General features: G+C 42.8%; 3 protein-coding genes and 1 pseudogene across 7 annotated transcripts in view; 2 read left to right on the top strand and 2 right to left on the bottom strand.

Annotated features, from left to right (window-relative positions):
- Nucleotides 1-1200, bottom strand: part of RBM43 (RNA binding motif protein 43) — a 10326-nt gene extending 9126 nt beyond the window's left edge. Inside the window, exon 1 of the mRNA XM_083494986.1 lies at nucleotides 1099-1200. Within this exon, the coding sequence (XP_083351112.1) occupies nucleotides 1099-1101 (3 nt within the window). The 5' untranslated portion in view covers nucleotides 1102-1200. The remainder of the gene's footprint in view (nucleotides 1-1098) is intronic.
- Nucleotides 1201-3302: 2102 nt separating this feature from the next.
- On the bottom strand, nucleotides 3303-15665 carry NMI (N-myc and STAT interactor). Of its 4 annotated transcripts, none has more exons than XM_083494934.1 (11): nucleotides 15588-15665; nucleotides 12098-12172; nucleotides 11922-11996; nucleotides 11699-11767; nucleotides 11015-11173; nucleotides 9520-9636; nucleotides 8743-8905; nucleotides 7951-8057; nucleotides 6380-6566; nucleotides 5108-5214; nucleotides 3303-4026 (listed from the first exon to the last, which is right to left on the bottom strand). In XM_083494934.1, exons 1-11 carry the CDS (start codon nucleotides 15603-15605, stop codon nucleotides 3823-3825), a joined length of 1281 nt encoding a protein of 426 aa, XP_083351060.1. In that variant the 5' UTR covers nucleotides 15606-15665; the 3' UTR covers nucleotides 3303-3822. The 4 variants fall into 4 exon arrangements, with proteins under 4 accessions (XP_083351060.1, XP_083351061.1, XP_083351059.1 ...); XM_083494935.1 differs by having other exon boundaries at nucleotides 15404-15609; XM_083494933.1 differs by lacking the exon at nucleotides 15588-15665 and adding an exon at nucleotides 13542-13669.
- A 22912-nt stretch (nucleotides 15666-38577) lies between these two features.
- Nucleotides 38578-57831, top strand: TNFAIP6 (TNF alpha induced protein 6). Its single transcript, XM_083495003.1, has 6 exons — nucleotides 38578-38949; nucleotides 48767-48904; nucleotides 50676-50837; nucleotides 55177-55405; nucleotides 56647-56687; nucleotides 57163-57831. The coding sequence occupies exons 1-6, from the start codon at nucleotides 38856-38858 to the stop codon at nucleotides 57321-57323; spliced, it is 825 nt and encodes a 274-aa protein (XP_083351129.1). The 5' UTR covers nucleotides 38578-38855; the 3' UTR covers nucleotides 57324-57831.
- Nucleotides 51890-55165, top strand: LOC310711140 (acyl-CoA-binding protein-like; annotated as a pseudogene). Its single transcript has 2 exons — nucleotides 51890-51895; nucleotides 53239-55165. The product of its transcript is annotated as an acyl-CoA-binding protein-like (transcript).
- Nucleotides 57832-60948: the final 3117 nt, after the last annotated feature.

Here is a 60948-nt window from a genome sequence, read left to right on the forward strand (position 1 = left end):
TCTATTACCTTATTGCAAACAGTCCAGTTTTTCCAACTCTAACAGTGCTTGAATTTGCTGGTATGTGTCTGAGAATGCCCACTGGTGAAAAAACAACAACTTCTTCTTTTGTTGCTATTGTTAAACAATTGGGAGTCAGAAACCAATCTACTGAAAAGCCCTGCAGATCCTTATCTAGCTTCTGCATGCTCCTGCTCAAAGGGCCCACATCTTATGTCCATAGTTTTATCGCAGTGCTTTCCAAGCCAACCTGGTACTGGGATGGATATGTGTTTTAAAACTTTTTTGTATAAGCCAAGGACAGAAATATATGCAATGATCTTTTGATTCATCATGCTAGCGAAAAACCAAGCGATACTGATCACAAACAGTTGCTAAGGTAACTAAAGGAGCCTATCAAATTACCGGAGGCAATGCATGAAACCAAAAGAGGCCCATTAAACAAAGTTTCCTGACTGCACGTCATAAAAACATGGAGCTTCTGGAAAAATTAACTTAAGTTTCTCAACAATCTAGGTTTAAAATTAGTTTATGCAGATTATCATTCTACAGTACTGAACTGCGTCTGAGGTGTGATTTTAAAAAACCACAAGCATTTGCTATGATGAAACATACTCCGCCACTGGAGATCTCCCACTGGCGAACAAATGCCAGTGCACTGGAAGAAGCAAAGATCACCAGTGTCGAAGCAACGATTCTTCAACATCCACTTCGTTGGATTGGTCATGTTGTGCGGATGCCCGATGATCGTCTTCCAAAGCAACTACTCTATTCCGAACTTAAATTGGACAGCGTAATGCTGGTGGTCAACAAAAGAGGTTTAAAGACTCTCTCAAGGCAAATCTTAAAAAATGTAGTATAAACACCGAAAATTGGGAAACACGGGCACAGAACCTGCTTGGCAATTTGGTGTAACAACAGGGGAAGGGAAATATTGGAGGGCGCCGGAGACGCGCCTACTCCACCCCGGGGAAACGCTCCTGGTTCGGCGTCTTTCCAAAGAGCCATCATCTCTAGGGAGCTTCAGAAGACCCAGTATTTGCTCCACGAGTCCCCATCAGCAAGGCAGATATAAAAAGGCAACGCTCGGTCACTTGCCATAGTCGCGCAGATCTCCCCTCGCGAAGCGTTTCTTCTGGAAGATGCGACGCTAAAACATTTGCTTTCGTTTCTGTCGAGTGTTTCCCTGAAAACTTGGGAGGCGGGCTGGCAGAGTGCATGCTGGGAAGTGTAGTTCGTTCCAGTTAGGCGAGAGAGGCATTGCGCAACTTTGTCTAGGCGGGGCAGAGCGGCGTCGAAAAGCCCTCGCTCGCTTTTTTGTATTAAATGAGGGAACCGAAGGGTCTCGTGCTTTCCTTGAAAGGAAAAGAAGAGACGAGGGAAGCATTCGTTGCCTATCGGCGTCTTCTTTTGATTTATAAATGTGAATAAATGAATAATCTTCATTTAATTCTCATTTAATCTTCCAAGAGCTGGTTAGCTCATGCTGCTGCTAACACGCAAGGATGCAGATTTCTGTCCCCGTATGGTACAGCTGCAGATTCCTGCATTGCAGGGGGTTGGATAGAAGATCCTGTGTTGATCCCTTCCAACACTGCAATTCTAGGGTACTTTTGCAGTCTCGTCTAGTCTGTCAGGAAGAAATCCAAGCAGCCAAGCTTTTTCCATTACTGCATGCACAGAAAAGTTCTTAAAATACTTCACTGCATGACCCATTTCTGTTCCACATCTTTTAATTCGAGGTGGGAGGTGGGCATCAGTTTAACATATCCCAGTAATTCTCTCGGTAAAGGACCCGACCATTAGGTCCAGTCATGGCCAACTCTGGGGTTGCGGCGCTCATCTCGTTTTATTGGCCGAGGGAGCCAGCATACAGCTTCCGGTTCATGTGGCCAGCATGACTAAGGCGCTTCAGGCGAACCAGAGCAGTGCATGGAAACACAGTTTACCTTCCCGCCGGAGCGGTACCTATTTATCTACTTGCACTTTGACGTGATAGGTTGGCAGGAGCAGGGACCGAGCAATGGGAGCTCACCCAGTCACGGGAATTCGAACCGCCAACCTTCTGATCGGCAAGCCCTAGGCTCTGTGGTTTAACCCACAGCACCACCCACGTCCCTTAATTCTCTCTGTGGTCCACTTCAAATGTTATTTAATAAAAGCTTCAAAGGTTTGTTCCTCTGAAAATACTTTTTTTTTTTAATGCAAAACTGGAATAGGAATAACAACTGTGGGAATGTTAAGCAAGAGGTATTAAACATTAAGAGATTAATTGGAGCAATGTTTTGAGAGCACAGTTCTAATCTGTAGGTCTACTGGCTGGGGCAGGACTAGATTTGACAGAAGGGTCTCCTCATCATAAAAGACCCCAGCATGCCCACAAGAAACTCCTTATTCCAGGAGAGACAGGGTGGGTGGGTGTGTTGTGGACCCCCTGGATCCAAAACTCCTTCGTTCTCCACAAGAAGTCCCAAGACTGAGTCTATCAAGCCAGTTTCCCTCATGCACAAACTCAGCCTAACCTACCTCACAGGGTTGTTGAAAAGGTAAAATGGACAGAGGGAGAACTACTGACATCACCTCGAGCTCCTTGGAGATTTTAAATGTTAACAAAATAGACATCAGCAGCAAGGAATGGCCTCGGAAAGACAGGAAATGCTCTCAGACCCCAGGGAATTATTCAGCACACAATGCGATCAAAACACGGCTCAAGCAAAAGTGTGGATGAGAACCCTTATCGTATAGTTAGCATTTGCAGAACATAACTTGTAGGAAGTACCTTCTCTCAGGCAAAAAGCACCAGAGGAAAGATGTGTATTGGCTGTTAAGATGAAAGGAAGGGATTTCAAGGACTAGAAAAATGAAGCAAGCAGAAAAAGTGCACTAAAGGGAAGAGAGAAACAGTTCTTTGGGACCCCAGGAGTTCCTATAATTTGGGGCCCAAGGAACTCGCGCATCAATCAAAAACATTGGCTAAAAACATTGGAAGGCAGTGGCGGCCATGTTGACTTATTCCTTTATGATTTTATACCTCAATTGGGCTTTACTCAGACTTTGGCTGTTTGGATTATCCTTTGCTAATGAAAGTTATTCTGGCAATGATTTGTAATTTAATTGGATTCTGCTTTCTACATGTATCCTATTACATGTATTTGAAACACACACCTTATCCTATCACATATATCATATGTGAATACACACACGAACACGCGCACACACACACAAATAAATAAATAAATAATAAACTAATGCAGTCCCAGGTTCATTTAATTAGATTTTAGGAAGAAAGCACTAGACATATATTCGAAACACACCAATTTATTATGAGCACTTATATCGTATTAACCATAACAGCAATCTAGGATCCAATATTAGCTATCTGCAATGAACCTTCTACTCTAAAGACTTAGTATATAATCAATTTCCTGAGATTGTAAAGGACTTGTGGTCATCTTATATCAGCCATCATTTCTGTTGGGGCTTGTTTCCTATTGTGGCGCTAAGATCAATCAGTGCTTGCCTAGTGATGCCTTCTTTACAGTCTGATGAACATAGGCAGCAAACCAATGCACACTTATTTCAGAGTAAACCCCATTTAAAACAGTGAGAGTTACTTTTGAGTAAACATGCATAGATAGGATTGCACTGTTTGTCATTACTTTTGCTGGATCAGAGGAGAACCTTCCTATCTGTGAAAAATGACTTTTGATTTAGAAAAAAAGCAGGCACACCATCCAGTGTAATAAAATAAAATACAGAGCATGTTTATTGTTCTATGAAGCCCTTGGCAGAATGGAAAGTCGAGTTCAACTTCATTCTCTGTCATATAACATTCTCTGCATCATTCTCAAAGTAAGCGACTTTGGCTCCTTGTGAAACGAATTTGACATTTTCCACTTCACCACCACCATTTCTAGGTTTCTGAAAGTGGATCGCAATCATATCTTGCACACTTTCATCATCCTCCTCCTCTTCTGCCTTGATTCCTGTTAGCAGTATGGTTCTCCTGGAAATCCCTGAATATATCTGTCAAAAGAAAAACACACAACGTCTTGTGACTACAAATCTCTTTAAGGAATATATAAATTGGTGGAGTGAAAATACTGGTATTAGCAGGTCATGTGGTCCTTCCCTTTTTTGATGTTTTAAAACAAACTATAAACCTGTACTTTTGGCTACAATCCTAACCATGTCTGTTAAGAAGTAAGTCCCATTTAATTCAGTGGGGCTTACTCCCAGTTATGCAGGCAAAACCTTTAGGCTTTAGTCCTTAAGAGCCAAGATGCTCTTTGCTCTAAGCATACTTTCATTAGTTTTAAAATGTAAGTAGTGCCTCTGTGGGAGTGTTTATTTACTAGGTTTAACCTGCTGCCCTCCACCTGCCTTGGTCCAGACAAAAATTATTCTTCTGAAGCTATTTGGACTGGGAGGAAAGTACCCATTGATGCAAAAAATAATAATAAATTCTTTTGTCTTTTTTGAGTGCTGCAAGTAATGCCTGTGTGTCTAATTTTAAAGGTAAACCAATTGTTGTCCTGTAGGGTTGCTAAGTAGCCAGAATAAAATGTACTTACACCTTTTGGTTGCTTGTTAAAAATGGCAACCTAATTCTGTTAGGAAAAATCAATAGTGGGGCCTCGGTGAAATCACTAAAAGCAGAAGAGGGGGAAAAATGTGCCAGCCCAAGAATCATGAAAGTGCCTTTTAGGTTCTGGATGGTGTGTCATATGCACTTCCTTATATTCGCACACATGATGTTGAGGATCTCAAACATGGCGTGGCAATGTTGCTAAAATCCGAGGGTCTCAAACCTATGCTTGTTTCTCAGAACGCTTCTAAGCTCTTAATTCTCACTCCCCATTACTTGACACCACAGCCTCTTTGAGATAAGTTCTGTGAAGAAAAGCATTCTCTGGAAAGTGAGACAAGTAGGTTTTAACTATTATGATTAAAATTACAAATCACAGTTACCTGGAAGTAAGTGCCACTGAACTGAGTAGGACTTACTTGCTAGTAAAGACTGGGATTGTGGCACAATACTTGCAATGCTTGCAAGTCTCCGTTCATTTACTAACTGCAATAAGCCCCACGGGTATGATCCATTTACCTGAAATCTATTCAGAGTCTTCTCTATGATAGGAGAAACCAGGACAAAATGAGTCCTTTCACCTGTACGGAAAGGGCATTTTCCATATCTCACAATGTTGTTAGCAGCTAGGAGAGAAAAACAGTAGAAATGTAATGAAGAAATACAGTTTATCCCAAGTACTGAACTTCAGGGGCAGGGGGAGGGGGAGAAAACCCTATTGTTTCCATACAGAATAAAATCCCAAACTTGCAAATTAATATTTTAATATGTACTTTAATTGGGCAATTGTTTATTTGTACAAAACCAGTATTGATGACTAATATTGTAGCCCTATGTATATTTACCTGGGATTGAGCATAAACATAACATAATGATTAAATGTCCCATTACGAGGCACCATTAGTGAACTCTTTGTCATGTCTACTCAAAAGAAGGCCCCTAAATTCAATGGGACTTGATCTTAGGTTCAGTGTGAAAACGACTGCAGCCTAAAATCGGAAGGAACAAGGGTAGCCAGAGAGTGATGCTATACTAACAGTTGTGTAGAATAAGGAATATCACAAAGATATTCAGGGACAAGCAATAACTGCTGGCATTCCTGCTTCTAAACCATTATTAAAGATGCAGGAGCACTTATCTCCATATATTATTTGGCCACCCTGCTAGAAAATGTGTCCAAGGAGGACACAACAATTCAAACAGCATTCTATAAACACACCAAGACTTACTTCTGAGTGAACATATATATTTTCATTATTCATTTCTACCACATCTGGGGTATAAACACCCCCCTTGTTTACAGTGATATAAAAATGAAGCATCGTTTTTAAAAAATGGTTGCTGCAAGGGCAGAGGTTAAAAATGTGTACAACTGCACTAGTGAATAAGAAAGATGTAAAATGGAATGCACATCTGCTTTTTCTTTTCTAGGATGAATAAAAAACACTCACCAGTGCAGAAGAATGTGGTTTGGAACTGAATGCATTTCAGGTAACATTGCTATATATCCTTTTTATTCTTAAGGCTGCAATCCTATATGGATGTGGTAGGGAATATCAGTTGAACTAAATAGGGCTACTTCTAAGTAATCCTGCAATAGACTGTGTTATAAGTCTACCAGTGGGGGGAGACAGGAGATAGTACTTGGTGTCAATGCATCTTAGATCAGTTTTGCAACAATCAAATGATGCTCAAATCTGCAGTCAACTGAACAATGTCAAAGTAAAAGTAATGCAAATAAAAGGGGATCAGATTTTGTAAAGTTAACTTGCACAATGCTTCAGAGATCACCTATTGGCTGGCCAAATGTAACGAGGGCCATCTGGGACTGCTGGTCATAGGTCACGTTCTGCACTTCTCCTCCCAGTTTAGCTTTGTATAAATTCAGTTCCAACTTATCTCTCATCCATTCCGGAGGGATGTTTAGGTATGGGATGTTAGAAACATTAATCTGCTTTCTAGAGATCTTAGCATGGAGCTGCAAAACAATCCAAAATTACAGGTGTGAAATAAAATCCAGAACTGTAGCCATGTTCATTTATAGAAGCAAAAAGGCCAAAACATATCATGACCATAGCATGGGTTTCATTGGCAAGAACACAGTCCCTATCAGCTACAGCATGAGTGGCAGAAGGTTGCAGAACTTATACTTGTTACCAAACATCACTGTGACTACCAGGCGTTAAATACATTTCTCACAAATCAAGCTGAGAAGGCTGTAAGTAAATAGGTCCAATATTTTGCTTCACCAGAGTATACCATGCAAAAAATATGTTAAAAGATTTGGGCTGTAATTCTATATTTGCTTCTGTGGGAGTAGGTAACATTGAACTCAATTGTGATTACCGTATTTTTCGTCCCATAGGACGCACCTAATTTGGGGGGGGGGAATAAAGGGGGGGAAATCCTTTATTTCCCCCCCCCAAATCAGATGGGGGAACAGCGGGATGGCGGCGCTGCGCCTCCCCGCTGTCCCCCGAGCTTGTGGGGCTGGCCAATGTCTGCCCGGCGCACTGGGCGCTCTGCTTCAGGGCACCCTGCGCGCCGGGCGGCAGGCTGCTATCCGCAGCATGGGGAGCCCCGCGGGAACTCCCGCAGGGCTCCCCACGCTGCGGGTGTCTGCCCGGCGCACTCTGCTTCAGGGCACACCGCGTGCCAGGGGCGGCAGGCTGCTATCCGCAACCTAGGGAGCGTTGCGTGAACTCCCACAGGGCTCTCTAGGCTGCGGATATCTGCCCGAAGCACGGGGTGCTCTGCTTCAGAGCGCACAGCGCTCCGGGCGGCAGGCTGCTATCCGCAGCCTAGGGAGCCTTGTGGGAATTCCCGTGGGCTCCCCAGGCTTGCTGATAGCTTCCTGAAGCCTGGAGAGCGAGAGGGGTCGGTGCGCACCGACCCCTCTCGCTCTCCAAGCTTCAGCGAAAGCCTGTATTCGCCCCATAGGACGCACACAGATTTCCCCTTCATTTTTGGAGGGGGGAAAGTGCGTCCTATAGGGCGAAAAATACGGTACTTATGAGCAGTCATATACAGGTCTGCAATGTATATGATACAACCTGATTCTGTGGAAGATTTATTCAAATACAAGTCCTGAGAGATGCGCAGAGGGAAAAAAAAAGAAAATTCACCGGGATTTTAAAAAAACACCACATTTTACAATTACCCTTTAAAAAACAGAAGGGAGGGAACAGACATTTCTCATTAATGTTCCTGTTTTCCCCAGGCCTTCATATTTCTGAAAGTCCAAGTTCAAAAAGATTTACCCCTGAGTAACTCTGTATAGAATTGCAACCACCAACAAAACTTTTGTCTCAGAGTTCAACTCACCAACACATAACACTTAAAAACCACAGTCACTGACTTACCTCAAATGTTACTCCCCTCTCCAGGATAACAGGCAGAGCTTTCATAGGTATCATCTTACTTTCAAAGTTCACATTATGGCAGTGTTTTTGGATCAGTCCCTGGGCAACTGAAGGACAGCATGTTAATAGTTTTCCATGACCAAGTATAAAACCAAGGAACAAATTCATACATAAAAATTGGCCATATATACATTTGGTTTTAAACGTTCACGGGAGTCAAGTAATCAAAAATTGCGGGGAATTAGCTTGCACTATGCCACAGAAGTCTGTGTGAAAGGCAGGGCTGGCTATGGGTCATATCCAACCCCTAAGGAGATTTTCTGCCCCACCCACCCCCCCTCTGCAAAATGTATCATTTAAACAATTATTAAATAATTATTGACTCCTCCTGTTGGTCCCTAGCCGGAACACTTACTTCCGTGTATTTGGTGTTTGGGAGCCAAAACGTTCCAAAACAGAGGCGTCTGGGAACCGAGGTTTCACTGTACTGATTTTAAATAATTTTACAGACCACTTTATAGGTCAATGCTTTTTTCTCTGGTTCTGACATAAAGCTTACCCATTACACTATGAATATCCTGCTGGCCCTATCAAGAAGAAGAGTGAAGCAGCTGCCTAAGGTGGCAGATTTGGCGCACCATTAAAGGGCATCCAATTGTCGGTTACTGTTATATCTTCACAGCAGGGTCATGTGGTCAGTTTGCTCAACGTCTTGGCCTGGACTTGGCTGACCCAAACGTCTTTGCTAAAAAAATAAAATAGCATTCATATATATGAATGCACATTTCCTACCACATTCCTCTTCAAATGTGATGAGAGCTTCTCCTTGGCTTAGCCTGAATGGGATTTTTGTTGCTATGTGAAAAAGGCAGGTTATGTTCATATACATGCTCTCATCCTTGATATTCTCCAGCCGCATAAACTTCATCTTCTTCTCAGGTATGTCGTTTTTGAGCTGGTATTTTAGAAACCAAACAGAAGATGACAAGATAAAAACAATTTATGACATTGTTCATAAAAACACAGCAAAACCCAAAATGCTATACTTATTGGATGAAAGGTTTCACTGGCGTGTAGGCCCCATAGTGCCTGCTTGTTCCTAAAGTTTCTAACAGGACCGGGAACCTTTGGCCAGTGGCCAGTCTTGTTCAGCTTGCGGGCTTCCAATAGGTATCTGCTTGGTCACTTTGCAAAAAGGATGCTGGACTAGATAACCCTTTGGTCTGATATAGCTGGGCTCTTTTGCTCACTGGCCACACTCATGCAATGCACTGGTAAAAAGTTAGGCAATTTTAAGTGCATAAGTAGTAATTGCTCCTAACGAAGTTACAAGGGTAATTGCTCCTAACGAAATTGTAATGAGGGTGTTAATCTGTAGTAAACTAAAAATTCAGAAATACAAGGAGGAGTTGCAAAGTCTACCCAAGCATGCAGGAAAATTTGAAATTGGAATAGTTTAAAATATTGTCTCTTATGCCTTAGGCAGCCCAGTTCCAGCAACATCTCACCCACAGTCCTGAATACAGCTAATGTCCCTTTGAAGGTTAAACAATGAAATATAAGTATTACCCGATATCTCTGTGAAAGCTCTCCACATTTGGCTTTCTCTTCTGCAAGCCTGGCTTTAAGGATCTGAATTTCCCTTTTCAGCTCAGTATTCTTTGAATTTATTGAGGAAAGTTCCTCCTGCAGAATGTGAGAGAAGATTTAAATATCTGTCAATGGGAGGTAGAAATGGTTTTTCAAAGGTAATCGTTTTACTGAATGTCAACAACAACCAAGCAGTTACAGTAAGCAAAATATTGCTTAATATTTACTATAAAAGTTTCCCATGATTTAATTTCCTAGACTCTTGTCCACCCCCAAGAATAGGTCCGAACGCAGCCTCCCCTATCTGGTGCCTTCCAGATGTTTTGAACTACAAGCCTCATAAGCTCTGACCATTCATTGTGCTGGATGGGGCTGATAAGAATTGTAGTCAACCACATCTGGATTGTACCAGGACAGAGAAGACTGCTCTAGCCCAAACAGACAAACCTTGATTATATTCAAACTTTGGAACAGCCAGCCTCTGTACTGCTTGCTTTCCGAAATTAACACTATAAAGGCCTTTGAAATGTCAGTCACATATTGCAATTGTTTCTGTTGCTGCTCCACAGAACCCATTATGCCATGTGGAAGCACTTCCAGCAATGTCCACATGGTGGCCATAATGTTACAATATCCCTGTTGCTTGATTTTGCTCTATTTAGTTGTTCTGTCCTTGTTTAAAGAGAGTTTGTGTCTCAGTCAAAAAGTATTCCAGTGCACAACGAACACTCAGATCTTAATAAGAGTAAAGATGTTACTCCCAAATCTTTTTTTCTTTTTCTTTTTAATCTAGATCTTGATTAGCTCTCAAATCTGTTTAAATACCTCTCTTGGGACATGAACAAGAGTTTTAAGATATTGAGTACAGTGGTACCTCAGGTTAAGAACTTAATTGTTCTGGAGGTCCGTTCTTAACCTGAAACTGTTCTTAACCTGAAGTACCACTTTAGCTAATGGTGCCTCCCGCTGCCGCCATGCGATTTCTGTTCTCATCCTGAAGCAAAGTTCTTAACTCGAGGTACTATTTCTGGGTTAGCGGAGTCTGTAACCTGAAGCGCCTGTAACCTGAAGCGCCTGTAACCCAAGGTACCACTGTACTCCTAAGCATGTGCAGAGTAACTTTCCTTCACTGCAAACAAACCAGAACCGGCCCCCAAATGCTAGGCTTTCAAGCCACAGAAAGGAGCAGGATTGAGGCTCCCCATATTGACTATTTTGCTATTTGCTTAAAATAATGGCAGTACAAATAGGCTCTCTCGTTACTTGATGGGAAGAGGCCAAAATGACTATGTGAGCAGCTGCCTCTATCTTTCACTTTGCTATATTTTGAATTTGTAACATTTGCTGCTGACCTGCTTTAATCCACAGCAGGAAGCACTCCCCACTGCAACATTTTGACATAACAATAACAACAACACCGCCACCTCAGGATAGGGATGCAAAAAGGCAGCTAACTAACACAAATCTATATTACCTGATGCTTCTCCTGCAGCATCATTCTTTCCCTCAGTGCCTCGTTTTCCTGATCCTTTAGCTTTGTGAACTCCTCTTGGCAGCGGGACCTCTTCTCATCAGCAGCAAGTTTCGAAAGAAGTGCTTCGGCCTTTTCCTTTTCAGCTTTGGCAACCTTCTCCTTTGCAATGCAAGAGAAGTCAAGACGGTTTCAGCGGAAGGCTTTCTAAACAAATGCGGCTGCTTGCCGCAGGCAGCAAAGGTGGGGAACCTCAGGTCTGGGGGGCTGAGTCCCTCCTCCTCCAGGGCTCTCTATCCAGCCTTTGGTCATGGGCCATACCTGTCATAGGGCTCTGCTCTTCACCCTCCTTGAATGCTTTTGCCTGGCTGGAATATATTATAACAGTATTGTAATGACTCTTTGCTTGCCTGTAGGATGAATGGAGGTGCGTAGAACCCTCTGGCTTGTGTGGAGCTGGAATGTAGCCTGCTCTACAAAGGCAAGAGTCACGCCTATTGTTCCGCCCATTTTTGCCCCAGGTCTTGCCCATTTTTGCTTACAGCTCCTCCCACCAATGACATGCAGCCCCTGGCTCTTCACATGGGAATGAAACCCAACCCAAGGGCTGGAAAAGGGTTCCACATAGCCTATGCATTAGGTTCATGCTGCCATCTTTGAATGGCATGAAAACCTACAGAGATTTACCTCCCATTCTTGCCGTTCCCTTTCTGCCTCTGTGACACGCTGGTCTTCAACCTGGCCTTCCTCAGTAGTCTACAAAACAAAAGTTAATCAGAACCAAATCTATCCATCCATTAAAGCAATAAGTCCGGTTTAATTCTCACTTCCATCCAGTGGGAGACACCTACAAATTAAAACTATAATCTTCATTTAATGGAACTGCACAAGGACCAGCGACAGAACTTACTTTGTCTTTTTCCTGTTCTCCAAGATGCTTTGTTTCGTTCACAAGTGTGCCTGGAAGCTCACCATTCTCCATAATCTATGAAATGGTACAAATACACAATTATACACTCTGTAAATATCTGGGCTGCAGGCTTTAAGCTATTTAAATGGAACTGCATTGGCACTTCAAGAACTTACCTTTAATTTATCTGGTTCTTTAACATTCTCCATCTCATTTACAAGTGCTCCTGTAATCTCACTTTCCTCCATATTCTACAAACACAGTCAGAAATACATATTATGAAAAAGGGTGGGGCAAACCTTAACCTTTTAACTAGAAGACTACTCAATAAAGGGATGCCTGTGTATTGCAATGAATGCCAGAAGTTAAATAAATATTGAGGTTTGCTTCTGAAGAAGCAATCCTAGACAATTCTTTAGTGTATGTTCTTACTTCCTTGACATACATTGGGCATCCCATTCACTTTTTTTTGTTGTTGCTGCATCATACTGATGTTAAGCTTGTGGTATACCAAGACTCCTAGATCCTTTCCATATGTATTACTGGCAATCCAGGTGTCCTCCATTTTATATCTGTGCAGCTGATTATTCTGGCCTAAGTGCAGAACCTTACATTGGTCACAATTGAAATTCATTTTGTTAGTTCGAGCTCAGTTCTCCAATCTGTTAAGGTTATATTCAAACCTGATTTTGTCTTCAACAGTAATGGCAAACCCTCCAAGTTTGATGTCATCTGCAAATTTGATAAGCATCCCCTCAATACCATTCATCCAAGTCATTTATAAAGGTGCTGAGAAACAATGGGCCCAGAACAGAACCCAGCAGCACCCCAGTCATCTAAAAAAGAACATCAAAAAACTACCTTTTCCCTGACACAATTTTTACTTCGTTATGCACTTTTCTGACAAAATAACCTTCAGTGGACATTTTTCTTATAGTAGCCCTAATTCAAGATATCTTAAGTACTGAATTCATACTGAAAAGCTCTTATCCACATGAGACACAACACAGATTAGTGACACAAATCTGCTGAGAAAAGACCTTCTCTATATTCATTAATAGATTTTCATTCAATATGAATCATTAAAACCTAGACAGGAAAAGATCATGAGGTAATCTGTCTGTTGCCTTGTAAGTAACGGTTAAGGACATTCAGAATAATTTCCAAAGCTCTGTCCAGCCTTTTTCAAAACACCTTCCACTACTACATGACACTTAAGCAAACATTTGTTTTAGAATAAATGTAAAGAATATGAGGAGAGACTACATCTGAAAATAGAACTTTTTAAATAGCAAGAATGATGGCATCATCAGTGCATATTCATAGTGCAATTGTCATTTGAGCAGGTCTGACGTGCTAAATCCACTGGAACATGAAGTTTATTTTAACAAGACACATCCTATCGAAATATTTAATAGCAATCCAGTCAAAGCACCTGATATTCTTTACCAGTCACATTTGTTTATGTTCCCATACCACAGATCTATGTTGTGTTTATTTATTTATTAATTCAATATAAGTTCCACCTTTCACTAACAATAATGATATTAAAAAATACAAAAACAGATATGAAAAAGTTAATAAAAACAGGAGCAGTTAGCAACCAGTTTCCCTTCCTACCAACAGTGTTGTGATTAATCTGCACTGGTATGCATTTATTTGTTGATGTTGTTTTTTTAAAAAATCATCCAATAAGAAATCAGCATGACTGAAGACAAATCGCTGAAGGCTCATCTACAGGAGAAAGCCTTCAGCTCCCTGTGAAAGACCAACAAAAGGAATATACAGGCCTCCTTAGGCAGGGAGTTCTGGAGCTTAGAGACTCCTTAGCTTGCAATATGGCTAACTTGCAACAATCAATCCAGCTAGCTGCTCCATATGCGACCTGGGTCAATATGAGATTTGCAGACTGTAAATGTACATGTACTTACATAGCTATTAGACAGGGTGGCTAAAAATCAATGATATTTTTATTTAAATTCGATTACTGATGTAGCCACAGAGGACTCCTCCATGTGAGGGGAGAATCATGCATATTTTTATTTTGTACACCCATGGGAATTAGTGATCCACTCAGTTGAGCCTGAGGTGAATTCCAGCCATACAGCTAATTGGATGGCGAAAGAGCTAGGCAGTTGCAGGTTGGAAAGTGTTTCAGAGGAGCCGCCTTTACCAAAATATATACCGTATCTGCCAAAACAAGACTTTCATTGGGAATGCGCCGTACATGAAGAAAATCCAAATACTGAACAAGGTAACAGAAATTCTGCTCCCCGAATAATACCAATTCTGCAACCCGAATAAATTGTGCAGATATGTGTGTGAGAGAGCTTATTCTGCATAAATGATTTACAATGCGGCTTAAAGCTTTCAAATAAATATTGTTCTGTGTAAACGGCCCCTTCACATAGCTAATAAAAGGTGTGGCCAGCAGTAGGAGTGTGGTGATGGCATGGCTGGTGTGGGTAGGGCAACATAAAAAAAACCCCAAACTCCCTTCACATATGAATTTAACATACGAGATGCTTGAGTGAACCCCTCTAATATAGGAGGCAATATCTCATCATCATCTGAAGACAGGCCTGTTCAGGGTAGTTTTTAGAATGCGATATTGTATTGTGCTTTTACAATTTTTTGTTGGGAGCTGCCCAGAGTGGCTGGGACCACCCAGTCAGGTGGGCGGCATATAAATAATAAATTATCATCATCATCAAGTCACTTTTCTTGTTTTTGTCTGAATTGCATAAACTTTTAATTCTATGACTATATTGTCACTACCAACCCTGAAACCTTTAGGTAGGTGATTTTGGAAGGCAAGTCGTTCTCTCTATTTTGTTTTCCTGCAGCAATAACACCTTCCTTTACATGGTTAATAATGATGATGAAAAAATAACAACAACAATATTTATACCCCGCCCATCTGGCAGGATTTCCCAAGCCACTCTTGTAAGCAAACCGAGATTACCGTAAAAACAACAACAGTACTATGTGTAGCAAAAAATAATATTTTATAGTTACTGCAAAACCTTCCCAACTGTAGAAATTGAGAATACCGTGTGTCATTCCCGCGGGAAACAAATGTTTCAAGGTAATAATTCTTACTCATTACAGGACCTTTCCACGCTTGCGCGCTTTTCCTGCCCCCCCCCCCCGCTCAGCAGCGGAGGCGGCACTCCAGGATTGGGGGCTCCAGTCTGGGGATCTCTGGGGATCTTTTCTAGTCTCTACTGCAAAGCTCGGGAAGGGAGGAGAGGTCAGTTGCTGTATTTGGATTCCACCTCACCAGCCAGGGTTGTGGATCAGCTGCGTTGCTTTCAAGCGCAGAAAGCGACCCCCCCCCCAAAAAAAAAGTTAAGACGAGTAAAATTAGAACAGGGAAATGCACTTGGACCCTCTCAAATTTCGAAGATATTTCCCGAGATCGACCAGCAAAAAGCCGGAGGTAGCACTCCTTGCTCTTTCCTGAAACCGGAGGCACCCACCGTCCTCCTGCGAGAGGAAACCACTTTTAGTTTCGCTTTTTAAAAAAAGCAAACCACCACCAAGAGTTCCCCGAAGCGGGTTTGCTTGGTAGGGTTGGAAACAAGGCGCGATGGGGAGGGCGGGGGACAACGCGGCAGGCTCTTGTCCCCAAAGTTTCTCCTCGCACACAGACACACAACTTACAGGAGCTGAACTTTGCATCCCCGTTTGCAAAGGGAGGATCGCCAGGAAACGAAATCAGAGAGTTGCAGCCCCTTGACTGGAAGTCACGTGCAGGGAGGGCGGGGATAAATCGCGCAGGCGATGCCTTTCCTATCTGAGGAAATGGGAGATTGGATTAGTGATGGTTTTATTTGTCTTCTAGTGGAGGTGTTAGCTATTAGGTAGAGCATGGGAGATGGTCTCTCTCCTCGCCCCCCACCCCCAGCAAGGAATGTGCTAACCTAACTTCCCATTATTCGATGTTCAAATACACAGAAGCACGCTCAAATAGTATTATTAGCTTCTTGGGAATTCTTTCTTTGGCCCATGTGTAGAAAGGAATTCTCTCCACCACAGGAATGAGTCTCAAAGTATTCATTCAACTTGTTTTTATTATTTCTTGTCAGCTGCCCTGAGCCTGGCCTTGGCTGGGGAGGGTGGGGTATAAATAAAAATTATTATTATTATTATTATTATTATTATTATTAAAGCTTTACTGCAGAACAAGAATTGATAAATGTAACAACACATTGCAAACGAGCACTGGGGTTCGGTCCTTTATGCAGTTCGGTAAACTTTTCTCTCTTCTGGCCTCAGAGGAAGTTCCTAAGCTTGTTTATCATTGCAGAGCTGCTCTGTAACCGCTGCTGCTGAAGCTACTACCACCAGTCATCTCCAAAAAGCACCCCCAAGGCTTTTCAAGTTCCAGTTTCCTCCTGTGAGAGTTCTGCAGCTCACGTTTCCAGAAATGGAGAAATACCAGCCTTCTCTGACGCTTTTGCCATAGTGGAACCTCTGGTCTAAGGTAAGCCTCCCTTTACAGCATTTTAACTACAGTGCATTCAAACACAGCATTTTATGTACATTAAACTGAAAACTTTTTAACACCCTCTCCCCTTCCCTAACATAGGGATCTGCCTTATAGTAATACAAACCATTGGCTTCTGCCTTTATCACGATTGTTTGACGATCTGAAAGCACACCAGGTGTGGATTTGGGTTTGGTCAGGGCTTGGATGAAATGATGACTGCCTGGGAACCACAAGGCCTTGGGTTCCATGATAGAAGACAAGCACTGTATAAATTAAAAGAAGGTGTGGGTTGTGGTTGTTGTTTTTGTAATGACAGCGTCATGTTATGAGGAGAAACTGTGTAGCTCAGTAGTTGAGCCCCTGCTTTTTGTGCTGATGATCCTAAATCCAAAGCTTGGCATCTCCAGTTTTTAAAAGTATCAGGTACTATGTGATAGGAAAGACCTTGCACACCTGAGACTTTGGAGAATTTCTGCCAATCAGAACAATACTGGGCTAAGAGAGAGAGATTTCATGAATTGGGTGTTAAGTTTAATCAGACATCTGTGTGATACAGTGGTACCTCGGGTTACAGACACTTCAGGTTGTGGACTCCGCTAACCCAGAAAGAGTACCTCAGGCTAAGAACTTTGCTTCAGGATGAGAACAGAAATTGTGCGGCGGTGGTGCAGCGCCAGCGGGAGGCCCCATTAGCTAATGTGGTACCTCAGGTTAAGAACAGTTTCAGTTTAAGATCAGAGCTCCAGAACGAATTACCGGTAAGTTCTTAAACTGAGGTACCACTGTATATCCATTTCAAATGCTACTTTGCATGGAAGAAAGGAGGAGTGCAAACTGGGCCTTTGTGTTTATAGAATTGTTCTTAAACCTGCTTCACAGTCAAATCCAAAGTGGCCTCTACCTAGTAGCTGTTATATGTAAGCAGCCAGCTTCTCCTTGCTTTGCATTATGCCCAGAAATGCAAGCTGTGCGATCTTACATGTATCTACTGAAAAGTAAGCCCTATTGCAGTCAGTGGGTCTTACTCCCAGGTAAGCACGTATAGGATTGCAACCTAAGTAAGTACAGTGGTACCTCAGGTTACATACGCTTCAGGTTACATACGCTTCAGGTTACATACGCTTCAGGTTACATACGCTTCAGGTTACAGACTCCACTAACCCAGAAATAGTGCTTCAGGTTACAACTTTGCTTCAGGATGAGAACAGAAATCGTGCTCCAGCAGCGCAGCAGCAGCTGGAGGCCCCATTAGTGGAAGTGGTGCTTCAGGTTAAGAACAGTTTCAGGTTAAGAACGGACCTCTGGAACGAATTAAGTACTTAACCCGAGGTACCACTGTATATTTAAAAAGTTTTTCAGGCTACAGGTCAGCAAACACCACTGAAACCAACAACTGAATCCCTCAATTCCCAGTTAACATTTCCAATTAAGAGGATCTCAGGTTGATAGCAAGACTGGGAAGATCTCCTGCTGAGACCCTAGAGACCTATTAATGCCAGTCAGTAGAAAATGGAAGATGAACCAATAATCTGGCTAGGCATAAGGCAGCTTCCAAAAATAGAAAGATGCACCGTTAGTAGTTGTTGCGCAGGATCCAGACCATGTCCCAAAAGAATTGCTCATGTTGCAGGGAACCCACATTTCCCAACATTCCAGTGTTTCGTTGCTAAGTCAATAAGCTTTACCAACCAGCTAGTGCATCATTTTCAGTAGAAATTCCGAGTGCAGTTGTGTGTCAACAGCTATAGTTAGCCCATTTGTCACTGGAATAAGTGACGCATCACCTCCCCATTCCCCACCCCGTTTCTGATGCTGATATATATGGTGAATGGTCTTGTGCAATACTCTTCATAAAGTTCTTGGTTTTAAAAGGTGTTGTTTAAAGTTGATCATTCTACCCTCCTTCACTACTTGAGCTATTCAAATTTCAGTCCGGCCATCTCTGGCTGTAAACTGTTATCTGCAAGAGAAGTGACTGTTCTACTTCAACACAGATATCAAATCTTGGGGCAATTTGCTACCACCACCACCACCACTGGGTTCCTCCCCTCTCAATCGTTTATCTGGTCTTAATTACAATTTCCCACCCAAAGCCTTCTTTGCTACTCTAATTAATCTTTGTGCTTTTTGTGTTTGTGGGTTTTGTTTTTGTAAAAGTATATTTTTTAAAAAAATCTGTAATGAAGCTAACTAACAACAACAAAGGCCCTATCATGCTTACTTGAGTTTGCTTCTGAGTCAACGTGCATAGAATCGTGCTCCAAGGCAACATATTTTTAATAGAATCATAGAATTGCAGAGTTGGAAGAGATTCTGAGGGTCCTCTACTCCAACCCCCTACAATGCAAGAATCTCAGCTAAAGCATCCCTGACAGATGGCCATCCAACCTCTGCTTAAAAACCTCCAAGGAAGGAGAGTCCACAACCTGCAGGATAACATTTACAAAGTGTATTTCCTATTGACAGCTCCAAAACAACAATTTCAACCAAAAAGTTAAATGTACTGGATGCTTAAAAACAAAACAAAAACCAACCACACCATTGCAGTGAACAGTTTATTATGCAACCAGCCTATTCGCAGATGTGAGATTCAGTTCAGGGGGAAACGTGTAATGGAATCTAGGAACATAGACCTTACTTCTGTATCAAGAATTTGTGAATGGGAAGGAAATTGGACGATAAATGTGCGGAAACACCCAAGATGCATGACACATGATAAAAAGCATTATGCAATTTTGCAGGCTGTAGAAAAATAGGCATGTGAATTGTTCTTTCCACATGTGGCTAAATCATTATAAAAGCCATGACTGTCTTTTTTATATGGTCCAATGCAAAACTCAAAACTTCTCTTTTTTAAAAAAAGATCCTCTAAGGCTGGAGCAAGGATTCCTTCAACTGGAAAGGCTTATCTTGTTGATTTCAAGAACTGGCACATCGAAATCTTGTAAGGAAGCTCTAGATTCCCATAGTTTTCAGTAGCTTCATCCCGCTTCCACCGCAGTTTCCATGGCTCCAGTATTGAGTGATGGATAGACTGAATGCATATACTGCCTTTCTGCCAAGTATTTAGTATTCTAAAATACTAAAATACTAAAACAAGTAAGTTACATAAAACATTAAGTTGACTTGCCTGCCTTGCTCTCTTCTTTTTTTCCCACAGACAAAACAAAACCAGAACGTAAAAACAAAAACAGAGCGCCTTACAAATAAGATCAAATTGTATATGTTGTGTGGTGTTTGCCTGTCTTCCAGTAGGGGGCAGTGTGGTGGGGCAGAGGTACTAGCTTAAGCTGCTGGCATGTGAGTTGCTGCTTACCTGCAGGCGGCGGATCGATGCTCACCTGCTCCTGCCAGTGTGTTTGGTCCCAATAATACCAGTGTACTGGAAGAAGCAAAGATCACCAGTGTTGAAGCAATGATTCTTCAACATCAGCTTTGTTGGACTGGTCATGTTGTGTGGATGCCTGTTGATAGTCTTCCAAAGCAACTACTCTATTCCGAACTTAAAAATGGAAAGCGTAATGCTGGTGGTCAACAAAAGAGGTTTAAAGACTGTCTCAAGGCAAATCTTTAAAAATGTAGTATAAACACTGACAACTGGGAAACACTGGCCTGCGAGCGCTCCAGTTGGAGAACAGCTTTTACCAAAGGTGTCATGGGCTTTGAAGACACTTGAACTCAGGGCGCAAGGGAGAAATGTGCTAAGAGGAAGGCATGCTTGGCAAATCCACACCGTGATCAGCTCCTGCCCAGAAACCAATGTCCCCACTGTGGAAGGATGTGTGGGTCCAGAATTGGCCTCTACAGTCACTTACGGACTCATTGTTAAAAACGTGTTTATGGAAGACAATCTTACTCGGCTACGAGTGAGCACCAAAAAAAGAAAGAAAAGTTCGGTCCCACACTTTTCAGTGCAATTCCCCATCACTTTCCCACCCACAAAAGGCCTTTAATGTGGATAGAGCACTTTAATTGTGCAAACTTGCAATTCTGGTATTTGGTTGAATCACTGCTACAAAATACTAAAAGTCTAGAGAGGATGCCCCAAACCTGATCAGCTGAATGTGCTTGGAATGTGTAGCCGCCTAGAGTGGCTGGGGAAACCCAGCCCAGACGGGTGGGGTATAAATAATAAATTATTATTATTATAGATTCACCCTCCAGCCCTTTCAACTTAACATGACAAAGTTGGGGTGGAGCGGAGGGGGTGTTGAGGGCAGGGCTGGTGCGTGTGGCCCCCTACTTATGCTGTTAATCCACGTTCAGACAGAACCCCTGTGCAGGGCTATGCCCCATACTCGTGTTCCATGTCAGGGAGGTGTCTTTTCCTTATAGCGAATATTCAAGTATGCAATAGTTTGAATCATTTGTGGCTTTATAAACTCTGGGGTATTGGAAATAGTAGCCTTGACTCAGCTGATCGGCTAGACAGTTTAGTGAATAAGTTGTGAAGGGAGTTTAGCTATCCTAGAAGAATGAATCAATCCATGCTTTCCAGTTTGTTTTATCTCTCTACATCCTCTATTTGCAGTCCCAAAGGAACATTAAACCTCAAAGTGTGGAATCAGAGTGGTAAAAGGAATGTCAGATAATTAATGAGTTCATGGCTATCCTAGACATGATGCTTCTCATATGGGTTTATATCTGCATGTCTGATTGTTTTTCAACCAATAGGCAGGGTATGTGAGGTGGAGCTGAAACATGGTGTGGGAGAGGAAGGCATTGTCTCTTTGCCATGCCACAGTCCCCAATGGGATTGCCTCCTTCCCTCTCCCTACTACAGTGGTACCTCGGGTTACAGACGCTTCAGGTTACATACGCTTCAGGTTACAGACTCCGCTAACCCAGAAATAGTACCTCAGGTTAAGAACTTTGCTTCAGGATGAGAACAGAAATCATGCTCCGGCAGCGCGGCGGCGGCAGGAGGCCCCATTAGCTAAAGTGGTGCTTCAGGTTAAGAACAGTTTCAGGTTAAGTACGGGCCTCCGGAACGAATTAAGTACTTAACCTGATGTACCGCTGTATTTATAATGGGAGGAAAACTTTCAGTGGCACCCGGTCAGATCAGGATAGTGGCAGGGACAGTCATTTGCCCACGCCACACAAAGATCTTGATCAGGGGCCAGAAAACTTTTTCAGCAGGGGGCCAGTCCACTGTCCCTCAGATCTTGTGGGGGGCTGGACTATATTTTTTTGGGGGGGGGGATGAATGAATTCCTATGTCCCACAAATAACCCAGAGATGCATTTTAAATAAAAGAACACATTCTACTCAGGTAAAAACACGCTGATTCCTGGACCATCCGCGGGCTGGATTTAGAAGGCGATTGGGCCAGATCTGGCCCCCGGGCCTTAGTTTGCCTACCCATGGTCTTGATCTTGCATGGGCCCTCCTGTGTTGGCTGTTTGCCTCTGGGTGGCTGATTTATTAAATAAACTGTGTACATTATTTCCCTCAAAGAGTTATGGACACTGCAGTTTAGCCCTCACAGAATTATAGTGTCCAGCAACAATTAACAAACTGCAGTGCCCAGAAATGTTTGAGGGAAAGAATGTGCTTTGGATGTGTTATAGAGTTATAGTGTGTACACAGCCCATGGGACAAATAACTGCAGGAAGAACTTGAATAATTGTGGTCTCAATTTCAGTGGACTACAACTCCCTTCGTGCAAGACCATTGGCCACGCTGGCTGCAGTTGATGGGAGCTGGAGCTCAGCAACAACATCTGGCAGGCCACAGGCTCCCCACTCCTGCACCAGACTTGGCAAGAGTTCCTTGGGTTGGATCGCTGGCACTATCTGAACCCTGTAGGTCCCTGAAGCCTGCAATGTTGCAACTTTGAGGCTTTCTTGAATTGGGCTTAGGAAGGGAAGTCTATAGTGATGTATTCCCTATGATCCATAACTGAATTTAGTTTTTAAAAAGAAACAGAAAGGAAAACAACACAGGTGCAGGGAAGGAAGGGAGCCCAAGCTAACTATAGAAAAGAGGTTTTAACATGATGAACCCCACCCAAAGCCATCCTCTTCCTGGACCCATGAAATGGACCCTCAAAGAGAGTGTCCACAACTGAATACTGAGACCTAACAGTTGAATCATACCTGAAGGGTTTTCTCCCATGTGTGACAAAAGAAAAGCAAGAGTCTTGATGCGCACCAAGGAGTCCCCATAGGTGTGGAATGAACACAGAGCCTGAGTCCCTGCACATAACTCAGGTGGAAAGTTAGTGTCCTTAAGACAGGCTGTTAATAGGTTGACCAGCTGTGGTCGTGGTGGTGGCTTGTTGTAAATGGACAACGTCAGAGTGCGTTTTTGGATGGTTTGATTGCATTATGGCTTGGATTATGAGAAAGGCATTCACATATAATTTCCATTGTCCTTTTCTAAAATTACTGGCCCAAGGTCACCCAATGAGCTTCCTGGGAGTGAAGTGGATATTTGAACCCTGAACTTCTAGGTCCTCTTTGAGAGAAAAACAAATGGGTTAGGAAGAAATTGAGAGATATTATCTGCAATGGATAACATCAGCTGTCTGTTGGATTTACTGCACCACATACAATGTCTTGGTGGTGACGTATTAATTTAAGCTTTATCAGCCCTTGTGAGTCATTATGTATGGGAAGAATGAACTTTCTGTGACCAGATAAAGTGAATGAGGAACCAAGAGTAGACTAATATGAAAGGCTCTTAACGAAAGAATAAAACACCAATAATTCTTTATTCTTTGTTAACCAAAGAAAAAAATAGCAACCAAAGAATGAACACCCAACTAGGCCATACTCAAGAGTAGACCCCATACTGAAGAGGAGACATAAGATGCCATAGTCAAACAGTGCCAAGGGTGACAGCTTCCAAGTGCATCTGATCTCATTCAAACAGTGTCAAAGGTAAAGCCCCGGTTGCAAGGGAACAACCAGGGGTGGGCTCGTATGATGTCAAGTGATGGACAATTGGACACGGCCTGATGGAGAGGGCTGGCACACCTCTTTGGCTCATGCACTGCTGCTTTAGCCAGACACTCTTCCCATGCTATGTATTGGCTTCTGTGAAAGAAAGGAGCATAACTCCAGATAACAGTAGGGAAAATGCCCACATATGTACTCAACTTCCAAATTAACCATGTTATTCTCAGCTGAATTCTGCAGGAAACAATTACACCAGTAGAAAAGGAGTGTAATGTTAGGCATTCTTTGGTTTTCCAAACGGTAAAGGATGTCCAGAAACAGCACTCTAGGGTTTTGTTCCTCTGGAATGCAAGAAAGTACTGGAGACCTTGTGTATTCTTGTAACATTTGTCAATGTTAAGATCCCTTTTGGGAGCAAATGAGCTCCTGACACAGATGGCACAATACTGCCAGTCGTTTCCAACTGCACATCAAGGCTGTTATATCACCAGCTAAAAACTCTCAGGTCTCTGACACTCTCCCTGTGTCCAAACCCAAACTGATGCTCGGGGTTTCTGTGGCCCTCCTACTAGTTGAAGGTTGTCACATTCCAAAGACAAGAAGAGAGATTTCCATGTCTTGAGGGTTATTTAAAAATACACTAATGATTCCCTGAGCCTTTGATAGGTATGGGGAAGAAATTCAATTGACACTTCCCTGAATTTTGCAGTGCAGTTCCCCAGCCAAGTAATTGCACAGAAATTCTTGAACTAGGATAAAGAGTACATCAAAATGAATATTTTGCAAAAATGTGTACACCAGGCAAAATTGCATAGAACAATGTGTGCATCAGGAAAAATCCAAACTAAAATGCTTCTGAAACTTCCTGAGGGCTTGTTTAAAATAATTCGTGCGCTGATGTGGTAGCATGGAGAACAAAACTTCTGAGGAAAAGTGAGGAACTTGAGACAAACTGAACTGACCAGTTTCCCCATCCCTATCCTTTGAAAGGTCATAACCACTTTCCATGACAGTCCCCTTCATAGTAACCGAGACAGCTAAACTAAAGCACCAGTATTTCCCTCAGTTTAGAACCATTTCTGGATATTTGGGGTTCAAAGAGGGGAAATTTAAACAAAAAGAGTTTTAAAATACTGAAGACCGCAACATATATACAGGGTTTTGTGTCCTTTCCAATTTCAGTGTTTGTATATACACATCCATGTGGGTGAACATGCAAAAACAACTTTAGATGATGTAGGTACAAAGGTGAAAGGGAGATCACATGATTCATCATGCATGCTTCTCCATAAAATATGAAAAATTGTTTTTATATCTCTGTCGGGAGTTGCACAAGTTCCTAGTATAGAGACAGCTCGGCTGGCACATCTCCTTGTCGGTGGTGGATGAAAGATCATTTTCTGTCACTGCAGAGGACCATCAAGACTTGAGGTTTCAAGTCAAGAAGTCTGAAGCCATATTCTAAATAGCAGATGCTGCCCACCAGGGCTTAATGGATTTTCAGGGTCACTGCTGCATCCAGAACCCTGCCATGCAGGACAGCCAGTGCAGAAGAAGCTTGAGAAGGCTGGCAAATCTCTGTGTCAGCATGGAGCTAGTGCACTAATCAGACCCACATCAAGTCTGATCCTGTCACAGCTCAGGATCCAATAGGTCATGGGTCAGCTCAACGCCTCCCTCCCTGCCCCAGACTCCTCCATTTGGGGGCTTTTCACTGGCTGCTGCCAAACACATCCACTTAAGGCAAGAAATGAATGACTGTGTTTGGAGGGCAGAAAAGGGTGCTATTAAGCAGAAATTGATCATATATGGGTGGGTGGGTGGGTGGGTTTCTACTCACTGTAGGTTGTGCTGGATTCCACCCCCTTCCCCAGGCAGATTTCTATGTACTCTGATCCAGAGAACTCTGATACCAGCACATGCACACTGTAAATGACAACACCAAGTATTTATGCATAAAAGGTAAAGGTAAAGGTACCCCTGACTGTTAGGTCCAGTCATGGACAACTCTGGGGTTGTGCACTCATCTCGCTCTAGAGGCCGAGGGAGCTGGCGTTTGTCCGCAGACAGCTTCCAGGTCATGTGGCCAGCATGACTAAGCCGCTTCTGGCGAATCAGAGCAGCACACTGAAACACCATTTACCTTCACGCCAGAGCGGTACCTATTTATCTACTTGTACTTTGATGTGCTTTCAAACTGCTAGGTGGGCAGGAGCTGGGACTGAACAATGGGAGCTCACCCTGTCATGGGTATTCAAACTGCCGACATTCTGATCAGCAAGCCCTAGGCTCTGTTGTTTATGTGGTTTATTTATGCATAGCTTTGCCAATTCTTTCACTAAGTGCCGGAAGTATTTTGTGTACACTGTTAGCGGTGTTTACAATATGCTAAACAGTTGTTAATTATACGAGAGTCCAACAAGAGGCTTCTGCAACACTAAGCAAACGAAAGAGATTCAGTAGTAGATAGGTAGCCGTGTTGGTCTGAAAGAGATTCAGTTACAGCTTATGCATTTAAGTACAGTGGTTCTGAATACGTTGTTTTACAGCTTTCTACCCATATACTCTGCACAATCTTCACAAGATTGATTTCAACTGTCTCCACAGATGTTTCTTCCATCTCTCTCTCTTCTCCACTCCTTCCCCTGCCTGTAATCCTACTTCCCATGGATTCCCCTATATGGGGGGGGGGGCCTTACTTCATTAAAGTTAAAAGAGACTTTGTTGAAAGACATCCCTCCTGTTTGGCTTCAAGCCTAGAACCCTTTCGCAAGTGATTAGAGGGATCGCTTCAGCAGGTGATTAGTGAGGCGCTAGACAAGTTTGTGAGCTGCTTAAGTGATAAGAAGGCATGTCTACCTACCCACAGGTAAGCACACCTGCTTGCTGTTTCAAATGTTGTGTGTGAGTAAAACAGGTTTCCTCTATGGGTCACCGTCTAGACCTAACTGTGTGATTTTAAAGGATCTACAGGAGGCTGCTCCAGCAGCGCTCTGGATGGCCTAGAATGGCTTGGGGAAACATGAACCCTAAAACAGGGGTAGCTAGCCTGTACCTCTCCATATGGTACATAGCAGCCAGCATAGTCAATAGTCTGAGGTGAGGGGAATCAGATTAGTTCAGGAAGATTTGGAAGGCTGCAGGCTAGCCACCCCTACTCTAAAACACACAAGATTTAACAGACAAACAGTCAGGTATTCATGTGTTTGTCTGAAGGCTTATGCAGTCGCTTATTGCTTGGAGCGTTTAACTTGATCCTTGTAGAATTACTTTCTTTGGAGGCAATAAAATGATTTTTACAAGTCTGAAATAACAATTATGCCCCGATTGGGATATTCTGTTCCTTGCGATCATGACTAATGGTGATGAATGTTTCGAAAATATAAAGGGGGAAAGTATTTATGAGACTCGCACATTTTAACAAGGTTGCCATAAATGGTGTGACTTCTAGGCTTAGTATTCTCAAGTACAGATGTTTGTCACAACTGGATGGTGGTTTTCATCTTGAGTTTGACTCCTTATTATTTCTTCTTAGCCTGATTTTTGGGCTTCTATGTATTATGTAGGTCTTACCTTGAATGTCTGCTGTGGGATTGTGACATACCAGCAATACCCAGCTTCTGTTCTTTTATTTGGGTGAAAGGAGTATATTTTTTTTTAAGATTTCAGGCTGAGCAGAGTGAGGCCTGTCTAACCTTCAACATGAGTAACAGCATTATCAGAAACAAATAGTTATATAGGTTTTTTTACGTATGACCTCAAAGTCCTTCACTTGCATTTTGCGTCATCATAGCGACATCCCTATAAGGTAGACCAGCATTAAAACATAAAATTAATTCAGGACATTATTTTGCATCTTGCTTTTTGAAGACTAGCCATAAACTTCCATCTGCTTTCAGAGGAAAATGGGGTGTAGAACACCTTGTGATTACTTTTGGTTTGGAAATGACTGTTATTTATTTACTTGTAATTAAAAATGTAAAAGTTAAACATATTGTTTAAAAAGTCTCCCTTAGAATAAGAAAGCTTAGTATGCACATCCATGACAGAATTCTGCATTTCAAGCCTGATACTGCTTTTCAATATTGTTATGATAGTGTTGCGTGTCGCCCCAATCCTCGAGTGGTGTGAGATTCCAGGGTTTCCAAACATGAACCCAGGGTTCATGCTTCCTTCAGAATGAGGCACAGCGAAGACTGCGATGTCTTTGTGCTATATGGTTTATTTACACATACATACAACCTGACGGAGAGGTTCACAGTGTACTCACCCCAGGAAGGCCTTCCTTCTCCCATAGCTGCAGCCTTGCATTCAAACAGAATTCAAGCAGCCAGGTGAGCAATGAGGGAGGCCAACCCATTTGTCATCTGGCACAGATCCAGTTCCTTTGCTCTCTTAATGGCCCAATTACCTTGGCTACCACCTCACCAGGAAGCTAAGCCTGGCTATTCCAAGAATTAGAAGGGGGCCCAGGCATTTAACCCACCCACCCCATCAAACTCACAACAAAGTTGTCTACCCTGTGTGCAGGTAACAGAAGAGGCTAAACCAATTAGCCAGTCAACTGGCATCTTCTACGGAAATGGCATGGCTACATGAGTTAGCCAGCCAGAGCGTGATTTATCTTTAGTGATACTTTTCTGGTGGTTGACTTTGTGGTCCACACCATACATTCAAAGCACTCTTATCTTTGTGAGTTTGAGCTTCCATAGCTTTCCATTTGAGACCTTTCCCATAAAACAGGGGCAGCAGAGGGGTGGAGAGGAACCTTTGCCACCAGTGCCTTTGTGATATATATTTATTTTGTAGCTCTTGCTGCTTTACAAGCTTACTGTAAGCTTTCTGGGTTATGACCATAAATTTGATTTTGTAACAGTTTGGAAATGTGTTTTGACATTTATATGGTTTGCATGGTTGCAAAAAAAAGGGGGGGGGGAGCCCAAAACTTAGACCAAGTTCTGTTGCGTTTCAGTTATTCCGCTCTCAAAAATGTATTAACATAACCCATATTTTATTCTTTTGCTGTGCTTGAGATTGTTAAAGGGGGGAAAAGACATCGTGATAGCAGAAAAGATTTAGCAGTTGATATCTGCCGTCCATCTCTTTTATTCACAAATGCCCTCCTTTTTAGAATCATCAGAGGCATATTTATTTGACCAATGTTCAGCATCTGAGCCTACTAAGAGAAGAAAAAGAGTTTGGATTTGATATCCCACTTTATCACTACCCTAAGGAGTCTCAAAGTAGTCTCCTTTCCCTTCCTCCCCCACAAAAAAGACTCTGTGGGGTGAGTGGGGCTGAGAGACTTCAGAGAAGTGTGACTAGCCCAAGGTCACCCAGCAGCTGCATGTGGAGGAGCGGGGAAGCGAACCCCTGTTCACCAGATTACTAGTCTACCGCTCTTAACCACTACACCACACTGGCTCTAAGGCTACAGTCCTATGCAAACTTCCCTGGGATTGAAGACAATGAGACTTATTTATGGGAAGTATGTCCCTAAATATCCCTCATAATCCCAAAGCATCTCGTATGAAATACAAGTCTGTATTTTCTCAGAAGTCACTTTGTTTTCCTTTGTAATGCTGCAATGATGGGAACTTACTTCCTGCTTTTAATCAAGATCTGGTTAAAAGTTTGACCACAGTTTGCTCATGTTTATTTGATTGTATGAGACCATGGGCTTCTTAACCGGGAAACCGTTAGCACTAGGCAATTGGGACCTGTAACAATGAGTCCTTATTTCTTGCAGCCAACCATAACCATAACCTTTTAAGGTGTCAGAGACTCAGACAGGCCAATCTATGGCCCCCACATCTATTTTCTTTTCTAGCTGACATTCAGCATTCCATAGCTCTTAGAGCTCATTGAAGTGTTTGGGGAGAAGTTTGCTCTATAGGGTGATAGAGATAGATAGATAGATAGATAGATAGATAGATAGATAGATAGATAGATAGATAGATAGATGATAGATAGGATTCTGCACTTCTGCAAACCTCAGGATTCCTCTGAACATGCTGATACTTTCCCCTTCTTTCTCAGTGGCCCCATTTTGGCTCCTGTCCCTTCAGCACTGAGTGTGCTGTCAGAAGGCGCAACAAAGCAACAGAGCCCAAGCAAACATGAAGATGGGGTGCTTTGTTATGCAGCCTAGTCACTTGCAATTTAATCTGTTTGCAGCAAAAGGGATTTTGTCTTTTGAGAACAGAGTGGCCCTCCAGGAATGTAGTAATTGACCATTCCTGTGTTATATGAAAGAGATGGAAGGGTCCCAATCCAGAGATCCCTATGTGTATGATGCAGAACCATATGTCCATCCTGTGCATGCCGCCGCCCTACTTCAAGTCTGCTTCTTTCACTGATAGGAGAAAATATTCTGTTCCCAGTCTGGTGATTCTAAATAGGACAGCAGTCCTCCAATACATAACAAAGCCTTCTGGATCAGGCCCATCTAGTCCAGCATCCTGTTCTCACAGTGGCCAACCTGATGCCTGTGGGAAGCCTGAGATCAATAGCACTCTCAACTAGAATATGCCCTCTTTTCCTAAGAAAACCCAAAGCACAAATTTTATGTCCTAGGGTTTACAGAGAAATAATTGCTGGCTTGTGTTGATAGGAAAATAAACAGCAAAACATGTGTTAAATAAATATGGGACAGATGTGAGACATCTCATCAACTGGAATATATGTGGAAGTTCTTGTTAGCGAAAACAGTGTGATTCCATTTAATGTACCCTCATTCCCAGTGGGTTTCTCTTGGAAATCATTGCAGTGGGTGGTTTGCGAACTGGCATGAGCCTGACCAGGTATGTACATTTATAAGAACTAACCTTTATCCCAGTAACAATATTTGTCCCTGGTCCATATTGCTTCATGGGTGCTGGGCATGAGCAGAGTTACCAGATGAGAACATACATCCTCATCTGGATCAGCAGATTTATCCATTGAGTTTAATGCAGCCTGAATGAACATGGTGGTGCTGGTGTGTATTAAAAGAGGATGGTGCTTCTGCTTATTTGGTTTGCTTCCTTCCACCGTGATCATGATTCTTGCTTAACTAGAGAGGTGAGGCAACTGGGGAGAATCCTGAGAGTCCAGACAGTGTGGCCTGGACAGTTTGGCCCACAGGCTAGAGGTTCTCCACCCTGGTCCTAAAATAAAGGATGAAAAAAACAAGGATGCTGCCATCATTAGTCATACTCAGAGCATGAAATCAGTTGGCTGAGACTGAGACGAAGGGAGCTGGCAGGCAGTGCTATCTCCCCATACCAGTTGTTAAGAAGGCAGGCAGGTGAGGGTCTGGCTAAGGGCAGACTGAGGTTTGGTCCTTCCCTTCTCCTAGGAGTGTGACCTCCATATCCATCCTATCCCCACCAATAGAAACAGAATGTACTGCACACATGCCCCTTTTGCAGACATAGCCATAATGAAGGAGTACTGTGCCCAGTTTTGGTCTCCCCATTTTAAACAAGGCATGAAGAAGCCGGAAAGAATTCCAAGAAGAGCAAGAAAAATATACTAATAGTGGGTATAGAAAATTTTGCATTTGAAGAAAGATAGAAGAAATTGTGTTTGTTTAGCTTGGAGAAGAGATGGTTGTAGGGAGCCAAATTAGTCTTCAGGAGGAGGGGGGAAAGAGGACAATGGTCAGTTGTTCTGTCTTCCTGTTTTGGGGATACTAAGAAATAATGGGCAGAAATTCAAAACATTAAGCCTGGGCATGAAGCAGAACCAATCACATGAATAATGAAGGAACCTGGAAAGTTTATCCGTGGATATGATGGAATCTTCATCTAGAGGATTTCGGAGCAGGTTACGCATTTGTTGGGATCAATTAATAAATGTGGATTCACTTCATGTGGAAAAATGATTTGCAAAAAAGCATATTAATAACTTTCAGCTTTGGTACAAGAATGCACATCCATAGAGTTGGAGCTGTAATAATCTTTTGATAGAGGGTTTTTTTTATGTAGTGAAAGTCCTTGTAACCCTCTGTTTCTATCAGGAGCAGCCCTATCCTTAGGCAATTAAGGTGGCTGCCTCAGGTAGCAGATTCTGCAAGGGCAATTAGCAGTGGTGTGGTGTTGAACGGCAGAACTGTGTGTGCCATGTAGTCTGGCCTGTCCCCCTTCAGTGAGCCTGCTTCCCTAAGCTGTTGTGGAGATTGTTGTCTCGTTGCCAGGGTTGAAAGATTCAACTGTTGCTCCAGTCACCATGGAACGATGAGCGGACACCATCTTGTCCTGCCCCTGGTTTCTAAGATTCTGTCTGCAAAGCAGATACTATTCGTCTCTTTTGACTTTCCCTTATATTAAGATTAATTAGGATCAACGTCACACACCTAATACAAGTTTCCCTTCCACTGTCGCTCTAGATTATGTTTGTGAAAATTTGCTAGGAATCGTGGCAATTTGTGGTTGGGGATGATATCACATCCTGTCGTTGCAACTGAAGTGCAGGCATTTTATTAAAATGTATTTTTCCAGCCATGTCTGGTAAACCTGTAGCTCGTCTACTCCACAGTGTCTTGAAAACAAGAAGGGGTGGGGGTGAATGAACCCTTCCATTACTGAGGCAAAAATTACCAAACAAAAACAAATAAAGAATGTACAGGTTATTTATACAGAAATTTCATGACAAAACTCTATCCCTTCCACACCCTATCATCAAAACCTATCCATTACCCTTATTCTCCCTGAGGGGATTTACTATAGCCACCATCATTGCTGGATGTGGGGGGCGAAGAGACTCAGTTGTCCTTGTTCCCATGGAGCTCTTTCTCCTCCTGTGCCCAACCTCCAAAGTCCATCTCAGGGCAGGGAGGGTGACTTGAAACTCTTCTCTTCCTAAGAAAAAAGCATTTTATTGATGGCAGTGTCAAATCGGAGGGAGGGCTTTGAATATGTATGTAGGGGTGGATAGAGAAAGAGGTGCCAAAACCTTTACACAGGATGAATCCAAGCTACCCCAGGTCAGAAAACAGTTTGTCCAATGCCACAAGGGTGTTTTCCAACATAAATATAAATTTAATCATGTCTGGATTTTCTCCCCCAACAATGTGCCATTCGCTTCACAGATTTTGGTAATTAAATAAGCAATTGCGAAACCATGAACTCAATAGTTCTAAGGGCACTGCACAAACAGGAATGGGTTCCAACAAGTTTTTATAAGCGTGGACCAGAATGCAGCAATTTAACGAACTGATCCAGCGCTTTCGGAGCTGGATAAGGAGCCCAATTGTTCGGTGTGCTTTGTGGTGGAGCAACCACCTTCCAAGACACTTGTGAATGCTGAACATGTGTGAAGAACTGTGCAGAATGAGGGAGCAAGGACAGCTTGTACTGCCAAGACAAGTGGGGGCAATGCGGAAATGGCAGTCTGAGTCAATTCTGGGTTCTTGCAAAGAAGAACATGCCATCAGACTTTGGATCACTCATTTTAAATAGCTTTGCAACAAGATAAAGTCCTCTAGGTCCAGGGAATTAAAAAAAGAAACCCCCGAACACTGCAGTTGCCCTACTACCAATATGTAGCATCACCAGCTGTACTATAAATATGCACCAGGAGCTGGTCCCACGCAACTCCCAACAACTCTGCACTACTATCCTATAAAAGAACAAAGTCTTGTTTGAATCCAATAAGAAGCAGCGGCAATTCACAGGGGTAGCCAATGCGGTGCCCTCCAGTTGTTGTTGGACTACAGTTCCCATCATCCCTGACCATTGGGTATGTTGCCTGAGGCTGATGGGAGTTGTAGTGACGTGAAGTAGTAATTCAAGCACCGAGCTCATAATATGGCCTGTATTTTCACCGCCACAAAGAGTAGACTGAGCAGTGTTGTGATAAATGTGAGCTTAGCATGTTGCAGACCCACTTGCCATGCCCACACAGAGCCACTCAGCCCAGATTTTTCTTAGCACATCCGCTTGGTGGCGTCATTTGGCTGGAGAGCTGCAGCCATAGTGCTCTTCCTCCTATGGAACTGTTTGTCAGTAGATCCTCTCAGGGATAACCCAGACATTCGGTTCCCCATATATTTATTGGGTACTCCATGAACTCTCATCTTACTGAGCAAGTGGATATTGTGGAGATGCCCTTCTAATTAAAAATTTTCAGTAATAGAACACACAAACACATATCCATGAAACTGTTTTTAAAAGGAGCAATACTTCATACATTTAAGCTTAATTATAAAAGTTAAAATAAAATGTGGAGACAATTGTTCTTCTAATCAACATAAATGATCAAACAGGTTATTTGGTAGGCTGCAGCTTGGTTGTTTAACTCGGTTAAATTCACAGGAAGCCTGCCTCTGTTCTTTATTTCCTTCAGGAGCTTGAGATTCTCTATTTTTTAAAAAAACAGGTGGCGCTTCTTTCTGCTCTTGAGAGTTCCGACCAATGTTCTGTGATGTTATAGGTCATTACCTTCCTTCCTGCCAATACAGGAAGTTTGTTGACTCTCTCCAGAACAGCCTCCAGTGCAGCACAATAAGCTTCTTTAGTAAAAAAATAGAATCTCAGGTGCTTCGGTAGATGAACCAAAATGCTTGCACATCTGCACGGGACTGTAGGGAAGCCAGACGTGTATTGTATCAATTGTATTTACAGTCCTGTCTAGCTTCGCTTCACATCTGCTTTGCCTGTTTCGGTGCAGAAAAGGATACCAAGAACCAAATACACATGTGCCTAATAAACAAGTTTTGGATCCAATCTGTTTGTTCCAGGAAGTAGTACAATGTTACAGCTGCTGGCTTGCTATTCCTTTTGTTGGACACAGTAGCCCAGAATATTGCTCAGCCAGGTGGCATCTAATGGCTAGGACATGATTTTTTGAAGGCGGGAAATTACAATGTACTGTATTTGAATAGCTATCAGAACTTGGAGAACACGACAGCTCCTTCCAGCTAACAGGATGGGGCAGATGGAAGGTCCATTTGTGAAGTTATCTCCATATTACCTACAGAAAACTTTCGGGGGGAGGGGCGGTAAATGAAAAAACAACTCTTTGCCATTTAAGAGGCAAAGTGAGAGGAAGAAAAAGCTATGTTGGTTGAAAGCAATTGGGCATGGTGCAGTTTGCTGATTTTAGACCATGGTCTTAAAGCTGCAATCCTAGGCACATTTACCTGGGAGTAAGTCCCATTGACTTCAGTGGGACTGACTTCTTCTGAGTAGATACACACATACATACACACATTGGTAAAACTATGCTCCAGGCAGCTAACAACATTCAAAAAGGAATACATAATGACAACATGACAGTAGCCATAAGCAATAAATAAAACATCAAAAACACATGACAAATTTCCACATAAATCATAATAAGATCTAAAATAAAGGTTCAAAGAATTAATATCAACAACAGCAAACAAAACCCCTCAAACAAAACTCCCTAAACAGTACCCAAACCAAAGTCTGTTCAGCAGCCTCAGCTTCTGTAGCTGGAGTCAATGCCCCATCCTCCCCAGCCAGGTGGAAAACGCTTACAAGACAGGGAGTAGATCTTCCAGGGCTCACAGCCAAGATGGTCTCTTGCCTGCATAGGATTGCATTGTAGTGGTCTTACATACTTCACCTACTTACCTCAAAATATGGTAAGCCAACCCTGATTCTTCTTTTTGAAGGGGGTGGGGATCCTCCTCATTATCCTGAGTAGGGAACTTGACTTCTGCACCTCTGGAGTTCAGAACTTCTCTTTGGGGATCTAATGTTGGGTAGCAGTTCTGCAGCTTTGTGGGAGCAGGTATGAACTGCTTGCCTATTTATAAATAAAGCAAATAGGATATAGACACTGTGGACTCAGCTACATTGGCAAAGAAAAAGTGATTTAAATGTGTTGTTTAATGTATTCTAACACTGTGACACCAGATGCCGCTGTGGAGTTCTGTTTTTTGCCAACCCAATATCTCATACAAAGTTCGCAACGTGTTTAGCTGAAACGGTTCTTTGATGTGTCTAGATCCTGCCTAGGAGTCTCCAGTGTCCTCTCAACCAAACCAAACCCAGGTATCCTTACCCTGAGATTTTACACTGCTTAGGAAGAGTTTGCTGAATCAGGCCAATGGCCCATCTCATCCAGCATCCTGTTTTCACAGTGGTCCACCAGATGCCAATGGGAAACTCACAAAAGGACCTGAGCATAATATACAGTGGTACCTTGGGTTACAGACGCTTGAGGTTACAGACACTTCAGGTTACAGACTTCGCTAACCCAGAAATAGTACCTCGGGTTAAGAACTTTGCTTCAAGATGAGAACAGAAATTGTGTGGTGGCGGCGCGGTGGCAGCAGGAGGCCCCATTAGCTAAAGTGGTACCTCAGGTTAAGAACAGTTTCAGGTTAAGAACGGACCTCCAAAATGAATTAAGCTCTTAACCAGAGGTACCACTGTACAGGGAAATAATAATAGTAATGGTAATAATTAATGGTAATACAGTGGTACCTCTACTTACATTCACCTCTGGTTACGTATCCTTCAGGATATGTATGCAGCAAACCTGGACGTATTTTTCCGGGTTTCGCCATGCGTGCATGCGCAGAAGTGCTCTACCATGCTGCGCACATGCGCAGAAGCGGTCCCTCCAGTTGCAGAAACCTCGGGATCCAACTGGAGCTCTGGAACGGATCCCGTCCACAACCGGAGGTACCACTGTAATTGTTTGCGCCTGCCTTTTGCTCCTTCAACACACCCAAAGGGCAAGGAACACAGAGATAGAATCTGAGCTCCTTGACTTTGATTTACTTTGTTTTTGTTGTTCTTGTTACCATGTTATGTCAAGTTAGGCCAAGTCACTACATTCTAAATTGTTTTCCTACATTGCCTTAACACTCTCCCAGGGATATTGCATAAATGGTCTTCTGAAGTCCCTTGTGCAATCAATGAAACGGACTCCACCTTCACATCTGTAAGAATATTTCAGAGGCTGGGGAGGGTGGTGGTAGAAGAGATGTTTCTATGCCAACTTCTGTTAACTTCCCTTCCCTAGACCCACCTACCACAAAAACAGCTGCTGAGGCAGCAACTCTCCCAGAAGCCACAAGAGAGGAGCAGTAGACATCTGTCATACCATGACTCAGATGGAACGAGGGCAGGGCTGGGGGAAGGCAAGATGAACTTTACACCCCACAACTAGAGGCGCTGTGTGTGTGATCTTCACTGTAGTTACGTACAGTAATCCCACATCTCATGCAGTGGTTTGGAGCCAAGGGTTCCATGTTTAGTCTAACCCTTGGAGCCACCCCGTCGCTAGTGGGTGAGCTGGGGAAGAGAGCTTCCTCAGCACCCCAGAACTGGTGTGCAAAGTGGAGAGGGTACAAGCTCTTTTTGCACTGGTTTTCCTTGAGTTGCCTGGCATGATAGGAGCCTTTAAGGTCTCTGCTTTGCTTGGGAGGCAAGGCCCACCCAGCAGGCCAGCTTTGGAAGGCTAGGGATGCTTACACAAGAACCTGCGGAAACGTGGGTGGTCCCACAAGATCTCACAAGAGCCTCCCAGAGCCTTCTAGGGCTGTCTCAGGCCTTGCCTGGCAAGCAAGGCAGAGAGTTTAAAAGCTCCTTTTGTGCTGGGTAACCCCGCACATATTTGGCCCAAAAAGAGCTTTTAAGCTTTACATCTTGCTTGAGACATACACAAGAAGCATTAAAACACAGTTCAAAACACATTCCATCTAGGGAAAGGCACTCACAAATGAGAGCACAGAGCGGGGCTGGTGAGAGGGGTGGGCCAGGTGGGGGGTATGGCTTTTGGAGAGCGCTGAGGATAATAATAATAATAATAATAATAATAATAATAATAATAATAATAATAATAATAATAATAAATTTATTATTTATACCCCGCCCATCTGGCTGGGCCTCCCCAGCCACTCTGGGCGGCTTCCATAAAACCAAAAATACAGTAAAATCACACGTTAAAAACTTCCCTGAACAGGGCTGCCTTAAGATGTCTTCTGAATGTCAGGTAGTTGTTTATTGCTTTGACATCTGCTGGAAGGGCGTTCCACAGGGCGGGCGCCACTACCGAGAAGGCCCTCTGCCTGGTTCCCTGTAGCTTTGCTTCTCTCAATGAGGGAACCGCCAGAAGGCCCTTGGCGCTGGACCTCAGCGTCCGGGCAGAATGATGGGGGTGGAGACGCTCCTTCAGGTATACTGGACCGAGGCCGTTTAGGGCTTTAAAGGTCAGCACCAACACTTTGAATTGTGCTCGGAAACGTACTGGGAGCCAATGTAGGTCTTTCAAGACCGGTGTTATATGGTCTCGGCGGCCGCCCCCAGTCACCAGTCTAGCTGCCGCATTTTGGATTAGTTGTAGTTTCCGAGTCACCTTCAAAGGTAGCCCCACGTAGAGTGCATTGCAGTAGGACAAGAGACCTAGAGGCTTCTGCCCTATGGGAAATCCTTCCATGTGCAGACATAAAGCCCACAGTGGGTCTCCATAGCCAATATCGTCAACTTTTGGTTGGAAGAGTGGGTTCCTCAATGCCATATTATAGCTGTGCCTTATGTTAGAAACTCTGAGTACAAAAGAGGCATGTTGGAACACAAAAGCCATGGAGGAACTCCCTCAATTCATTGTGTGCTTTGTATCTCTTTCTAACTTAAAAGTTAGTGGGGTTAAAAAATGAATTTATTATCCTAAAATTAGTGATCTGAAGGTGTCTAAAAATGAAAGCAATAGCTGTAGATTCCTACATCTTGGTTATTCCAAAATGGCCACTTACCCTACAATCAGGGTGGGTGGCAGTCGCAGCCCCTTGCGGCATGCCTTCCATTCCAGGTGCAGCGAGGAGTCCTGTCCCAGTGGCTGGCCATTTTAAGTGCCCTGGACCAGCTGTATTGTATGGTGGAAAGCCCACCAAGCCAAATGTTTTAACTGCCCTATCAGGGCACCAAGCACGAGGAACCTGGATGGCGGGCCAGAGCGGCGAAGTTCTCACTCTGGTTCTCCAGTCAGGGTTAGAAGCTTTTCCGCTCCATGAAAGCATGTCTGCGACAGCCTGAAGCTACAGTCAAATTATCCTGCAAAGGATTCAGTTGTTATGCTTTTACAAAGGCGGAATTGTGTAGAGCAGCTTGCTGTCTGAGAATCAAAATAAGTGACGATGGTTATGGGAGGGAAAGAAGATAGTTAACAGGTAAAAAAAATACAGTAAAAAGAGCAAAATTGTGTGAAGCAGATTGCCGTTTCAGTGTCAAAAGAAGGAGGTTCCCCCAAAAAAGAAAAGAGATATTTAACTGTTTGAAAATAATATGTTTGCTTTGGCAAATGAGGAATTAAACCTTTACTTGGATGCTGTAGACTTTGGAGACTCATGTAAGGGAAACGTAAAATGAGTCAGACTTACAAAAAAATCAGGGAAGTTTTAATGTGTGAGCAATACTACAGCATGTTCAATTGGAGCAGGCTTGCTGACCTCACAGATGAAAACACTATATAAGATCTGGCAGCCAGATGTTCCACTAGAAAGTCAGCAGCTGCTAGAAGGAGTCTTTCCAGACCCGCTTCAACAGTGACTGCAAAATACTCTTAACAGAAGATATGATTGTGTTGATTTTTCTCTTTGCCTTGCTGTGGGATACAGCTGCTGGCTGGGGGTTCAAGGACGGAGTTCTACATAACTCTATCTGGCTAGGTAAGAGGTTTTTCATTTATTCGTTTTGTTTGTTCATTTGTTTCCATTTGCAAAGCCTTGGCTTCAGGGATACCCACAACATTTTCCAAATCGCTGCTTCAGTTGTCACGTCCCATTGATTTAAAGGCAGCATCTTGCTGCAGCTGAACAAGAATTCATTTGCATTGTTTTGGCTTAATGTTCTTTATTTTACTTTAAAAAAAAAGTGGTGCAGACATTTCATTCGTGAAAAAGAATGCCTAGAAATATGAGCTGGGAGAATGATATTATCTGAAAGCTTGAGATGAATGGAAAACTAAACCTCTAGAGAATGTGTGTGAGAGCAAGAGAGTGAGAGAACTAAACAGAAACAGCTGTGCAAGATACACATCAGCCTTTGCCTTGTACATATATGAAATTCCTTGATGCTTCATATACAGATATTTTGGGAAATATACATTGTGAAAGAAGTGGTTTTAAAAAACATTTCAGAGCAGTTGTACTTCCCCATTCTCTGTATCCCATTTTTGTTCTCCTGCTGTCTTTTGACTTTCTTATGTCTTACTTATTCTAGCATCCTCCTGCCTTCCCTCTTATTTCGGAACAGCTGAATTTTACTTAGGAAAATAAAGAATGGAGCCTGTTCAGTATCTTGGTAATGGTCTCTCTTGGCAGAACCAGAAATAGATGGAGAATTGGGGTGGAGAGAAGGGGGGTGGAGTATTGTCAATAATAGCTCTGTGTCTTCTAATCTAGTTCCACTTTATACTGGCATAGAATAATAGAATTGCAGAGACCCCAAGGGTCATCTAGTCCAACCCCCTGCAATGCAGAAATCTTTTTTGCCACAAAATAAAATGCTGCCCCAAAAGTGACCTCAGGGCTGCATCCTTAGCCATGAAGCACACCGCTGGGTATATCCTCTGGCAGCTAACATAGAAACCCTAGAAAAAGTCTCATGTGGTCAAGATATTACTTACAAATGAAACAACAAAGGCTGCCATACAAAGGTCATTTAAACTCGGGCAGTCTTGTCCATTTAAACACAGCTGTTCTGCAAGAAATGTCTCCCCCCCCCCAGGCTAAGGTGCAGGAAGGTCAAACTACGAGACTTTACACCATGTGCTTCAAATGTGATGTCTGAGGGGGTGGAAAACACATTCAGGTACACGACTTGGGTATGTTTAGAAGTTGCCAGCGCGACGCTCAGCCCAGCTCAGTACAAAGGAGCTTATGATCAAGAAAGAGCGCTAAGTGTTACAACCCAAGACCATGACAGATCCATTCTTTCCCCTCTGGGGTTTTTGTTAAAGAACAGGTCATTGAGCCTTTCTGTTACTTGCGTTTCAGTGGAACGCAATCCATTCCTGATTAAGACCGTTCTAAGAAGCACATTTGGACTTGCTGGAAACCACTTCCCAGAAAATACATGCATGACATGTGGGTGGATTATGGACTTAAGGCACAGAGATCATATTTAAGCTATCTTTGACCTACCTGTTAGACCACTTCTCCATCTAGCTCAGGACTGTGTACACCAGGAATGAGAACCCTGTAGGCTTCCAAATATTGCTGGACTCCAACTCCCATGCTCAATGGCCAGGGATGATGGCATCTGTAGTCCCAACGAAAACAGAAAGGCCATAGGTTCCCCAACCCCTGCCTACATTAATGGGTGGCAGCTCTCCAGGATGTCAGGAAGTGACATTTGCTTTTATCCTAACCAACTTTTGATTGTTTATGGTGTATAGCTGCTTAACATAAAATTAGCTAGCCCTTTCAGAACCACTAGTAGAGTAATACCTAGGTCCTAACGATACTGGGTAGTATGCAAAGGAACATACTGGGTAGTATGTGATGGAAATATAGTCAGAGGAGTGCAGAAAAATCCTGAATGTCAGAGTATCTTACTCATGAATTGTAAATGTGGCAGGGAGATGAGGAAGGCGCAATAAAACACTTGAGTGAAACAATACGTTCCCAGCGCACAAACCAATATAGAGGCCTTAACTACACACGATGCTGGTTGTGAATTCGCATTGCAGTTTACTCTTTATTTCAGGGGTGGCCAACATGGTGCTGCCCTCCAGATGTTTTAGCTTACAGTTTCCATCAGCCTCAGCCTGCGTGATGGAATGGTCAGTGGGATGCAGGGAGCTGTGGTCCACAACATCTGTTGGGTACCGCATTGGCGACTCCGGCTTTATTTAATTACAGGCACTGAGGAAGGGATGTGTTAATTGAGAACACAGCATGTGGGGCTTTACCATGCTGTCAACCGCGGTCACAATGAAACTTTGTGCTGCACTTAGGCTTGGCAGTGCAGGGAGGCAAGGTTCCTATTTCTTTGTCTTGCAAGAGTCAAGCATCTTCCTTGAGGGTAGCACTTGCATTGTGTGAAAAATCAGCATTTTCTTTAAAGTCAAGCTGCACTATATTTTAGCTGGGGTTAACACATTCTTTTTCCTGAGGTGACATCCACACCATACGTTTAAAGCTGCTTGTCCCATTTGCTTCTAGGCCAAGTTCAATATGAACATATAAATCCCTTAACACAGAGGTTTTCAACCTTTTTGAGTCCATAGCTCCCTTGACCAACTACATTCTTTCTGCGGCACCCCTGTGGGGCTCAGGAGCCCAGTTATATCACCCCTTGCCTGCTGGCAGCCTCTCACCCTTTTTCGAACGCTCTCCCTTTTGGAGTGTTCCCTCAGCCTCATCTCCTCTCCCCTCTCCTTGGGAGTCCTGTGGGCAGCTGCCACCACTTCCCCTGTTCTCTGAGCTGCCTCCCCATGCCCCAAAGAGAAGCATGTCCTCACACTGCCCCACAGGGGCAGGATGCGCCCTGCCGTAGTGGCCCAATGGAAACTGGCCAAAGGTGAATGTGAGGCCAGCACCTTACTTTGGGAGGTAGCAGTGGCAGCAGTGGGTACTGCAGGGCCTGCATGGCGGAAAGGCTCCCCTTCAGCACTGGGCTCCCAGGCAGGCCTTGCTCACAGCAAGCACAAGAAAGGCCAGTGCAGTGCCTGCCTGCCTGCCTGCCTGGCCTCTCACTTGTCCTCCCATGCCCAACAGCAAGGGCTGGTGGGCTGGCTGCCTGGGCTCCCTTGCCTGCTTGCTTGCTTGCTCCAAGGCCACCAGGTAACTCCAGGTAACTAGCACTCCCTGGCCAGCCCCAGAGGCACAATTCGCCTGTGGAGCTTGTAGCCAGAGATGCTGCAACAAACAACCGTGCAAGCCTTGGCGAGGCAGAGATGCTAGAGGGAGGGAGGCCAGTGTTGCCCGCGGCACCCCTGGCCATCATTCAAGGTACCCCAGGGTGCCATGGCACACTGGTTGAAAACCACTGCCTTAACAGCTTGGGACCAGTTTATTTGTGAGATTGCCTTACCTTGTATGTGCCCGTTTGACTACTTTGATCTGCATAATGGTCACTGTTACAAGTGCCCCATGAGACTTGTTCCACATTTGCAAGAAATCAGTCATTTAGCATGGCAGCACCTACACTTTCGAACTCCCTGCCCTATAGTCATCAGACAGGTGCCTTCCCTGTATTCTTCTTGGCAACTGCTTAATATTTGTTATTGTTCAGGCAACCCTATCCAGACGTTCAGAAGTTATATGTATTTTATCACTTTTTAGCTACTGTTGATTTTAACCATGCTTTGAATGATTTAAATACTGGCTTTCATTTTTTTAATTAAAAATGTTTTATTTTATATTTTTTGCAAACTACTTAGAGGTTTTTCTCCTATCAAGGAGTACATGCATTTTGGTTACAGGAATTAATAAATATTCCACATACTTCAGAGTGTGATCCCTCTGCCCTGCTGCTTGGGGGGGGATCCTCCTGATCATTCTAGTGGATGTCTGCCCTGAAGTCCTGCTCTGATAACAACACTGTGTGTTGGCACTAAAAGGAATAGGCCATGCAGCACGGGGTCCTGGTGGTTGTCAGGCTGTATGTATAGGTATGCATTCCAGTTGTTTATAGTTCGCTTTTTCCAAAGGCTCAGTGGCGTAGCGTGGATTGTCAGCACCCGGGGCAAGGCAAGTAATTTGCGCCCCCTAACCCGTGGATTTGCGCCCCCTAACCCTAACCCCCAGATGTTGCGGCCGGGCCCCCCCTGCACCCCCCACGCTATGCCACTGCAAAGGCTCAAAGTAGGTAAGCAGAAGTAAAACCAAAGACCCAGGAATAAAACAAAACAGCAAATCAACACTGTTGAAAGCAAGTAAAAACAAAAACAAAAATAGCCTAACTGAAAAATGGATCAATTGAAAGTGAACAGAAACTATATATTGTACGCCCTGTGTGCAATTTCTTACCAATAACTTCTCCAGCAGATTATTCCAGAGCTGAGCAGCAGTAATAAATACCATACTCCTTGGAACTACCATCTTAATCCAATAACATAGTGGAATAGAAAGCAAGGGATACTGCTGATACGGTTTGATATAGGGGAAATGTGGGAGACCTGAGTTGGGATGAATGAATCTGCCAATTTTTGTGTCTTTCAGATTCCCATTTTTTTCCCCATCTCAAATTCCGTTCACCACATTTCCACATGGAAATTCAGTTTAGTTTGAATTTCTCCCAATAAACACATTTTTGCAAGCAGTTTTTGTATGTTATCCCAATTTAAGCTACAAGACAGTGGTGGTGTTTCTGAGCTACCCACCTCTGGTGCCCCTGATAGAATATGGGTTTAAATTTCTGTTGTGGAAAAACGCAATGTCCAAGGCTTAATTCGTTTACACAGCCCTCCCTCCTGTAAGCATAAATATTTCTAAGTGCACAGATGGGCTTGCAATCTGCATGGAACATTTGAGAAAAGTTTCGTCCAGGACTCCCAGGGATAATTATTTCCTGAGCCCTCTGCCATTTGAGAGGACAGCTTTTTACAGCTATTGTAATAGCATCCAGCTGGCGGATTTCCTGCTTTTTGGTGTCAGCACTAATCCCCTCATTTCTCCAATGCAAATGCATGCAACTCAACTCCATGGTACAGTCAAAAAATCATAGAAAGGATTCTAGAGGACAATGCAAGAATCTCAGCTAAAGCATCCATGACAGATGGTCATACAACTTCTGCTTGAAGACTTCCAATGAAGGGTCCACCGCCATTACAATGTCTGCACCTCTCTGGGTAGTTATAGAAACTGGTCTATATTGATGAGCTAAGGATGCTCATGAAATGAAACTGGCCTATGAGTCCTTAGGCAGCTTTCAAAGGGGTCAAGTGTGGCTCAAGAATGTTTAGAGAAATGAGATGAAAAGAAGCAGAGACTGTTACGTGCATGTACAAGGGAAGGAAATAACACTCATTATCTTCTCAATTACTCAGTAGGGAGGAGGAGGAGTTTTGATTTGATATCCCGCTTTATCACTACCCTAAGGAGTCTCAAAGCAGCTAACATTCTCCTTTCCCTTCCTCCCCGCACAACAAACACTCTGTGAGGTGAGTGGGGCTGAGAGACTTCAGAGAAGTGTGACTAGCCCAAGGTCACCCAGCAGCTGCATGTGGAGGAGTAGGGAATCAAACCCGGTTCACCAGATTACGAGTCTACCGCTCTTAACCACTAGGGCAGAGGAAGAAGAGAAAAATGGAGCATCAGCACAGCATGCAAAGTCCCCATCATATGGACTTGTACTAAGACTAAAGCCTTCTGGGACATGATATATAATGAACTGGAAAAGGTCTTTAAAAATACTTTTATTAAAAAACCAGAGGCGTTTTTACTGGGTATAATAATTATATTTATGTATGCTACTACAGCTGCAAGGACACTTTCAGCACAGAAATGGAAGCAGCAGGAACTTCCAACTTTGGAAGAATGGCAGGCTAAAATGATTGAATACACAGAACTGGCAAAGCTGACAGGGAAGATTCAAAACCAGCGTGATGAGCTGTTTGAAAAGGACTGGAGTAAATTTATACAATATATGAAAGAACATTGTAAATATCTGCAAACGTTTGCAGGTCTTACTTAAAATATTTTGTAATGTTGATATGTGGAACTGGTTTACAAACACAGAAGTAAATTTCTTTAAGGATTAAAAAAAGGTAATTCAGGTGAGATAGGGATGCTAAGACGAAAGGGTATACCTATGAAAGCCAGGGAGTGGGAGGGGGGAAGTGAAGGCTCAGGATGAGCAAAGATGTAAGTGATGTTACGATTTCATTGGTATGTGACAAAAATTAACAAAATTTAATAAAAATTATGTTAAAAAAAGAAGTCCCCACCATAATGGGGCAAGGGCAGCCCTTTTCTAGAAAAAGAGTTGACACCATTGAACACCACTCTCGTTCTCTTTAAATGGGAATGGTGACCACTGGTTGTGGCTTTTTATTTATTCAAAACATCTTAATCCTACCCTTCAACTAAAAATAACACCTCAAGGAGTTTGCAAATGTTAATAATAAGAAAGCTCCTGCCCCCAAGTTTATTATCTAAAAAAGCATGGCACAAAAGGAAAGGAGATGAGTGGGAATGAGAGGAAAAGCAAACTCAGGCACTTTCTCGGTTACAGAGTTATTGTAATGACCATCTGGAATGGAAAGATTTCAAGGAACAAAAAGTTGCTGGTCTTTCAGTAGAGCCGATGGGAATTGGAGTCCCACAACATCTGGGGGGACGTGGCTTAACCATTTTTGGTATATACAGTGGATTTTTAATTCAAAAACTGAGGAGAGAAGGTGGAGTACAGATGCTGAAAGCCTGTCCATACCAATAAAATGATTTTTACAAGAGAGCAAGAGAGATGGAAGTTTCTGATTACTCTCAATAGATCTAGACCACCCACAGGAGCAGGTCAGAAAGACAGACTGCTGTAGTTTCTGTAGCAACTGCAAATAAAATCCCAAAGAAGACTATCAGGAACAGCTTGTTCATTCCAAAATATATAATTTTTGGTTTGGTTTGGTTTTAAGATTGAAAAACCTACATTCTCTTATTGACTTTTGAACAATGATACACCAATAAAATATTATTATAACAATACCCACAAGAACATACTAATAAAACTACCCTGTGTTGCATCCAGGAACTTCCCCAAAGAAATTAAATGTGGAAAGCAACCATTTCCCCCTAATTATCACTGCCTTCCTAGCAATACTTCTGAGCTTTTAATAAGCTTTTCTACTAGATTACATGATGTATATTCAGATCTTTGCCATGTGACTATTTTTGTTAACTGGCTTTCTTTTCTACCATCTCCTATTCTCGCAGGGTGTTTTATACCAGTTGTGTACCAGGGGCTCTTGTCTTGTTGCTTTGTATTGTTTATCTGTGATTTATGCTGAATGATTATTTCATTCCCTGCACTGTTCCAAGAGAGCAGCGTGACACTGATGGGCCTTTCCAGGCACATTTGGTCTCCTGGGAGGACCACGCAGCGGTTTACTGCTGTAGGTAGCCAAACGACATCAGGCAAATGTCTCTCTTGTGAAATAACAACTCTTTAACAACAACTATACATCTAGCTGTAGTTGCTAATTAACAGGGATTCCTTCCTCCAACTAGAACAGCTATTGCAGGTCCTTTGTTGTGGGGAAGATGACAGTTGCTGTCCCAGGAGCTCCCTCTGATGGGGGTGAAAGGGGGCATGTGCCCTGGGAAATAGGTTAGGGGCGTGGCAAACAGCACCACGTGTGTGTGTGTGTGTGTGTGTGTGTGTGTGCGCGCGCGCGCGCGCGCAATGTAGGACAAACTTGGCACAAACTTATTCATCCAGTAGAGAAATCTCTGTCCTTGGCTGCCATGAGTAAAATGCTGGCCAGCAAAAGTGACAAAACCCCAAGGTCCTTCTATTTGCAAATGCGCTTTGTTATCCCTCGCTTTACATTTTCAATTCATACATACCTGAATTGAATGAATTTTCCTTAAGCACAGGAGAGGTATGGGGCGTACTGGAATCTGGCTGTTGATTTTTTGAATACATGGACTTTATGATTCTCGCTGCCAGGAAAAATCACATCCCCCACTTCCAGTTTCGTAGATTCATTGGCTCAGGAATATTTGTTGCAATAAACATTTGCTGAAATTTGTTGTCGTTAGCCAAGTTGGAAGAACTTAAGAAGATGGGGGGAATATAATAAGCTGACCTTTCTGCCAAAAAAAAAGAAAAGAAAAAGGTTTTTCATACCACATCATCCAGTCTTTGTGGGGGTCTAGGCAGGGGACTTGTCCTGTACTAATATTATAATCAGTGTTCGTGGGGTGAATCAGTGTTGGCAAAATTACTCAACAGTGACAATTCAGTGTCAAAGGCCTTCATTAAATCAAAGTTGCTGGATACTGTTTAGTTGCCTCCCTTTCAGCCCCCCTCTGTTACCTGTTTTTTCTGTGACAACACATTTTTATATGCAACAATAACATCCAATAGATTTTTTTAAAAAGATGTTGGTTTCAAGTTGTGAAACTCTCATTATTACGCTGACTGCAAATGTCCCAAATCCCTATTCTACTTGGGCTACAGTCCTATGCATGCCTCATTTGGGAACAAGTTCTGATTAATTTTCCAAGCCAGCTTCCACAGAAGTACACCATTATTCAAATGTTTGATCATCCCAAATCTATGGGTTTTTAAGCCATTCCGAGCTGGCTGTATTGAATTTCTTTCAACAGATTAGCACAGGCACTCATAATTTTGTCTTTCTGTAACCATTTCCTCTAATAGCTGTAGAACTTGCACTTTGGCATCTTACAATTTGTTTCTTCAACCGCCGCAAGCAGCAGAGATGAAATAGTAGAGATAACAAATAAATATTGGTGTGATGTTGCCTGTTGGTTAGAAATCATGAACAAAACCTGGTGGCCGATCCTGTTTTGCAGAACAAGTACAAACCAGAGTTGCCCAGTTTAAACAGTGTGGCAAAGAATGGTTTACCTCAAATTAGAAAAGGGAGGAAGGAACATTTTATCCTAAAGCTCCTTGAAGACTCATTCAAATAATGCCAAACCACCGTTTAGGCCAGGGATGAGGAACCTGTGACCCTCCAGATAGTGCTGGACTCCTGCTGTCATAATCCTTTATTTTTGCTAGCCGAAGCTGGTGGGATTTGGAATCCAACAGCACCTGAAGGACCACAGATTCTCCATCCCTGGTTTTAGGCATTGCATCTGAACTAGCCAAAGAACCATATGTGGGACCTGACTGGGCATAAAATGTGGACACATTGTGACCGAGAGGGCCAAATCTTAGTAAAGGGCAGGCATGGGAAGAAAGGATGAACTGGGAACTTAAGCATGGATGAATAGGTAGACAGCCATAGTCATGACCAGTAGGATAAGTAAGGAAGAGCCAAAAGATCCAGGAACTCAGCAGTAAAGCATTTAACTTTGAGAATTTAGTTGCCAGCCTAATTTCAATTTTAAACTAGCTTGAGACTTGTTTGCATTCAATTTAACTGTTGTTGGCTCCCCCCAAGCAAATTTTTGGAGTCATAAATGTGTGTGTGTGTGATGTTGCGGAGGATTAAATTTTTAAGGAATCCCTAGCCCCTTCTCAATCTACAGTCCCCAAGGCTCTTTGATTAAAAGCTATGTCAGGCTTGAAGCTAGTTTCTGTACATAATGTTCATGTGCTCTAAAGCCATCTGTGGATGCTAAAATTAATGTTACTTGCTGTCAGAAGAGCAATGGCAGAATTCCCTCACTGACACCCAGAGAAGATTTGATAGATTGCTCATGTTCGCATTACAAGGAACAGCATCCTGGGCTAAACTGTCGGCAGCCGTGAAGAGTAGGACACCTGCTAGATTCCTCAAAATTCTGTTTCCTTTGTTTTAAAAAGAAAAGAAAAAGATCACTGTTTGTTGCTTTGGCTTCACAGAACGAGCGGCAGGAGTGTACCATAGAGAAGCAAGGTCTGGAAAATACCAGCTCACGTATGCAGAAGCAAAAGCAGTGTGTCAGTATGAAGGAGGACATCTAGCCACATACCAGCAGCTGGAGGCTGCAAGGAAAATAGGTATGAGCACGCAATATATGGGATCATTCGGCAGTCCGGTCCAGCAGGAATTCTCCTGCATGCCACAAAGTCCCCCAAAGTGAAGAAGAGCTACATAAAACCACTGGGCTTTTAGTGAGGAAACTTCCTACTGTGACATTCCTGTGCTGACTGTGGCTGATGGGAGTTGTAGTCCAAAACATCTAGAAGGCAAGAGATGGAGAAAAGCTGCCCAGAGTGCGTTTTGTCCTTTGATGTTCACACAAACTGCCCGCACTGTTGATTGTTCAATGATTGAGTCTGATTTCAGTTCACTCATCTGTTTCCTTTTCTGTTAAAAACACATCTGTACGAACAGTGCTGTTTGTTACAGAAATTGACATGTAAGTAATACCGAAGATGAAAGTTTAAGAACCCTATGGACATGGATTGAAATCAGTTTGGTTTTATTAATCTCCATTACAGTGGTACCTCAGGTTAAATACGCTTCAGGTTACAGATGCTTCAGGTTACAGACTCCGCTAACCCAGAAATAGTACCTTGGGTTAAGAACTTTGCTTCAGGATGAGAACAGAAATCATGCAGTGGTGGTGCGGCAGCAGCAGGAGGCCCCATTAGCTAAAGTGGTGCTTCAGGTTAAGAACAGTTTCAGGTTAAGAACGGACTTCTGGAATGAATTAAGTACGTAACCAGAGGTACCACTGTATATCAAGGCTGCCCACTATCCGCAATGTGCTACTTGGCTGTAGGTCATAGCTAATTCAATGGGACTTACATCCAAGGGGGAAAGGTATGTGCAGCACAATCCTATACAATGTCTACTCTGAAATAAGCCCCATTGAGTCCCATGGAACTTGCTCCCAAGTTAACGGGTACAGGAATGGAGTAAAAGGGATCATTGTTGGAGCTGCTGTTCAACACTACTGATGTGTGAGCTCAAGAATCAATTAATATAAATGGCTTCAATAAAATGAAATGTGCACAACCTCACACAACATGTGAAGAGGCCTAGAAAGTTGCAATCTGGCAACAAAGCAAGCAACCAAAATGATTAATTGCCAGACCGTTTGATAAATGAGTACAGTGTGTGATAAATGGCCCTATCACACACTTCTGACTCTTTTGCTAACTCCTCCACCTAGAAAGTTATCATTCTAAGTTGTAGTACAATTTTCTAGATCTCAATACACACCTGGCACATGTCAACCTCTCAATTTTAGGCTGAGATGCTTATTTCATAGAGCTGAAACTCTCCCAGACTTGTCAACACTAAGGTAGTCTTAAGCAAGGTGGTAATAGGCTGTTTTTCTCTACATCTCTACATCCACGGGCTTCTATTTGCACTAGTGTGATGAGTGATATTAACCTGGAGAGTACCTGAAGATAATGCCAGGCAACAGAGATGCAACAGAGGTAACTGCCATAGGGAGCGAATGCCCGAATTTCAGTAACTCGGTGACTTACACTAGTCCGACATCTTTAAAAAGCAGTTCTAAGACTAAGATCTAGTAAGCATCTGCATCCAATTGTTGTTTATTAGTTTAAAGTGAAAACAGCCCTTTCCATTGTTAAAAAAGATGACACATTTTCTAATAAAATAAACGAAGCATACACGAGGCATTTTCTATGTCCAGGGTGGAAATTGTTTCACTTGCTTGGCTTAATTAAATTTAAGCGAACTGTGTGTCAATTACATTTTTGGCAACAAGAACAAAAGGTCATTAATCTGAAGTACAGTGTTTCCATCTTAAGCCAGCACTGGGCGTACATGACATGTCCTTCCATCCCCCAGGGTTTCATATGTGTGCGGCTGGCTGGTTAGCGAAAGGAAGAGTTGGCTATCCCATTGTCAAACCTGGAAGCAACTGTGGCTTTGGAAAGACTGGGATTGTGGACTACGGCTTTCGGCTCAACAGGAGCGAGAAGTGGGATGCTTACTGCTTCAACCCTAATGGTGAGTGTGCAACAAACAACATTTTCGTAGTCAAAAAATAATAATAATAATTGTCCAGTAGCACCTTAGAGACCAACTACGTTTGTTCTGGGTATAAGCTTTTGTGTGCATGCGATTGCAAATCTGTGTGCTTTTTAATACTCCCAAGAGAAATTCCAGAGCCAGTACTTGATTGCTCCTTTCTAGTGGGCCCCATTACGTATTACATAATCCAAGGAACTCCATAGCAATGTAGCGCCTATTTCATAATCTGCTGGCGGTATTTTATGGAGTGGGGAGCCGCCCTAAATCACCTGCTTCTTTCCAAGTCAGCGGGGTTTTCCTTCCCCTCTGGTTAGCATAAATGTTCTGATTAGCAGAAAAACAAGTGCCCAGAGATTTGCGGATTTAAGCTTCTTATATTCAGGGCTGTGGTTGATAAATTTCCGTTTTCCTCCGGGGTTCGTCTGTAGGGACAAAGGGGTGGAAATATCTGTTCAATACCCAACTTTTCATTAAAGTACATACCTTCTAGTTCTTAATTCAGCCTCCCTGAAATTCTAAGAGGCAAATTGTTGTTTTTATTTTGCAAATAAAGCTAACTGAAGATAAGGACACTTCTGGGCAACAACTTTCCCAGTAATCATCATCATCATCAATTTTATTTATACTCCGCTCTCCCCGGCCGAGACTAGGCTCAGGGCAGCTAACACCAAATATAATACATTAAAAACACAAAATCAAACAATTAGTTTAAAATACAATTTGAAATCACATTTAAAATCAAAATAAAATTAACTTTTAAACAAAATTAAAAGTTCAGTGGATAGTACCTTGAAGACCAGCTACCTGCTAGCATAGGGATTTTGTGCCAGAGTGTCTAATCATACAGTTCTGAGTGGTTGCACACTAAGGATGGAACATCATATTATTCAGGAATTAAACTTCAGTAATCAAGTAGGAAATAAATAAGAACAAAAGATCCACAACATGGATCTACTGCCAAAAATGACATTCCATGTTGAGTGTACCCATGTATCTTGTTGGATCACTTGCCCGCCTATTGAGAGATCATGATGGTATGTCTTGCTAGAAGCTACCAATGTTGTGGGGGAAATGGACGGAAAATATACAGTGTGGTGATGTCACATGGTCAAGGACCCTACACATTTCAGCAGCAGCTCCATATTGGGGATGATATTGTTCTCCAACAATGGCTCACTAAAAGTCACCCAGCTGGCACAGAAATAAAGCAGGATTTAAAACAAGGTACAAGTTAAAACGAGGTACAAGGTGCCAATTAAATATGCATCATTAATCTGCTGCTTTGACCACTCCTTTCCCTTCCAAAAGCTCAGGGCAGACTTTGTGCAGTTTCCTATTGATGACAGCATCCTGGAGACCTCTGAAATCTTTGTGAACAAATTTACTTCTTGAAAAGGAATTATGAGGAAAACAGCTGCTTGCGCAGGCGAGGCAAGTCCCCAGGCAGCATCAGTCCCAGAGTCCAGCAACATCCAGGCTTACTTCTCAGCTCTTGCCAAGGCCTTATTTTCTGCAGGCAGTGGCGTCAATTCTAAAATGACTGACATAGCCCTATGCTTGATTTTCAGGGAAGCCCAATGCTTTCTGGCTAGCCTCCCAAACAGGCCTGAGGGACTCTCTGCTTTTCCAATGATTGCTTCTGTTATTTGGCCTCAGGCTGAGTACCCACAGCACTTCATTCTAGAATCAACGGAGACTGAGTACAGTGGTGCCTCGCAAGACGAAAAGAATCCGTTCCGCGAGTCTCTTCGTCTTGCGGTTTTTTCGTCTTGCGAAGCAAGCCCATTAGTGGCTTAGCGGATTAGCGCTATTAGCGGCTTAGTGGATCAGCTGATAAGCGGTTTAGCGGCTTAGCGGATCAGCTGATAAGCGGCTTAGCGGATCAGCTGTTAAGCGGCTTAGCGGATCAGCTGTTAAGCAGCTTAGCGGTTTAGGATCAGCTGATAAGCGGCTTAGCGGCTTGGGGAAAGGGGGGGAGGGGAAAAAACCCGCAGGAACTCGCAAGACATTTTCGTCTTGTGAAGCAAGCCCATAGGAAATTCGTTTTGCGAAGCACCTCCAAAACGGAAAACCCTTTTGTCTAGCGGGTTTTCCGTCTTGCGAGGCATTCGTCTTGCGGGGCACCACTGTACTTCTGCTGAGGGGCTTATTGACACTTCCTCTTGTCCCACTGGGGAAACCGCTCTTTAGTGCTCAGTCAAAGCAAACTTCTTTTTTAATGGATTCGCATTTGCTCCGATTTAGCCCTAAAAAGCAGGTTTTCTCTGAGAAAGGAGTGAGGCAGAGAGACTCTGGGACAAGAGACTGCAATGGGCACAGTTCAGCCTTTTGTTGCATCGGGAGGGGGTTGCTGCGCTCTTCTGCAACCATGGCATAGGCAGAATTTGCAAAAGCTGCAGAAGAAGTCAAGAAGCTGAAGACCCAAGCAACAGATCAAGAAGTGCTGGATATCTACAGCCATTACAAGCAGGCCACAGTTGGAGATGTAAATACAGACCGTCCTGGGATGCTTGATTTCAAAGACAAGGCCAAGTGGGATGCCTGGAATTCCTTGAGAGAAATGTCCAAAGAAGATGCAATGAAAGCATATATTTAAAAAGTGGAAGAGCTGAAGGAAAAATATGGAATGCAATAAACCCCTTCCTGCATGCCTTTAAATGGAATAATGCCTTATTCTACTATCTTAAACTGTGTTACACAGTATGGTAGTGCCATTTTCCATAATTAACAGCTGTGTAAATTTACTTCTAATGGTTTGTATAATAAACACTATCAAATTCAGAAGAAGGGGGGGGAGAGAAAGGAGTGAGGCAAGGGGGGAAACTGCTCAGACTTAGACTCGTGCTTTCTATGCACAAGACAAGTGGAAATGTGGACAAACGCAAAGTCTAGATCTGTTGCACGCTCTTCTTCGCCCCTGAAAAGCATTTCTTGAGAATGAAATGATGACAAAGGGGCAGTAAAAAAGAAAAACAGTATCAAGGACAAAGCTTTATTGTTCTGTGCTACTTACTTTTATTTATTTTTTTAATCCTATGAGTAACAAGGTCAAATTATGTCTGCTGAATTATACCATTGGAGACGGTGTGCTGGAATTTAAGTGGTTTGGGTTTGGAGAACATGTGGGAGATGCTTGCCTGGCAGTGTCAGAAGAAGATTCCAAAATGATTGTTTGTTTTTTAAATGAACATGCATTCATGTGCCTGTAAATACAGTAAATGCAGTCTTAAACCCAATTGTATTGCTTTTCCTTTAACAGTGCTGGAATGTTTCATAGTGCATTTTATACTATAATAGCTCACCATCAAAACCAGCATGGTTTTCTGGTGCAGGAAACATTTTCTTTCCTTTTGCCATTTTGTAAATGCCATCATTGCAGCAACCAGGTTCACGTGTTTAGTACATGAAGCACTATGGTGACTAGCACTCTCTGAGAAATGGTGGGGGAAACCACACTTTGCAGTTATCAATGTGAAGTCAAAACAAAAAGCTGTGTGAATAAGCAGCTGAGTAACCTCTCAGGGGAGGAGAACCCTCACAGATGTTGAACATGTCAGGGAAAAGAGGGAGAGGCAACCTTCATTCTTAGAATTCAGATTAGTCAGCCTATCTGTGCCTCCTGTTTGGCTGTCTCCTCTGAGAGGCAAGCTAGATCTTTTCCAAATGTATTGTTTGGGTGGTGAGCATCATTATCAAACCAAGTTGTTGACCTTGGCTGGTTTACGTCTGTTCCTTTCATTTGGGGGGTGGGAATCTTCGTACTTTGTAAGTGATATTATTCAACTTGGAGGCAATAGCCAAACTTCCACTGTGGGGATAAAAGCAATGGATAATATTGCAGCATTGTTTTAGCCTGCACTCGATGCATTTAAAGCACATTCAACACACATGTAAAAAGCACAAACTACAATTCCCAGGACTTACTCTTTCAGCTTCAACCCAACTCAACCTGCAACAAGTGTCTAATACTGTGGGGAAACACTGTAGGGTTGTTCTAAACCACTCTGCAACGAAACTTTCATTCTAAAGGGGCTACAGACTTTCTTCTTCATTTAAAAAAATGAAAGCTCAAAGTTGGGGCTCCCTGCTGTCTAGTAGAGCAGTACTCTTTATATCCTTCTCTTTGTACCCTGGTGAGCATTCTCCCTTAAATACTAGAAACACAATACAATATGATTATATGGATGTGGCACATTACAGTGATGGCAGGTGCCAGTATTAATTTTGGTTACCTGTGTCTCGCTGCAAGTCTTCTCTGACATTGTGACAGCCCAATTCAAAAGGCAAATTCCCTCTTGTTTTATTTCTCTCCTAGGAAAAGCCTGCGGTGGAATCTTCACAGATTCAAAGCACATCTTTAAAACCCCTGGCTACCCAAAGGAATATGAAAATGATCAAACTTGTTATTGGCATATAAGGGTGAAATACGGCCAACGGATTCAAATTCAGTTTCTCGACTTTGATCTTGAAGACGATACAGCGTGCATGGCTGATTACTTAGAAATATACGACAGCTATGATGACGTAAATGGTTTTGTTGGCAGGTAAAACAATTTCCATCTTTCTTAACGTATTACACCATACAGGGGCGTGGAAACTTCATCCAGGAAATAAAAAGACTACCACCACATTTTATGCTCATTTAAACCATATGGCTTCCCATCCTGGTAATTATAATTTGTTAGAGGTGCCTGGAATTGTAGCTCTCTGAAAAGTAAACTACACTTCCCAGGTTTTGCTGGGGGGAATGCCATACAATATAGATACGACACACATCTATTATTTGGATATGTTTATACCACCCAGTCTCAGAGGTTCTGAACAATAACATCATTTATTTACACAAACAGCGAACTAAGAAGTGTTAATAACCACACACTTTTTCCAACTTCCCCCCACTCCTTGGTTTCTCGCCCTTTTAGATCCAGTCCAGGAATCCTTCCAAACTCATTCATTGGAAGTATGTTGCAATTCCCAGTCAATCCCCACCCATTCCCCGACTCTGCAATTCCTCCAAAATATCAGAGCAGAAAGTAAACTCATCTCAGCTCATTTGTGGTCTCTTGCCTCTCATTCAAGTGAAGTTCCTGGACTTCCCATCAATGGGGGATTTCCTCTCAATACAAATAATACCAGATTCAGATGAGTGATTTGCCCCAGGGCCACAGCATGGGGAAACAGGTCTAAAACCCTACTTCATGCTTGCCCCGATCTCCTTATCAGCCCTCCCAGCTGACACAATTTGCATGTCTAAAAGCATGCAATCATCTATCAGTTGGCCTTCAGTTACTAAAATGTTGATATTTCAGATAACCAGTTTTCTATCAACCATGCAAACAGAATTGCACATGGCAAGGGGAGATTATCGTCATGGTTAATACATTCAAAATACATGGTTAATACATAATACAGTGGCCTATACACATACATGTGTTATGTGTATAGGTCACTGGCCTTTCTGTTCCTTCATGTTAAATTCCAGTCCCTGAAAAGGTTCCTATTTGTGCCAAATGTGACAAATCTGTTGAGAAGTATCCAAAATCAGTTGAGGACTTCAGCCACTTTGCAAATTACCATTGTTGTGGCATATGAGTTACTTCTATGTGATTATCTTACCTGATGTCTTCTACACATCATAATGGTGGCATCCTTCACGATAGATCACCCAGTGTAAGTTCAAGCTGATATTGGTCTGGCAAAGGCTTAGGTAGCCACTGCAGCAAGTGTGTTACTGAATTTTGGCTTGCCTATATTTAACCAGCAAATCAACTGTCATGTTTTTCAGGTATTGTGGAGACGAACTTCCAGAAAATGTAATCAGCACAGGTAATATTATACACATGCACACCTCCACACAACCATGGACTAAGACAATAACAGTTACTTCTCAGACTCTTAAGAAGTACTGCACAACAGAACATTCCATCCAGAGAGGTCGTCACAAAGGCCAATTCACAGAAGCAGAATGGTTGAAGTATTATAAACCTCTGCATTACTTCCTAGGGCAGGGATGGAGAACCTGTGATGGACTAAAAATCCCATCTTCCCTGGCCTTTGGGACTGATGGGAGTTGGAAGTCCAGTAACATCACAAAGACAACAGGTTTCCCATTCCTGTCCTGCTCACATGCTGAGTGGCATTTATTATCTTTGACAGTGTCTCTGAGTGCACTTAAGAGAAAAATGCTACCATGTGTTTTGGCAGAAAGAATGAGAGATTCAAAAATTCTTTGAAGTTTTATTGGGGGGTAGGTGTTTCCTCAATAGAAGTAATTTTTCTCTTTCTCTGTTTCTCATCCTAGGTAATGTAATGACACTGAAGTTTTTGTCCGATGCTTCAGTAACGGCAGGAGGCTTTCAGATTAAATACATTGCTTTAGATACACCCAAAAAGAGTGATGGGAAAAATACAACTACCCAAGACAACAAAAATTACTTAGCTGGAAGATTTGGCATTGTATAAAAGAACATTGACATGAAAGAAGAATTTGCCTTGGATGCTTATTAAAGACATTCCCCTATCCCCAAGCACCTACTTGATGTTCCTCCCAGTGGATCCTATTCGCCATAATTTCCTGTTACCTCCTCCCAATGTGATCTCTCTTTTTTGCTGATCTTCAGTGATCCATACAACCTCAGTGATACACACCCCTTTGGACTGATGCTTCCCACCATCATGGGATTCCTCCCTTGACTTTATCTGCTTCTCTACCCGTCACCATAAATGGGTTTAAAAGCCTGCTATTTTTGTTTCAAGTTTTTAGCTAAAGTTCCAAGGGGCCATGCAATTGTGTGCAAATAAGTCCCCTTCCTGCTTCACAGCTGCTCAGTGATAGCCACTTTGAATTGTAAGCAGTGATCATTTCCTTGAGCCAAAAAGATGAAGAAATATTTACTCCTAGACCCTATAATCATTGTACTACATTTGATGTATTATTGAGATTTCTAAATATATATTTATCAAACATCAAGAGCCATGTTTTTCCTTTTTGGGGGGGGGGGGAGGCCACTCTGTTTCCAAATTAAATTTAAAATTAAGACAATTTATTTACTTAATTAATATGATGATGGAATCCTGACTCCATTTTCAGGTTTACAAGTTCCTTCGCAATCAGTAGAACGCCACTGAACTCAGACTACAGACTAATATTCACAGATTATGTGGAAGATGAAACAATCAAACCAGATTAAATTGTCAGTGATGTCTGAACTGGCCAACAAAACTACAGGTTCTAGTTCAGGAAAGTCAAGAATGGGACAGCAAAGGCCTCAGAATAGATAATTAAAAACCAGTCTTCTGGAACCTGAAAAGTCATAGCTCAGTGGTAGAATCTATAAGGGCAGCATCCAACTAATGTGTCCCATCAGTGCAAGGATTTACACATGTGCAATGGAACTCTCTGCTGCACCCTCCTCAAATCAGACTTTCACAAATTCTGGCAGACACACTGACCAACACTGACTGCCTCACATTCCACGGCATATCTCCTCCTCCAGACGTGCCCTGATAAGGACACCAGTTGCTGGGGAGATGCCTCTTTCCTAAGCAGAAGTTTTAGACATGCCTCAAGAATGTGCTTCAAGGCCATACTTCAAGGCTCATTTCAAGTTTGGCAATACACCAACAAACATCTAGGCTTTTTCCCAACGCTGTGGAGCTGATTTGGGGAGCTTGTGGAATACACATGTAAATCCATGCGCTGATGAGACACAGCAGTTGGATAGTAGCCTATGCTTCACACACATAAAGCCAATCCTTGGCATCTGTCTGCAAAGGCCAAGGAAAGACCCGTCTGAAATCTTGGGCAACTGTCAGTATTGATGATTCTGAGCTAGATGAGCCCATGGTCAGTCTAAGGTAGGGCTGCCATATGTCTCGAATTTCCCAGACATAGCAACCCATGTCAGAAGTGTCAAATTTTGCCGAATTTCCTCAAAAATAGCTCAAAAACTTCATTTTCTTCCCCTTGATATTTCCAAAAAAGCTCAACAACTTTTGTGTCCAGATTTTCACTTTTTAAAATATGGCAACCCTCGTATAAGACAACTTTTTGTATTCCTGCCAAGAACTTAAAACTGCGAGAAGCAATCTCCTTCATAAGTGATACAAAGGCTACTTAATGGGATGGGCAAAGTAGAAGTTATGGAGTTGCACAATAATATATCAAAGAATAAACGCACATCTGTATCCCGGCAGGGGCAGGGAGAAGAACAGCTGGGAAGGGGAGTTGCCGTAGAAAAGCAGATGGGAAAAAAGGTTAAACACTCGGTCCTACCCACATCATTTTTCCAGTCCAAATTGCCTCTTTTGCTGAGCTGCTTTTCATTGGAAAGAACTGCCACTGGAGATTAAATACAAGGATATTCTTATGGAGCCTGTGATATGATCCTCTGCCATCCTGCTACAAGAATGGAATCTATAGATAGACGCTACTAATCTCTGCCATCTAGTGGTCTCAGTGAATCCCCTCTATTCCTAGTTCCTCTGGTGACTGATGTTGCATAGAGGGGAACAGAACTGCAGTGCCTAGGATCACAAATAGGCACAGGTTATTTTGTATGCCTCTGCCAGCCTAGCAGTTACAGCTGCAACCTTGCAAACAATTTGGTATTAATAAGCGCTGGGCTTATTTATGTTCTAGCAGTTCAGAATCCCCACAGACACACAATTATGCAAAGGTCCCAAAGCTTTCAAAAATGTAATGCCTACCGAACTTTTCAGTGTATCACAGCTAATATTACCTATGGTAGTAAAAACAAGAGAAAACTTCCAAACATCTCAGCACTGCATCGAAGAGCAATCACATGAACCTGAGGCTTGTCAATGTGCCTTTCTATAACATGGCCATGGTTTAACTTTTATTTATTTAAAATGTTTCTTAATATTTTAAGATCATGTGGATGCAAGTACTTAATTAAGGCTTCTGGGGTAAGGTTTGCTTTTAAGCTTGCCTGGCCTCTGCAGCTGGCTACCAAACTCAGGTGCTTAACTAGCTCCTCCCCTCTGTCTTGATACTTTGTTACTGATACAGTGGTACCTCTGGTTACGTACTTAATTCGTTCTGGAGGTCCATTCTTAACCTGAAACTGTTCTTAACCTGAGACACCACTTTAGCTAATGGGGCCTCCCGCTGCCGCCGCGCAATTTCTGTTCTCATCCTGAAGCAAAGTTCTTAACCTGAGGTACTATTTCTGGGTTAGCAGAGTCTGTAACCTGAAGCATCTGTAACCTGAAGCGTATGTAACCCGAGGTACCACTGTACTCTAAAATACTGCCTCAAATTAATATCCAGGTTAGTTGATAGAAAGACTATCATGTTTCTCTTTACTTCAAAAAAAGTGTGCATGCTTAGCCTAACAAACATTATGCAGCCCAACCAAATGACTCTGCTGCTATACAATGCCCAAGACTACAATTAGAGATGATTTGAGGGCGTGAAAGATCCTTTGGCTCCTTTATGAGTACAAAAGATAATTAAAGGTCACTTGAGTTACCCTTGGCAGTGCAGAAGTCTGACCCACTTTAAGCTTGGATAAATCTAGAATTCAGTTTTAAACTGAACTTTAATCTTAGCTAAATCCATATTACATCTACACTTGAATTCTAAATCCAACTTTAAACCCTATACACACTTAACTGGGAATGTCCCATTGAACTTAATGGAGCTGGTATGGGGAAAACCACATTAAAACATAGTATTTCACACAATAAACACAGGATACAAGATTATGGATTATGGCTAAAGTCATATTGTGGGTAATGTTGTGTGTACACTGCTTCCCAAATCAGAGATGGAAGTGTATTGGATGGCAAGCAAACAACAGTATGTACCATATTTTTTGCACCATAACACTCACTTTTTTCCTCCTAGAAAGTAAGGGGAAATGTCTGTGCGTGTTATGGAGGGAATGCCTATGGGGGGGGAATCTGCTGCAGTCGTGAGCAGAGGATCCATGGTTCCCCTTCCTTCCTTCCTCCGTGGCTCACTTTGAAACAGCAAAGTAGGAGAAGAGCCGCTGAGTGGGGAGGAGAGAGGGACAGAGAGCCTGCTTCTTTAAAGGAGCAAAGCGGCTCCTGTCCGGTTGTG

This window comes from Podarcis liolepis (genome assembly GCF_965112155.1).
Source record: "Podarcis liolepis genome assembly, chromosome: 1".
Taxonomy (NCBI): Eukaryota; Metazoa; Chordata; class Lepidosauria; order Squamata; family Lacertidae; genus Podarcis; species Podarcis liolepis.

Excerpts from the sequence above, each read along its gene's own strand:
- NMI (XM_083494933.1), bottom strand. The coding sequence starts at position 13,655 with ATGAGCCTTCAGCGATTTGTCTTCAGTCATGCTGATTTCTTATTGGAT. Across the intron at positions 12,173-13,541 it reads GATTAATCACAACACTGTTG|AATATGGAGGAAAGTGAGAT; the intron begins GTAGGAAGGGAA and ends CTGTGTTTGTAG. Across the intron at positions 11,768-11,921 it reads GAGAACAGGAAAAAGACAAA|ACTACTGAGGAAGGCCAGGT; the intron begins GTAAGTTCTGTC and ends TTTGTTTTGTAG.
- TNFAIP6 (XM_083495003.1), top strand. The coding sequence starts at position 38,856 with ATGATTGTGTTGATTTTTCTCTTTGCCTTGCTGTGGGATACAGCTGCT. Across the intron at positions 48,905-50,675 it reads GGAGGCTGCAAGGAAAATAG|GGTTTCATATGTGTGCGGCT; the intron begins GTATGAGCACGC and ends TCCATCCCCCAG. Across the intron at positions 55,406-56,646 it reads GTAAATGGTTTTGTTGGCAG|GTATTGTGGAGACGAACTTC; the intron begins GTAAAACAATTT and ends CATGTTTTTCAG.